Source organism: Sapajus apella, unplaced genomic scaffold, assembly GCF_009761245.1.
Source record: "Sapajus apella isolate SASKATOON/1434 unplaced genomic scaffold, GSC_monkey_1.0 scaffold201, whole genome shotgun sequence".
Taxonomy (NCBI): domain Eukaryota; kingdom Metazoa; phylum Chordata; class Mammalia; order Primates; family Cebidae; genus Sapajus; species Sapajus apella.
Genome location: NW_022437141.1, coordinates 206251 through 271607, shown reverse-complemented (window position 1 = coordinate 271607; position 65357 = coordinate 206251). Strand labels below are relative to the sequence as shown.

General features: G+C 53.5%; 2 protein-coding genes and 1 non-coding gene across 7 annotated transcripts; 2 read left to right on the top strand and 1 right to left on the bottom strand.

Moving 5' to 3' along the window:
- The first annotated feature begins 5816 nt into the window (after positions 1-5816).
- On the top strand, positions 5817-5974 carry LOC116543973. Its single transcript, XR_004265769.1, has one exon. It is a non-coding gene; the product is annotated as a U1 spliceosomal RNA (small nuclear RNA).
- An 18334-nt stretch (positions 5975-24308) lies between these two features.
- Positions 24309-51539, top strand: FMNL1 (formin like 1). Of its 5 annotated transcripts, XM_032270016.1 has the most exons (28): positions 24313-26434; positions 34739-34822; positions 36505-36618; positions 37345-37418; positions 37767-37850; positions 38189-38317; positions 38878-38895; positions 40197-40305; positions 41676-41752; positions 41930-42023; positions 42900-42974; positions 43288-43398; positions 44675-44824; positions 45345-45446; positions 45600-45852; positions 46082-46369; positions 46595-46719; positions 47370-47572; positions 47998-48232; positions 48383-48451; positions 49033-49113; positions 49193-49322; positions 49459-49622; positions 49834-49935; positions 50080-50175; positions 50412-50532; positions 50717-50816; positions 51086-51539. In XM_032270016.1, the coding sequence occupies exons 1-27, from the start codon at positions 26306-26308 to the stop codon at positions 50806-50808; spliced, it is 3309 nt and encodes a 1102-aa protein (XP_032125907.1). In that variant the 5' UTR covers positions 24313-26305; the 3' UTR covers positions 50809-50816; positions 51086-51539. The 5 variants fall into 5 exon arrangements, 4 of the variants coding, with proteins under 4 accessions (XP_032125909.1, XP_032125907.1, XP_032125906.1 ...); XM_032270015.1 differs by lacking the exon at positions 50717-50816 and having other exon boundaries at positions 24314-26434; positions 51086-51538; XM_032270017.1 differs by lacking the exon at positions 38878-38895 and having other exon boundaries at positions 26074-26434; positions 51086-51536.
- Positions 51540-62567: 11028 nt separating this feature from the next.
- On the bottom strand, positions 62568-65307 carry SPATA32 (spermatogenesis associated 32). Its single transcript, XM_032270028.1, has 3 exons — positions 65259-65307; positions 63231-64194; positions 62568-62652 (listed from the first exon to the last, which is right to left on the bottom strand). Exons 1-3 carry the CDS (start codon positions 65305-65307, stop codon positions 62568-62570), a joined length of 1098 nt encoding a protein of 365 aa, XP_032125919.1.
- Between the last annotated feature and the right edge of the window lie 50 nt (positions 65308-65357).

Sequence of the window (65357 nt, the reverse complement as noted above, 5' to 3'; positions counted from 1 at the left end):
ATATTTTTTTTTTTTTTAGACAGAGTTTCACTCTTGTCACCCAGGCTGAAGTGCAATGGCACAATCTTGGGTCATGGCAATCTCCGCCTCCCGGGTTCAAGGAATTTTCCTGTCTCAGCCTCCCGTGTAGCTGTGCCAACACGCCCAACTAATTTTTGTATTTTTAGTAGAGACGGGGTTTCACCATGCTGGCCAAGCTGGTCTCAAACTCCTGACCTCAGGTGATCCACCCTCCTCAGCCTACCAAAGTGCTGGGATTACAGACATGAGCCACTGCTCCCGGCCCATTGTGACACTATTAAGAAGTGAGGCATTGAAGAGGGGATTAGGTCGTGAGGGCTCTGTCCTCAGGAATGGATCAATGCCATTGTCAAGTAAGTGGGTTAATTGTGGGATTGGGTCTTGATAAACGGTTAAGTTTGGCAGAATACTTCTCTCTGTCTTGCATACTTTCACCATTTGATGCCTTCTGTCATGTTATGACGTAGCAACGAGGCCCTCACCAGATGGGGGCCCCTTGATCTTGGACTTCTCATCCCCCAGAACCACAAGCCAAATAAGTATCTTTTTTTAAAAAAAAAAATAAATTACCCAGTCAGTAATTCATCTCATTTGATTCCCATAAGCATTTTGCAGAATAAAGAAATTGAAGTAAGGTGTCCAAAGTCACAAGCTAATAAGAGGTCTCATCAGGGGTGGGTGTGGTGGCTCATACTTATTATCTTAGCACTTCAGGAGGCTGAGGTGGGAGGATCACTTGAGCTCAGGAGTCGGAGACCAGCCTGAGCAACATAGTGAGACCTCGTCTCTATTTAAAGAAAAAAAAGGCTGGGTGCGGTGGCTCACGCCTGTAATCCCAGCACTTTGGGAGGCTGAGGCGGGTGGATCAAGAGGTCAAGAGGTTGAGACCATCCTGGCCAACATGGTGAAACGCTGTCTCTACTAAAAATACAAAAATTAGCCAGGCGTTTGGCACGCGCCTGTAGTCCCAGCTACTCGGGAGGTTGAGGTGGAAGAATTACTTGAACCTGGGAGGCAGAGGTTGCGGTGAGCCAAGACTGCGCCACTGCACTCCAGCCTGGTGACAGAGCAAAACTCCATCTAAAAAAAATTTAAAAAAAAGGTCACATCAAGAGTTGAGCCTGGCAGCCCAGCTGCAGCATCCTGCTCAGCCACCCCGTATTGCTCACTACATCAAGACACAGCCTCCAGTCTCTGTTGCTGCTCTCTACACCAGCAGCCAAGCCTGATTACTTAATGTCCCCTCCATGCCTAGCAGAGAGCTACCTCTTTACTCTTCCTTACCAATTGCATCAACTGCTACCTTCTATCTTTCTTTTTTCTTCTACCTTCCTTTTATTTTGTCATAGAGATGGGGTCTTGCTATCTTGCCCAGGCTGGTCTCAAACTTCTGGCCTCAATCAATTCTCCCGCCCTGGCCTCCCAAGGTGCTGAGATTATAGATGTGAACCACTGTGTCCAACCCCTTCTCCCTTTTCCCCTTCCTTCTTCCCTCCTCTTCCCCTCTTATTCTGAACAGAGTTGCTTTTCTTTTTTTGTCAGAGTTTTGCTCTGTCATCCAGGCTGGAGTTCAGTGGCACTGTCTCGGCTCACTGCAACCTTTGCCTCTCAGATTCAAGCAATTATCATGCCTCAGCCTCCACGGTACCTGGGATTACAGGCATGTACCATGACACTTGGCTAATTTTTGTATTTGTATTTGTATTTTTTAATTTTTTGACATGGAGTCTAGCTATGTCACCCAGGCTGGAGTGCAGTGGTGCGATCTCGGCTCACTGCAACCTCCACCTCCTGGGTTCAAGTGATTCTCCTGCTTCAGCCTCCCAAGTAGCTGGGACTACAGGTGCATGCCACTGCACCCAGCTAATTATTTATATTTTTGGTAGAGATGGGGTTTCACTGTGTTGGCCAGGCTGGTCTTGAACTCCTGATCTCAAGTGATCCACTTGCCTCAGCCTCCCAAAGTGCTGGGATTACAGGCGTGAACCATCCTGCCCCGCCCAGAGTTGCTTTTCAAATGTTTAATTTCTTATATGATATTTTAGACATACAATATTTTAGGCCGGGCGCGGTGGCTCATGCCTGTAATCTCAGCACTTTGGGAGGCTACAGTGGGTAGATCACGAGGTCAAGAGCTGAAGTCCATCCTGGCCAACATAGTGAAACCCCATCTCTACCAAAAATGTAAAATTAACTGGGTGTGGTGGTGCATGCCTGTAATCCCAGCTATTCGGAGACTGAGGCAGGAGAATCGCTTGAACCTGGGAGACAGAGGTTGCAGTGAGATTGCTCCACTGCACTCCAATCTGCGTGGCAAGAGAAATACTCCGTCTCAAAAAAAAAAAAAAATATATATATATATATATATACATTTTAACTATAAAATATTATATAATATTTTATGCAAAATTTAGTATTTATGGCTAAAATATTGATGGGGTTTTGCCATGTTCCCCAGTGAAACCCATCACTACTAAAACACCTATGTACCCATCACCGGTTTAAGAAGTAGCAACATTTAATTCTGTGCGTGGGAAGAAAAAAATGGCAACCTTGTGGTGATTGTTGAAGCCCCAGCATTATTCTGCTCCCAAATTGCACTCTCCCTCCTAGAAGTAATAGGGATCCTAGCTTGGTGACAATCATTTCCATGCATCTGTAGAAACACATAGTTGCTTTTGACTGACAGTAAGGGAATTTCGAGCTTGATTCTTGACAAGGAAACATAGCAGGAGGTAGGGCTAAAGATGGAGGCGTAGCTTGAACAGAATTTCTTCTGGAAATATATTATGTTGAAATATTTTAGACACAGAAAGGCATATATAGAATGATAGAGTAAACCTCTTGCTTAGGAAATGAAACATTAAAAATAGTACCCCTCCCTCCCCAAAATTGTCCCCAAGGTTTTCTTCCCTGGTTGCACTTTTTATTTTTTATTATTTTTATTTTACTTTTTTAGAGACGGGGTGTCACCATGTTGACCAGGCTGGTCTTAAACTCCTGATCTCAGGTGATCCACCCTGAGATCTTGGCCTCCCAAAGTGCTGGAATTACAGGCGTGAGCCACTGAGCCTGGCCTTGCATTTTTTATTTTTTTGAGATGGAGTCTCGCTCTTTTGCCCAGGCTGGAGTGCAGTGGCGCGATCTTGGCTCACTGCAACCTCCGCCTCCCAGGTTCAAGCAATTCTCCTGCCTCATCCTCCTGAGTAGCTGGGACTATAGGCATGCGTCACTATGCCCAGCTAATTTTTGTATTTTTAGTGGAGATGGGGTTTCACCGTGTTGGCCAGGATGGTCTTGATCTCTTGATCTCGTGATCCTCCCGCCTTGGCCTCCCAAAGTGCTGGGATTACAGGCGTGAGCCATCAAGCCCAGCCTGTATTTCTTTTTTTAGTAGAGACCATGCTGGCCAGGCTGGTCTTGAACTCCTGACCTCAGGTGATCTGCCAGCCTTGGCTTCCCAAAGTGCTATTATAGGCGTGAGCCACCATGCCCAGCCTGATTGCATCCTTCTAGATGAACTTCTCTCCTGAATTTGGGGCTTATCATTTTGTGCTGGATCTTGGGAGAGGAGCAGCGGTTTGGGGTCAGATAGGGTTAGGAAGGGGCATCACCAACAGAATGTCAGGGTAAAGGCCCAGAGGAGTGAGTCTGGGAGGCAGGTGTTGGCATGATTGGCAAGCTGGGCACCTGCCAGGGAGGGGCTGAGACAGGTAAGTAGCCAGCCCCACTGTTCTCTGGGCCCTGGCTTCCATGTTTCCCTCTATCATCGTCCTAATCACACCGAATCCTAATGATCTGTTAGCTTGACTCCAAGGTCCTGAGGGTAGGGACCCTCTTGGTCATCGCTGTCACCCCAGTGGCTAACCCAGTGGCTGGCACAAATGGCTTTTTGCTAAATATTAAATGGATACATGAGTGACTGAGTAACTGATTTCTGCCTGCCTGCTGAAGGGGTTGCTGGTAGCAAGAGGACAGTCTGAGTGGAAAGTGTGAACAAGAGCATTTTGGAAGAGAATTGTCATTTTATTAGCATTCAGTATAGTCACACCTCTGCCTTCCTCACTGTGGCCCAGCAGAGACCTTGCTTGAATGCGTATCGGTCAGGGTGAGAAATCTGCTGTGTGGACAGGTGTGTGATGATGCGGTAACCAGATGGGCTTCTCGTGGCTTCCACCACCGCCAGCGCTGTTCACCACCCTTCAAACTATTAGCTTTGATTGGCATTAAAGGAATAATCAGCCTCTCACAGAAGCAGGACCTATTTCTCTTCCTTCAAAACAACCCTCAAAGCCTGTGAATCCCCTCCAGTGTGCTCATTATGCGGTTAGCTCTGCTCTCGGCTGCAGAGGCAGCTCAGTTTGCATTCCTAGATGCCCCGCTCAGGGGTGGGCATGCTTTGGTGGGTTTTGAGTGGTGAGAAGTGCTTTTCTCAGAGGCTGCATTCCACATGAGGCCTAATAAACGATAGAATGCGTCTGCGATTAGTGGCATCTCTGCTTGCAGACTTAATGTGCCGAAGGCTGCTTGTTGATTTTCTTGCACCATTCAAAGGGATGCCACAAGCTCTTTAGGTCAGACCTTGGCTTAGCGAGCCCCCCTCTTCCTTTTTGTCCCATGAAGAGGACAATGCAGTAATGTGAAAGAGCCCAGTGGGTCGAGCTACATCTATCACATAGCAAATCTGAAAAGGTTTCCAGTCAAGGTCAAATTCTTCTTCCTATTTTTCTTTTTTTGAGACGGAGTCTCACTCTGTCGCCAGGTGCCAGGCTGGAGAGCAGTGGTGAGATCTCGGCTCACTGCAACCTCCGCCTCCCAGGTTCAAGCAATTCTCCTGCCTCAGCCTCCGGAGTAGCTGGGACTACAGGCACAAGCCACCACGCCCAGCTAGTTTTTGTATTTTACTGCAGATGGGGTTTCACCTTCTTGGCCAGGATGGTCTGGATCTCTTGACCTCATGATCCGCCTGCCTCTGCCTCCCAAAGTGCTGGGATTACAGCACTTTGGCGTGAGCCACTGTGCCCGGCCTAAAATCAAATTATTAAAAGATTTGAGCAGGTCAGGTGCCTGCCACCAGGCCCGGCTAATTGTTGTGTTTTTGTTTTTTTTTTTGAGACAGGGTCTCACTTTGTCGCCCAGGCTGGAGTGCAGTGGCTCAATCTCAGCTCACTGCAACCTCTGCCCCTCAGGTCCGGATTCAAGCAAATCTCCTGCCTCAGCTGCCTGAGTAGCTGGGATTATAGGCATGCACCACCATGCCCAGCTAATTTTTGTATTTTTAGTAGTGATGGGGTTTCACCATGTTGGCCTGGCTGGTCTTGAACTCCTGATCTCGTGATCTGCCCACCTCGGCCTGCCAAAGTGCCATGTTGGCCAAGCTGGTCTTGAACTCTTGACCTCAAGTGATCAGCTCGCCTTGGCCTCCCAAAGTGTTGGGATTACAGGCGTGAACCACCGTGCCAGGCCCTGAATTTGCAGAGTTCTGACAAATGAAGTTTTGTTCTTCCACTGTGCCCTGTAATTTGGTAATTCTGTAATTCGGTTCAGATGCACATGCTGCTGAGTCAGGTTGGGGTCTCTACTATTGCTCTCCCTCTCCAGTCACCCCCCAACCCCGGTTGTGGAAGAGTAGGGAAGGCCCTGGACTTGGGATCTGGCATAGGAGGGTCTGGCATCAAACCCTGGTTCTGAAGCTTTACTGGCCAAGTGTTCAAATGATCTTTCATTCACCAAGCACTTGCTGAGTGTCAGCACTGGGTTGGAGATGCTGGAAAGACGAAGATAAATAAGACATCATACTTACCTGGCAGGGGAGATACCATGGTCACGAAGGTGGTTTTCCCAGGGTTATCCATTGCACTCCGGATGTGCTGACCCCTGCAATTTCCCCAAATGTGGGAAAGTCGACTGCATAATTTGTGATAGTGGGGTACTGCATTTGTGCTTTTCCCTGAATGAAAAAACCCAAAAAACAAAAAAAAAAAACACATAATTTCCTCCCTTCCTCGCTTTCTTTTCTCTTTTCTTTTTGTTCTTTCTCTCCCTCTTTCTTTCTTTTACTGAGAGTTTTTTTTAACTATATTAATCAGAAAAATGTAAAGTATTTAGAATAATAAAATGGACACCCCTGATAAGAACCATCCAGTTTAAAAAATAAAGCTAGAAAGACTTAAAAAATTTTTAGAGACAGAGTCTCACTCTGTTGCCCAGGCTGGAGTGAAGTGGCTTGATCACAGCTCAGTGCAGCCTCCAACCCCTGGGCTTAAGCAGTCCTCCAGCGTCATTCCAGAACAGCTAGCACTACAGGTACACACTACCAAGCCTGGTTCATTTTTAAATTTTTTGTAGAGATGAGGTGTCACTATGTTGTCCAGGCTGGAGTCAAACTCCTGACCTCAAGTGATCCTCCTACTTTAGCCTCCCAAAATGGCTAGGATTATAGAGAAGAATCACCACTCCCAGCCTAGAAAAGCTTCTGAAACCTTTTCCTTGGTGCATATCTCATTTCCTTCTCTCCCACTGAAAGAAAACCTCTGTTGTGCCTTCAGCGTTTATCACCCCTCTGCAATTTTTTTTTTTTTTTTTTGAGACACAGTCTCACTCTGTTGCCCAGGCTGGAGTGCAATGATTTGATCTTGGCTCACCATAACCTCTTCCTCTCGGGTTCAGTTGATTCTCCTGCCTCAGCCTCCGGAGTAGCTGGGATTACAGGCACCTGGTCACCACACCCAGCTAATTTTTGTATTTTTAGTAGAGATGAGATTTCACCATGTTGGCGAGGCTGGTCTCTAACTCCTGGCCTCAGCTGATCCACCTACCTCATACTCTCAAAGTGCTGGGATGACAGGCGTGAGCCACCGTGCCCAGCCCTTTGCATGTCTTTTATTTGTGCTACCTAGGTATGAATGCTTAAATAATACGTAGTGTTAAGCACTTTAAAAATTTCTATGAATCATACTACCAAAATCTTTTTTTTTATTGAGACGGAGTCTCACTCTGTCACCCAGGCTGGAGTGCAGTGGTGCGATCTCAGCTCACTGCAACCTCCGCCTCCTGGGTTCAAGCGATTCTCCCGCCTCAGCCTCCTGAGTAGCTGGGATCACAGGCGTCTGCCACCATGCCCGGCTAATTTTCTGTATTTTTAGTAGAGACCAGTTTCACCATGTTGGCCAGGCTGATCTCAAACTCCTGACCTCAGATGATCCGCCCGCCTCAGCCTCCCAAAGTGCTGGGATTACAGTGGTGAGCCACTGCGCCCGGCCATCGAAATCTTATGACTTGCTGCTAACTTAAAACGTTTTAAGATTTACTTACGTAATACATGTAACTCAATTCATTTGTCTTTGTCGTTTTTTATATTAAGGGTAATTTTTTATAGAAATGTAAAAACTGGCCGGGCGCGGTGGCTCAAGCCTGTAATCCCAGCACTTTGGGAGGCGAGGCGGGTGGATCCCGAGGACAAGAGATCGAGACCATCCTGGTCAGCATGGTGAAACCCCGTCTCTACTAAAAATACAAAAAATTAGCTGGGCATGGTGGTGCGTGCCTGTAATCCCAGCTACTCAGGAGGCTGAGGCAGGAGAATGGCCTGAACCCAGGAGGCGGAGGTTGCGGTGAGCCGAGATCGCGCCATTGCACTCCAGCCTGGGTAACATGAGTGAAACTGCATCTCAAAAAAAAAAAAAAAAATAGGGAAATGTAAAAACTTTATACAAAAATGTAGATAAATAGTAAGTGTACAGCTTAATGAATATTCATAGTCAACACACCTGTGTAACCACACGCAATGAAGAAACAACTGGCCAGGCACGGTGGCTCACGCCTGCAGCCCCATCACTTTTCAGGGGCCAAGGCGGGCAGATCACTTGAGCCCAGGAGTTCAAGACCAGCCTGGGCAACATGGTGAAACACTGTCTCTACTCAAAATACAAAAAATTAGCTGGGCACAGTGGCACGTGCCTGTGGTTCCAGCTGCTTGGGATGCTGAGGTGGGAGGATTGCTTGAGCCTGGGAGGCAGAAACTGCAGTGAGCTGAGGCCTCCCATAGCACTCCACCCTGGACAAGAGTGAGACCCTGACTCACGAAAGCAGCAAATAAAAAAAAAAAGAGAAACAACTCTATCTGTACCCAGAACCATCCGAGCCCCGCTTTGCTGTTGTTGTTGTTGTTGTTGAGACAGAGTCTAGTTCTGTCACCCAGGCTGGAGTGCAATCACGCAATCTTGGCTCTTGGCTCACGGTTACCACCACCTCCTGGGTTCAAGTGATTCTCATGCCTCAGCCTCCCGAGTAGCTGGGATTACAGGCACATGCCACCATGCATGGCTAATTTTTGTATTTTTAGTAGATGGGGTTTCACTATGCTGGCCAGGCTGGTCTCAAACTACTGACCTCAAGCGATCTGCCAGCCTCGGCTTCCCAAAGGACTGGGATTATAGTCATGAGCCACTGTGCCCAGCCTTTATATCATCTTTTTATTTTACCTGCACATCAACTCCATGAGGAAGGTATTGCTACTAACCCTGTTTACAGATAAGAAATTGAACTCAAAGAAGGGAACTTCCTTTTCTTTCTTTTTTTTTTGAGATGGAGTCTCGCTCTGTCACCCAGGTTGGAGTGCAGTGGCATGATCTTGGCTCACTGCAACCTCTGCCTCCTGAGGTTCAAGCGATTTTCTTGCCTCAGCCTCCCGAGTAGCTGGGATTACAGGCGCCTGCCACCATGCCCGGTTAATTTTTGTATTTTTAGTAGAGATGGGTTTCCCCATATTGGCCAGGCTGGTCTTGAACTCCTGACCTTGTGATCTGCCCGCCTTGGCCTCCCAAAGTGCTGGGATTACAGGCGTAAGCCACTGCGCCTGGCCGAAGTTAGGGAACTTTAAGGCCACATAGTGAGGGCTAGTGCAGAACCTCCAGGCTTCACTCTCCCTAGTTGCTGTGGTCTGGCACCGTCTTGTAATGGAGGTGTGTGGGAGGGTCTCATGAAGACAAATCGTTAGAAGCCAATGAGACAAGTAACTGGGATATTATTTGAGGTGCACTGGCAGCCCCAAAGCTGAATGAGATGAATTCCACTGCATGGGTTGGAAGGAGTCACAGAGAAGCCTGGATTGAACTGGATCTTCGGACAAGTCAGTTTAGAGTGAGCACCCATCTCTGATGGTCCTAGTGAGAATTTAAGGTGCTTTTAGCATTAGGTAAAGCTCCTGGTACTCACACATATCAGTACTCGCACAACAGTGAAGGGCTGTTGAAGGAATTAGTGAATGTATGTAGGATCGGAAGAACTTTGCATGGTTATGTTCCTTCCTGGAGCCAGGGGATGGACAAAATGACCTCTTTAGGCCCTATTCATCCTGAGTTTGAGTAGGTCAGGGGAGAGCCTAAAGGGCCAGCTCCCCAGCCCCCACGACTGCAGAGGGGCTGCAAGAGCAATTCCTTCCTAGACAGGGAAGAAACAGTGTCACAGCACCCTGTCACCCTTTCTCCAGCTCTACCCTGATCTCCAGATGCAGCAGAAGGAACTGGGATCTATGACCCACAACTCCCACAAAAAGACCTAGGCTGGGGGATGGGCTGGGGAGGTGTGTGTTTGTTTTGAAAGCCTAGATGAGGAGAAGAAGGAGGAGGAAGAGGAGAAGGAGGGGGAGGAGAGGGAGAGGGGGAGGAGGGAGAGAGGGAGATAGGGTGGAATAAAGGGGGAGGATTAATTTGCAGCTTAGATTTTAGGGCCAAGGATTGAAGCCTCTTCCTGCCCTCCTTCGCTCCTCCAGTTGGCTTTATCCCAAGGAGTTGCCTTGGGGCTTCCGTGATGGCGGCGGGAATGCAGGGAAGCTGTGGGCCTGGGAGCCGGAGGCTAGATGGGGGCAAAGAAGAGTGAGGCTGCCCACAGATCCTGGTGGGCTGGGTTCTGGCAGAAAACCGTGGGCTGACCGTCTCCAGGGCCCGGCGGAGCCTCAGCAGGTTCTACCAGAACTGGCTCAACAGCGGCACCTGCCGGCTGGGGCCGTCTCTGCGGGGCAGGGCTCCTCCACCGCCCTGGTAGCTCCAAGGGTGAGTCACTCCTGGCCTGGCTCTGCGGCCTCCCCAGCTGTCGGATCAGAAAATGTTGCGAGCTGAGGAATGTCCCTAAGCCGAGGGCCTCTGCCCTTCCGGCCGCCACCTGTGCCCCTAACACTACCCTGTTCAACAAGGACACTGACCGAGGGCCAGCGCTGGGGAAAAAGAGTAGCATGAAGCCACTCACTTTAGGGAGCTCCTGGTTTGGGTAGTTCTTTCTTTCTCTCTTTCTTTCTCTCTTCTCTTTCCCTCCCTCCCTCCCTCCCTCCCTTCCTTTCTTGAGACGGAGTCTCACTCTGTGTCGCCCAGGCTGGAGTACAGTGGTGCGATCTTGGCTCACTGCAACCTCCGCCTCCCAGATTCAAGCGATTCTTCTGCCTCAGCCTCCCAAGTAGCTGAGATTACAGGCGTCTGCCACCACGCCCAGCTAATTTTTGTATTTTCAGTAGAGACGGGGTTTCACCAGGTTGGCCAGGGTGATCTTGATCTCTTGACCTTGTGATCCGCCCTCCTCGGCCTCCCAAAGTGCTGGGATTACAGGCGTGAGCCACTGCACCCGGCCATGTTTTCTTTTTTTAGTTTTTTGTTTGTTTTCGAGACAATGTATCAGTGTGTCACCCAGGCTGGAGTGTAGTGGCATGATCATAGCTCAGTGCAACCTCTACTTCCTGGGCTCAAGAGAGCCTCTCACCTCAGCCTCTTGACTAGCTGGAATACAGCCGCATGCCACCACACCTGGGTAATTTTTATTTTCTTCTTTTAGAAATGAAATCTCACTATGTTGCCCAGGCTGATCTGCCTACCTCAGCCTCCCAAAGTGGTGAGATTACAGGCATGAGCCACTGTGTCCAATTGTTTTACTATTTTTTGTAGAGACGGAGGTCTCCCTACGTTGCCCAGGCTGGTCTTGAACTCCTGGGCTCAAGCAGTCCTCCTGCCTCAGCTTCCCAAAGTGCTGGGATTTCAGGCATGAGCCACCACATTCGGATCTTTAGGCTTCTTTTTTATTTTTTGAGACCAAGTTTTGTTCTTGTTGCCCAGACTAGCGTGCAATGGCATGATCTTGGCTCACTGCAACCTCCGCCTCCCGGGTTCAAGCGATTCTCCTGCCTCAGCCTCCCAAGTAGCTGGGGTTACAAGTATGCGCCACCATGCCCAGCTAATTTTTGTATTTTCAGTAGAGATGGGGTTTCGCCATGTTGGCCAGGCTGGTCTCGAACTTCTGGCGTTAGGCGATCTGCCCGACTCAGCCTCCCAAAGTGCTGGGATTACAGGCATGAGCCACTGTGCCCGGCCTGGTCTTTAATCTAGAGCAGTTCCTCATCTTTTTTACCTTTCATGACATTTTTTCAGAGTAGGACTCCCCCACACCTTTTTTCTTTTAATTGAATGCACCTATTTGAGGTTTGTCTGGTATTTCCTTATGCATAGATTCAGGCTATGCCTCCCTGGTGCAAATATAAGCAGTATTATATTCTTTGGGTGGAGTTCTCCACTTTAAGGAATTCATGGAACTTCTGAACCTCTGAGGATTAACCCCTGAGTTGTCTGTCAAAAAATGAGATTTTCAAAACAGGCTAAGAATGACATCATTAGGCTGGGTGCGGTGAGTCACACCTGTAATCCCAGCACTTTGGGAGGCTGAGGCAGGCAGATCATGAGGTCAAGAGATCGAGACCATCCTGGCCAACATGGTGAAACCCCCATCTCTAGTAAAAACACAAAAATTAGCCGGGCGTGGTGGCACGCGCCTGTAGTCCCAGCTACTTGGGAGGCTGAGGCAGGAGAATCACTTGGACCCAGGAGGCGGAGGTTGGTGAGCAGAGATTTCGTCACTGCACTCCATCCTGGCGAAAGAGTGAGACTCTGTCTCAAAATAAAAATAAAGCCTGATGCCTGGCTTAGGCTCTGCCCTCTCTCTTGCCTTCTTCCCCTCCCGCTTCCAAACTTGCCTTTGAAATTTTAGCAGCTGCTATTGAAAGTATTCTTTTTTGAAGGCCACTGGGGACACCCTAATTGCCCAACTCAGTCGGTTTCGTAGTCCTCATCCTCTTGACCTCTTCTCAGGGCAATGGACTGGCTCACCCGCCTTTCTCCCTGAAACCACAGAAGGCCAGGCTTGGCTGCCCCAGTCTCCACCCATTTCCTTCATCAAAAATGACAGAATGCCAGCTGCTCTGGGAGGTACAGAGGTGGACCCACTGTGAAGCCAGCTTTGCAGGTGGTGGCTTGTCAGGAAAATTCTGCTGGTCCTGGTCTTTCGTTTTCTTTCTTTTTTTTTGAGATGGAGTCTCACCGTATTGCCCAGGCTGGAGTGCAGTGGCGTGATCTCAGCTCACTGCAGCCTCTGCCTCCTGGGTTCAAGTGATTCTCCTGCCTTAGCCTCCCAGGTAGCTGGGATTACAGGCACCTACCAGCACGTGTGGCTTATTTTTGTATTTTTAGTAGAGGCAGGGTTTCATCATGTTGGTCAGGCTGGTCTCGAAAACTCCTGACCTCAGGTGATCTGCCCACCTCAGCCTCCCAAAGTGCTGAGATTACAGGCCTGAGCCACCAAGCCCGGCCACTTCCCGCACCTCAGCGAAGACGTTCTCCCAGCTCCTGTCATTAGATGGGATGCCTGGAATTGTTCTTTTCCCTGGAGAGCCCCACCTTCCAGTGGTTTCAACTTTACCTCCTTCAACAACCCAGGAGGGCAGCCCTGAGTCTCTGCCCCTGACCAGTGGCTGTCCAGGTAGAATTATGTCAGAAGTAGGTCTGGACTCAGTGTTTTTCCCTCAGTGGCCGTAGAGCAAACAGAGACCCCTCATACTCCTTTCCTAGGTTGTGAGCTCGTTTTGGGCAGTCTGGGGTCTAATTCTTCTCTGTCCCTTGGCGCTGAGCATGCAGTTGGCCCTCCCATCAACAGTGATGGAATAATGACCAGGCTCAGTGGCTCATGCCTGTAATCCCAGCACTTTGGGAGGCTGAGGCGGGAGGATTACTTGAGGTCGGGAGTTCAAGACCAGCCTGGTCAACATGGCAAAACCCAGTCTGTACTGAAAATACAAAAATTAGCTGGGTGTGGTGGCACGTGTCTGTAATTCCAACTACTCGGGAGGCTAAGGCAGGAGAATTGCTTGAATCCGGGAGGCGGAGGTTACAGTGAGCCAAGATTGGGCCACTGCATTCCAGCCTGGGTGACAGAGTGAGACTGTCTCAAAAAAAAAAAAAAGTTATGGAATAATGAGCAAAGAGGTTCAGCTGCTTGCCCAAGGCCTGGCCTTGCTTGGCTTTCGTCACAGGGACCTCTGCGTTGGCTGGCTGTTGGGACGGGGATATCTGGAAACTGGTTGTCCCTGGTACAGAGGAAACAGTGGGGAGAGCTAGGCCCCAATTTCTGGGTTATTTTCTTGGCTCTGCCATTTTCTTTTTCTTTTTCCCCCCAAGTTATCGTTTCCTGTTCTTTAAAAAAATTATTTCAATAGGCTTTGGGGAGCAGGTGGTATTTGGTTACATGGATACATTCTTTTTTTTTTTTTTTTTTTTGAGATGGAGTCTTGCTCTTTCACCCAGGCTGTAGTGCAGCGGCACGATCTTGGCTGACTGCAACCTCCACCTCCCTGGTTCAAGCAGTCCCCTTGCCTCAGCCTCCTGAGTAGCTGGGATTACAGGTGCCTGGCACCATGCCTGGCTAATTGTTTTTGTATTTTTAGTAGAGACTGGGTTTCACCATGTTGGCCTGGCTGGTCTTGAACTCCTGACCTCAGGCAATCCACCTGCCTCGGCCTCCCAAAGTGCTGGGATTACAGGCGTGAGCCACCACACCTGGCCACAGATACATTCTTTAGTGGTGATTTCTGAGATTTTGGTGCACCCCTCACCTGAGCTTGTACACTGTACCCATTGTGGTTTTTTTTTTTTTTTTTTTTTTTTATGGAGTTGCACTCCTTTTGTCCAGACTGGAGTGCAGTAGCGTGATCTCAGCTCACTGTAACCTCTGCCTCCTGGGTTCAAGTGATTCTCCTGCCTTAGCCTCCCAAGTAGCTGGGACTACAGGCGCATGTCACCACACCCAGCTAATTTTGTTGTATTTTTAGTAGATACGGGGTTTCACCATGTTGGCGAGGATGGTCTCAATCTCTTGACCTTGTGATCCGCCCGCCTCAGCCTTCCGAAGTACTGGGATTACAGGCGTGAGCCACCGCGCCCGGCTTCCATTGAGTACGTAGTCTTCTATCCCTCATCCCCCTCCCAGCCTTACCCGAGTGTCTCCAAAGTCCATTGTTCATTCTTATACCTTTGTGTTCTCTTATAAGTGAGAACATATGTTTGGTTTTCCATTTCTGAGTTACTTTGCTTAGAATAATGGTCTCCAACTTCATCCAGGTTGCTGCAAACGCCATGATTTTGTTCCTTTTTATGGATGAGTAATAGTCCAGGGTGTGTGTGTATATGTATATATATCTATATATACACACACATATATCTAGATATATATGTGTGCATATATATATATACATATATATATACAGATATACCTTTTATGTCTGTGTATATGATACGTATATATGTATACGCATATACATATACATATATATGTGTATACACACACACACATATATATATATAACATTTTCTTTAGCCACTCATTAATTGATGGGCATTAGGGCTTGTTCCATATATTTGCAATTGTGAATTGTGCTGCTATAAACATGTGTGTACAAGTGTCCTTTGTCAGATGTGTAGTTTGCGAAGATTTTCTCCCACTCTGTGAGTTGTCTATTTACTCTGCTGATTATTTCTTTTGCTGTCTCATCTATTTATCTTTGCTTTTGTTGTGTTTGCTTTTGGGTTCTTGGTCATGAAGTCTTGGCTGAAGCCAATGTTTAGAAGAGTTTTTCACATATTATCTTCTAGCATTTTTATCGTTTCAAATCTTAGATTTAAGTGTTTGATTCATCTTGAGCTGATTTTTGTATAAGGTGAGAGTTGAGAATCCAGTTTCATTCTTCTACATGTGGCTTGCCAATTATCCCAGCCATTTGTTGAATAGGGTGTCCTTTCCCCATTTTATGTTTTTGTTTGCATTGTTAAAAATCAGTTGACTGTAAGTGTTTGGCTTTATTTCTCGGTTCTCTATTCTGTTCCATTGGTCTGTGTGCCTGTTTTTACACCAGTGCCATGCTGTTTTGGTGACTACGGCCTTATAGTATAGTTTGAAGTTAGGTAATGTGATGCCACCAGATTGGTTCTTTTTGCTTAGCATTTGCTTTGGCTCTGAAGGCTCTTTTTTGGTTCCATATGAATTTTAGGATTGTTTTTTCTAGTTCTGTGAAGAATGATGATGGTATTTTGATGGGAATTGCATTGACTTTTTGGATTCCTTTAGGCAGTGTAGTCATTTTCACAATACTGATTCTAACCATTCATGAGCATGAAATGTGTCTCCAATAGTTTGTGTCATCTGTGATTTATTTTAGCAATGTTTTGTAGCTTTCCTTATGAAGATCTTTTGCCTCCTTGGTTAGGTATATTCCTAAGTATTTTGTTATTATTTTTTGCAGCAATTGTAAAAAAGGTTGGATTCTTGATTTGATTCTCAGCTTGGTTATTGTTGGCATATAGCAGTGCTACCGACTGGTGCACACTGACTTTGTATCCTGACATTTTACTGAATTTGTTTATTAAATCTAGAAGCTTTTTGGATGAATCTTTAGGGTTTTCTAGGTATATAATCACATGACTGGTGAACAGGGACGGTTTGACTTCTTCTTCCCCAATTTGGATGCCCTTTATTTCTTTCTCTTGTCTGATTGCTCTGGCTAGGACTCTGCCATTTTCTTGAACTTGGATATGTCACTAAGCTGCTCAGTGCCCCAGTCTCCACATCTTAATGAAATAATGGGATTAGTAACACCAACCTGGATGTATTGCCACAAGGATGAAACTAATGAGACCCTTTCACAGGCCCAGCGTGTGGTGTTCAGCGGGTCTTCCATAATTTTGCCTTCTGTTAGCATTCATCAAACACCTGCCAGATGTTATGATCTGCTCCCCTAGCCCTGAGAATGGACCTGGGTTTTCTAGGGGGGGGTCCCTTAGTCCACTGTCTCCTCTCAGCTCAGCAGCTCTGGGCATCTGTGAGTCACAGTCTATTTGGCTGCAGATTGGATGGGCCTCATCTGCCCTAGTTTGTTTGTTTGTTTTTTGAGATGGAGTCTCACCGTGTCGCCCAGGTTAGAGTGCAGTGGCACAGTCTCAGCTCACTGCAAACTCTGCCTCCCGGTTTAAAGTGATTCTCCTGCCTCAGCCTCCTGAGTAGCTGGGATTACAGGTGCCTGTCACCACACCCAGCCAATTTTGGTAGTTTTGGTAGAGACGGAGTTTCGCTATGTTGGCCAGGCTGGTCTCGAACTCCTGACCACAAGTGATCTGCCCACCTCAGTCTCCCGAAGTGCTGTGATTGCAGGCGTGAGCCACTGCGCCCAGCCGGGGTTATTTTTAAATATTGTTGATTTCTCTCTCTCTTTTTTTTTTTAAAAAAAGATGGGGTTTCACCATGTTGGTCAGGCTGGTCTTGAGCTCCCGACCTCAGGTGATCTGCCCGCCTTGGCCTCCAAAGTGCTTGGATTACAGGGGTGAGCCACCACGCCCGGCCAATATTGTTGATTTCTAATTTAATTATATTGCTGTTAGAGAATGTGGTCTATATAATTTTTTGAGCTGATGGAGACTGCTTTATAACCTGATATGTGGTCATTTTTGTAAATGGTTCATGTGTGTCTGAAAATAAAAGCGTGTTCACAAACTGTTTGAGCTGGAGTATTTAAAATATTCTATTAGATTATGCTTGCTGATTGCATCGCTCAAATCTTTTAAATCTTTACTGAATTTTTGGTCCACTTGATGTACCAATTCCGGAGGGAGGTGATTTAAATCTTCCATTGGTAGATTTGTCTATTTTTCCTACTATTGCTGTTTTATGATTTTTAAAGCTATGTTATTAGGTACATACAACTGTAGAATAGCTATATCTTATTGATAGATTGAGGTAGGCAAGTATCCCTACCATCGCTTTCTGAAGGGTGGATGATTTTCCCATTACTACCCAAGGATATCACCTTTTGGGCTCCCTTGACCCTTCCTTCCTTCCTTCCTTCTTTTTTTTTTTTTTTTTTTTTTTTTTTTGAGAGTGGCGTGATCTTGGCTCACTGCAATCTCCACCTCCTGGGTTCAAGCAATTCCCTACCTCAGCCTCCCCAGTATCTGGGATTATAGGCACCTGCCACCATGCCTGTCTGGCTAATTTTTGTATTTTTAGTAGAGATGGGGTTTCACCATCTTGGCCAGGCTGGTCTTGAACTCCTGACCTCAAGTGATCCACTGGCTTTGGCCTCCCAGTGTTGGGATTACAGGCGTGAGCCACCACACCTGGCCCCTTCCTCTCTTCCTCCCTCCCTCTCTCTCTCTCTCTCTTTCTTTCTTTGCTTTTCTTTTCTTTTCTTTGCTTTCGACAGAGTGTTGCTCTTGTTGCCCAGGCTGGAGTGCAATGGCGTGATCTCGGCTCACCGCAACCTCCGCCTACTGGGTCCAAGCAATTCTCCTGCTTTAGCCTCCTGAGTAGCTGGGATTACAAGCATGCACCACTACACCCGCCTAATTTTGTATTTCTAGTAGAGATGAGGTTTCTCCGTGTTGTTCAGGCTGGTCTCCAACTCCCGACCTCGGCCTGCCTTGGCCTCCCAAAGTGCTGGGATTACAGGCATGAGCCACCGCGTCCGGCCTTCTTTCTTTTAAAAAATTTTTTTGAGACAAGGTCTTGCTCTGTCATCCAGGCTGGAGCGTGGCAGCATGATCTTGGCTCATTGCAGTCTCTGCTTACTGGGCTCAAGTGATCCTCCCACCTCAGCTTCCTGAGTAGCTGGGACTACAGGTGGGTACTACCATATATGGCTAATTTTAAGTATTTTTTTTGTAGAGATGGGTATGTACCTGGGACATGGAGCCTGTCCTCTCTTCACTGGGAAGCATTGACAAGGACAGGTCAGTAACTGCCTGAGTTACCTGGAGGCAGAGGTTGCAGTGAGCCGAGATGGCAACACTGCACTCCAGCCTGGGCAACACAGTGAGACTCCATCAAAAAAAAAAGAAAGAAAGAAAGAGGAAGGAATGAAGGAAGGAATGAAGGAAGGAATGAAGGAAGGAATGAAGGAAGGAATGAAGAAACCCATACACATTTTATCTTTTATCTAGCATTTCTAGCTGTTTTATACCACAGGAGTTTTTCTCAACCTATATAGTCCACCTTATTGCTGGAAATAAGTCTCTGCTAAGTGCTTTACATGAAATTTTACTTAATATTCAAAACAATTCAATAAAATCCTGTCACTATTTTTTTTTTTTTCTTCAGAGAAGAAAATGGAGGCTCAGGGAGTTCATGACGATTCAGATCCTAGTTCCGACATTTACCAGCAATATGACCTGGAATAAGTCAGTCACTCCAGAGGACGCTGAGCTCAGTGGAGGCCTGCCTGCTGGCTGGGGTGCTGTTTGCCTTCAGGTAACATGTAGAGAGCCTCAGCGTCTGGCACAGCATTGGCACAGAAGTCTTCTGGCACAGAAGACGTCAGTGATGACTGCTGTCTAAAGGGAAGGGATATGTACCTGGGACATGGAGCCTGTCCTCTCTTCACTGGGAAGCATTGACAAGGACAGGTCAGTAGCTGCCTGAGCTACCTGGAGAACTGTAAAAGACACAGATCCCTGACTGTGCTCCCCGCAAATTCTGATTGTGATGCATGGCCAAGTTTGGGACCCTGTGTCATTGGGGCGTGGCTCTTGTGGTGTTTGCTGGTCTGTTCACTGGGGCTGTCCTCTAGTGAGTCACATAGAAAGAATAGTGTAGTGACTATCACAAGTTGCCAAGAAGAAGGAAAGAGCAGCCCTCCATGGTTAGCTACCAAGCAATTAGCTTTTATTTTCATTTACCTTCTTTTTTTTGAGAGGAAGTCTCACTCTGTTGCCCAGGCTGGAGTGCAGTGGTGCAATTTTGGCTCACTGAAACCTCCGCCTTCTGGGTTCAAGTGATTCTTCTGCCTCAGCCTCCCTAGTAGCTGGGACTACAGGCGCACGCCACCACAGCCAGCTAATTTTTGTATTTTTAGTAGAGACGGAGTTTTACTTTGTTGGACAGGCTGGTCTCAAACTCATGGCCTTGAGTGATCTGCCTGCCTTGGTCTCCCAAAGTGCTGGGATTACAGGTGTGAGCCATGTGCCCAGCCCCCTTATTATTTATTTACTTTTGAGACAGAGTTTCTCTGTGTCACACGGACAGGAGTGCACTGATGTGATCTCAGCTTTGTGCAGCCTCCACTTCTCCGGCTCAAGCAACCTTCCTACCTCAGCTTCCCAAGCAGCTGGGACTACAGGAGCATGTCACCATATATAGCTAATTTTTTTCTTTTTTCTTTTCTTTTTTTTTTTTTGAGACGGAGTTTTACTCTGTCGCCCAGGCTGGAGTGCAATGGCACAATCTCGGCTCACTGCAACCTCTGCCTCCTGGGTTCAAGCAATTCTCTGCCTCAGCCTCCCGAGTAGCTGGGATTACAGGTGCTCGCCACCATGCCTGACTAATTTTTGTATTTTTAGTAGAGATGGGGTTTCACAATCTTGGCCAGGCTGCTCTTGAACTCCTGACCTTGTGATCCACCCGCTTTGGCCTCCCAAACTGCTGGAATTACAGGCATGAGCCACCACACCCAGCCAAATTAAGTAAAATTTATTCATTTCCCTGGTTGAACTAGCTACAGCTTGAGTACTTAGTAGCTATGAGTGGCCAGTGGCTGCCATATTGGACAGTGCAGAGTGAAAACATTTTCATCATTGCAGATAGTGTTTTACTGGACAGTGTTTTAACTGATCCCCTAAAGCTGATCACCTAGTTTGTTTCCAGTTCTCAGGCAGCTTGGGGATGATGGGGTCCATGCCTGGAATGCAGCAGAGCTGGGTGAAAGCTGGCCAGGGAGTTTTGGGCCTTCAACGTCAGACCTTGCAACCTGGGAGACTCCTGCAAGAGGAGGGCTTTTGGGCTTGGGGCAGAGGCTTGACCAGGGTCTGGAAGAGACAGTGGCCCTAAAGAGCAGGCCTCCTGCTCAGATCTAACCTTTGACCCCCTCCCTCTGGGCCTGCCAAAATACAGCTCTGTTTCTTCACTCAATATTCAGCAAACAGCTCTTGAGTAACTACCAAGGATGGTGCCACATCCTGCACTGGGGATGTAGGGATGAGAAAGACACAGCCCCTGCCTTGGAGAAACCCGCTGCCCAAAGAAAAAGATCATCACCTGCTCTGCACCCAGGACTTTTAAAGAGTCATTACCTAAGATCAAAAGGCCTGATAATAACATGCTTGTGAGGGTTTGGGGAAACAAGTGACCTCATCCGTTGTTGGGGGTTGTAAATTGGTACACAATTTTTGGAGGGCAATTGTGTGAAAAATCTATAAAAAATTTAAGAGCACATAATCTTTGACCCAGAATTGTCATACTTACAAATTTATTTGGCTGGATGCGGTGTCTCATGCCTATAATCGCTTGAGCCCGGGAGGCGGAGATTGCAGTGAGCCGAGCACTCCAGCCTGGGCAACAAAGCGAGACTCCATCTAAAAAAAAATATTTTACACACACACATATGTCTACAAATATATGTACCAAGGTATTTCCTGCAATTAGCATTGTTTGTAGTAATAAAAGGCAGACACACCTAAATATCTACTAGGAGGGGAATGGTGAGTAAATTGTGCCACACCGTATGATGGAAGACTATGTCGACTATCTACAGGCAGGTACATTATTACATGAAAATAGCAGGTGCTGAACAGTGTAGAGTGTAGCTATCATTTGTGTCAAACACACACACACACACACACACACACACACACCCCCAGCATATGCTCCAAATATCTCTGCAAAGACACATTAAAATTGTTCAGAGGCTGGGCGTGGTGACTCACGCCTGTAATCCCAGCACTTTGGGAGGCTGAGACGGGTGGATCACTTGAGGTCAGGAGTTCAAGACCAGCCTGGCCAACATGGCGAAACCCTATGTCTACTAAAAATACAAAAATTAGCTGGGCGTGGTGGTGGGTACCTGTAGTCCCAGCTACTTGGGAGGCTGAGGCAGGAGAATTGCTTGAACCTGGGAGGTGGAGGTTACAGAGAGCCGAGGTCGTGCCACTGCATTCCAGCCTGGATGACAGAGTGAGACTCCGTCTAAAAAAAAAAAAAAGAATTGGCCGGGCGCGGTGGCTCAAGCCTGTAATCCCAGCACTGTGGGAGGCCGAGGCGGGCGGATCACGAGGTCAAGAGATCGAGACCATCCTGGTCAGCATGGTGAAACCCCGTCTCTACTAAAAATACAAAAAATTAGCTGGGCATGGTGGCGCGTGCCTGTAATCCCAGCGACTCAGGAGGCTGAGGCAGAAGAATTGCCTGAACCTGGGAGGCGGAGGTTGCGGTGAGCCGAGATCGCGCCATTGCACTCCAGCCTGGGTAACAAGAGCAAAACTCCGTCTCAAAAAAAAAAAAAAAAAGAATTAGGATTGTAAAAACAAACAAACTATTAAGAGTAGTTGCCTCAGGAGATCTCTCTCTCTCTCTCTCTCTCTCTCTCTCTCTCTTTCTTGACAGTCTTGCTCTGTTGCCCAGGTTGGAGTGCAGTGGCGTGATCTCAGCTTACAGCAAGCTCTGCCTCCTGGGTTCAAGCGATTCTCCTGCCTCAGCCTCTCGAGTAGCTGGGATTACAGGTGCCCACCACTATGCCTGGCTAATTTTTTGTATTTTTAGTAGATACTTGGTTTCACCATGTTGGCCAGGCTGGTCTTGAACTCCTGACCTCAAATGATCCACCCACCTCAGCCTCCCACAGTGCTGAGGTTACAGGTGTGGAGCCCGGCCAGGAGAGACTTTACTTTCTTTGCACATGCTTTTGGGCTTTGCTTCATTTTTGAACTGTGTAATAACATTTTTTTTTTTTTTTGAAGCAGGATCTTGCTCTGTTGCCCAGGCTGGATGCAGTGATGTAATTCTTTGCTGTCTGTAGCCCTGACCTTCCAGGCTCAAACAATCTTCCCACCTCAGCTTCTCCAGCAGCTGGCACTGCAGGTATGCACTATCATGCCCAGCTGTTTTTTGTATTTTTTGTAGAGATGGGGTCTTGCCCTGTTGCCCAGGCTGGTCTTGAACTCCTGGGTTCTAGTGATCCTTCCTCCTCACCCTCCCAAAGAGCTGGGATTACAGGTGTGAGCCACTGCACTCAGCCCCTTTTCCTTTTTCTTTTATTTAGACAGAGTCTTGCTTTGTTGCACAGTTTGGAGTGCAATGGTGCAATCTCAGCTCACTGCAACCTCTGGCTTCTGGGTTCAAGTGATTCTCCTGCCTCAGCCTCCCGAGTAGCTGGGATTTTAGGCGCGCACCAACAGGCCCGGCTAATATTTTGTAGAGATGGGGGTTTCGCTATATTGGCCAGGCTGGTCTCGAACTCCTGACCTCAGGTGATCCGCCCACCTCAGCCTCCCAAAGTGCTGGGATTACAGGCATGAGCCATCACACCCTACCCCTTTTTCCCTTTTTTTTTTTTTTTTTTTGGGACGGAGTTTCGCTCTTGTTACCCAGGCTGGAGTGCAATGGCGCGATCTCGGCTCACCGCAACCTCCGCCTCCTGGGTTCAGGCAATTCTCCTGCCTCAGCCTCCTGAGTAGCTGGGATTACAGGCACGCGCCACCATATCCAGCTAATTTTTTGTATTTTTAGTAGAGATGGGGTTTCACCATGTTGACCAGGATGGTCTCGATCTCTTGACCTCGTGATCCACCCGCCTCGGCCTCCCAAAGTGCTGGGATTACAGGCTTGAGCCACCGTGCCCGGCCCCCTTTTTCCTTTTTTAAGGAGGCTCCTACTGAGTAATGGCAAAAGGGAGGGAAGAGATCCCTGGGGAATTCTTCTCAATCATCTGGGTTTTGGATATCCCCAGTGACTGCACAATCCCTCCACTGAAGGTGACAACAGTCCAGAAATGTCACCGCTGCGGTGACTCCATCGCTGCTGGAAGCCTTGACCTGTCTTGGCTGTCATACCACCCGCGACCAGTAGGGGGTAGCATAGACCCACCAATGTGTTGGTCCCACACTTCAATCATCCCTTCTAGGATTTCCTCCTCTGTGGGCCAAGATGGGAAAGATATCTCCTGCCAAACCAATGAAGTTTACTATGTAATAATTGATTACATCTTCTCATTTATTTATTTTTTTTTGTAACTCACAGTTCTGATCAGCATGAGAGAGAGAGAGGAGAGAGAGAGAGAGAAAGAGATTGAATGTCGGCATGCAGAAACAATTTTCCACAGGAGAGGTGTTACTTAGTCCAGCTTTATTTCCACCAGGCCTTGGGTGAAGAGTGGCTGGCAATGTGAGGAGTCCCAAGGATTATGGATACAGGCTGGCAGCTACTACCTTGGTGGCTCCCTGCCTGGCTTGGGTTTCCAGCTGCAGGACACGCTCCTACCCTTCTCTTTCCCCCTTACAGAAGTAGTTCTGGGCAACAGGAAGCACGAACAGCTGGTCCCATAGGCTGATTTGAAGCAGCCACGCTCCCAGATAGGTTGAAAGTCTGTCCCTCGCTAGGCTGTGAGCAGACCAAGGACAGGGTCATTTCTCATCTGCTACAGAATCCTCAGGACTGAGCCCAGTGATGGGAACACAGCTGGTGCTAAGTAAGATTTATTGTTCAACTGAAAGAGACAGTTATTGAGGAATCAGGAAATACATTCTTTAAAAAAATTTTTTTTCATTATAAAAAGTCTTCCAGGCTGGGCGCAGTGGCTCAGGCCTGTAATCCCAGCACTTTGGGAGGCTGAGGTGGGTGGATCACTTGAGCCCAGAAGTTTGAGACCTGCTTGACTAACATAGCAAAACCCAGTCCCTACTAAAAACACAAAAATTAGCTGGGCATGGTGGCGGGTGCCTGCGGTCCCACTACTCATAAGGCGGAGGCAGGAGAATCACTTGAACCTGGAAGGTGGAGGTTGCAGTGAGCTGAGATTGCACCACTGCACTCCAGCCTGGGTGACACAGAGAGACTCCATCTTAAAAAAAAGAAAAAGAAAAAGTCTTCCACAACAGTTATCTTATAGAGACAGAAGAAGAAGGAGGAGAACAAGAAGGAGGAGGAAGAGGAGGAGGAGGAGGAGGTCCTAGCTAATCTCAAGGGCAAGGACCCAAGGGCTAGGCTCTGCTCTGTCTGAGAGGGAGGAGATGGCAGTGGGCAGGGAATGGATGGTTTTCCCTGCATGCCCGAGGAGAATCCTGCTTTGACTCACCTTGGAGGTCCCTGATCAGGCCACGAAACCAGTGATTACATCTCTCACTCATCTGGGGTGCTGGTGACCTTGACGGAAGAAAGGCTTAAACCAGGTCAGCCTGGGGGAAGGGGCTGGCTCCTTCCAGGGTCTTCCTCCAGATGAGATGTTAACTTTCTGTCTGTTGCTTCAAGTCTCGTCAGTGTCTCTGAATGTGAGGGCAGAAGGAGGGGGACGCTGTCAGGGGAGGTGACACTTAGGCTCCTGACCTGGCCTAGAAGTAACCTGGGCTCCTTCAGCGGGCCCTCCCTCCTCAGCACCTTGGAAGTGTAGGGAGGGACCAGCTGGGGATCCCCACACATTAAATGGGGAATGAGAGGAGCAACTGACAGTCTCAAATTCAGGCTATAGATGGGGTCCCAGCCCTTAGGTTATCCCCCATACTCTCCTACCCTACATGAGATGGGCAGTGGAAGACCAGGACAGCAACTCCAAGCCAGAGTCGTTTTCGGAGGTAGACAGTGAGGAGGCCTGCTTCTGCCGTTTATTAGCTGAGTGCCCTTGGACAGGTCACTTACCTACTCTCAGCCTCAGTTTCCCCATCTCTAAAATAAGGCTATCAATACTTACCTTCTCTGGTCATTGTCAGGATGAATGAAAGAGCTCTGTAAGTATTTCTGTCATTAGCAGACATCAGAGATTGTTATTCTCCAAGGTGAGAGGCCACCCTAGGTCCCCAGCGGTGACAGCGTCAAGATTCCTTTTCCCTCCTCTGCGGTGCCGGATCCTTTTTCAGCTTTGCAGCTGGCTCTCATCCTCCTTTCCGCACCCCCCACTCCTCCTTGGGACCACCTTGGCGGGCCCAGCTTCTCGCAGCCCCCCTCTTCCATGGGTGCCCCCATTCTAAAGCCACTAAGGATGCCCCACACAGGCGCACGGTTTGGTCGAGGTGGGACAGGTGGCAGGGGTCTCTGCTGGCCTGCTTTGGCGCCCCCCGCCCTGTCTAGGGATTCCTGTTTGCAGAGGGCTCCCCCCGGTCCTCAGCTCGCTCTGGGCTAAGCAGGGGAGGAGAGAAATAAGAGGTGGGGGGCCTGGAAGGGGGTTCCCACCTTCTCAGTCGGGGACCCGAGAGGGGGACGCATCCCTGGAGCGCCAACGCTGCGCCACCGTGGGTCTCCGAGCTGCGCTCGCAGTGGCTGAGATCCTAGGCACGGAGGAGAGGTGCCCCTCCGACCCCCGGGCCGTGACCCCCTTCACCCAGACCCGGCCAATCCCTCGCCCCGGGCGACCGGGAGAATGCGGTTCTAGGACCCGGAGGCGCCGCCGAGCGCGCCGCCGCCTCGGCCTCGCCTCGGTGGCCTCCCGCTCCGGCAGGTGAAGCGGCGCTGGCCGCCCGCTCTGCGGCAGGTGAAGCGGCTCAGCAGCCCCCTCCCCGCCCGCCATGGCTGCGGCGGTCCCCCGGCCGGCGCCCGGCGCCCGTCCCCTCCCTCCAGCCCGCCCCCCTGGGGCTGGGTGCGCGGCGGCGGCGGCGGCGGCGAACTGCGGTTTGCGCGCACGGGGAGCGACAGCAGAAGTTCGAAAATCGCCGAGGGGGGAGCCCGCGCCGCAGCTTCCTGCCCCCGGCCCAGCCCTCTGGCCCCGGCGGCCTGCAGCCTGACTTCCTCCCCCAACCCTGCAGCTCGCCGCCCGGTTCCTCGGACGGGGCCGCCCCGATGGGACGCCGCGCCCCGGCCCCTGCGCGCCGCTGAGCCGAGCGCCCCCCGCCGCGGAAACCCCCGCTGCCGCTGCCAGCCTCTGCCCCCTCGTCCCCCCGGGCCAGGAGCCTCGTCCCTGTCCCCCGGAAAGCTGGATTTCCGAGGCTGGAGGCGCCTGGCCGGCTGGGTGGGGACCACCATGGGCAACGCGGCCGGCAGCGCCGAGCAGCCCGCCGGTCCCGCCGCGCCGCCCCCCAAACAGCCCGCGCCCCCTAAACAGCCGATGCCCGCGGCGGGAGAGCTGGAGGAACGGTTCAACCGCGTCCTGGTGAGTGCGACCCGGAGGCGCGCCGGCCGCGGGCGGGGGGCGGCAGTGGCGCGGCAGGGGCTGGGCAGGGGCTGGGCGCGCGTCCCCGCCCCCGGGGACTCAGGTGCCGCTTGGAGATCCCGGGTCCGGCGGTTGCCCCCTCCAGGGGGTGGGTGCGACAGTGGCTTTTTTTCAGAGTGACTTAGCACTCTCCCCCCAAAACTTTCTTCAGTAATCGCCCGGTCTGCCTCCCTAAGACACCTCCACCCCATCTGGGTCTAAAGGTCTAAACAGATGTGTCTTGTGAGGAAGTTGGGAGCGGGGCACGCACAGGGGTCCGGGGTCGCCCCCTTCCCCACTGCATGCAGGCCCAGCCACCGGGCGTGGGTCTGGGGCATCTGCCTTTCTGTGTCTGAGGTCAAAGATGAAAGGGTTACAATCTCCCGGGAGTGGGAGACTTGCTGGAGGTGTTGGGTCCTGGTTTGTTGGGCGCCTGGGCTGCGGGAGTCGGGTTGGCGGATCACGGGAGGCATCTGCGTTTCTCCCCCGCCATATGCCAGAGCCAGGGTGCCTGTGGGTCTTTATCTTGGGGCGTCCCTTCCAAGCCTATGAAGGGAGTAAGATGAGGGAGGGTGGGGTCAGGACGTGTGGGTCGCCCTGGCTAGGGGTGGAGCAAAACCTGGAACCACCCCCGACGGTTGCCTACCTGGGGAATTGGAGGGGGGGGCCCGGGGAATAGGCCACTGGGGAGGGAACCATCAGCTCAGGCCAGCCTGGAAACAGTCAACATGTTCAGTGGGGTGGGGGCTCCAGAGCAGACTCAGGGGTCCCCAAGACCCTGCATGAGGCTGAAGTAGGGAGGGGAGGGCTGCTCATTCTCACTCCCGCCACCACCCCACGCCCTGGTCCTGGCTCCCTTCTCTAACTAGCTGTCTGGTGGCCTGCCTACTGTCAGCCTTCCCTTGCTGGACGCTGAGTGACAGGCAAATGAGGCTATGCCTTCTCCCAGATGCATTTCCCATCTGTGCAGACGGGCCCTGCAGGTCTGAGGGTGGGGCCTCGATGGAGGTGCAGGCCGCAGAGGGTGCTGGCTCAGTTGGTGGCCCTCCACCTCCTTGACATCATTTCCCCTCCCCTGGTCAGTCATTAGGCCAAACATGCTGGATCCCCAGCATGGCCCCAAAGGGTCGCCTCCTAACAGTTCCAGAAAATGTTGGCTTCAGTCCCCTCCCAAGGGAAGGCTGGGGGCAGTCTGGAGGAGCTACAGGGTGGCGTGGGGTCCATCCTTGTGAAGACACCTTGCTTGATTAGGGGAAGGCAGGGACACTGAGGGACGCCTCACACCAGGCTGGCCCCTGACTTCTCCCTGCCCCCACCTGCCCTGCTCCCTGCTCCCCAAGCCCAGGGCTTCACAAAGCTGAGCTGAGCTGAGCAGGTGGGGGAGGGGGGAGAATGAAGAGACACAGACACTGGGGGTCATTGGGGAGCCTGCGTTGGTGGTGGGTCCTTGGACCCCTGCCAGCCTGGTTGGAGGGACATGGGTCTATCTTTCCCCCAAGTGTGTGTCTATAGATGAGGAGGTGGGCTCTTGGGGTGAGGTCCCGGTTCCAATCTGTTCTGTTTAGCACGATGATGGGGAGGCGCCCTTGAATAATTCAGACCTGGGGAAAATCCGCAAGTCAAACGGGGAGGTTCTGATGTGTGTGTAGGGCTTGATTGTCCTGCTTGGATTTGTGGCTGTAATTGATTTGTGGCTGAGTCTGCCACTGGGAGTCCCTGAGTACCAGGTTGTGGAGGGGGGACATCCACAGATGGGCCAGAGAGGCTATCCTGGTGGAGAAAGTGGAGGTGGCTAGCAGAAATTTAGGGCAGCAGCACCCACCAGGGCTTACCCCCCACTGGGTGCCCAGGAACCCCAGTGTGTTCATACCTTCTTCCTGTGGTGGCTCAGTCTGTCTTATGTCCAGTTGTAGGCAGGGTAAACCCAACCTAAGGACACTTGGCAAAGACTCTGCTTCCTCTCATTCCCCACCAGCAGGGGCCTGAGCCCTGCCGCAGGCGACAGCCTTGACCTCTGCCTGAGGCTGCCCAGGGCTAAAGAGTTGGTTCAACCCTCTGGTCTGGCAGTGGGTATTGCAGAGTGGGTCGCTATCTGAACCCCAACCTGAACCGTCATGCCCAGAACCAAGTCCTGTCCTCGGTTGGTGTCTAAGAGGAGAAGAACCTTAGATTGCTGAGGGGATGGGCCCGCTGCCATCAGGGGTCTGCAGTCTCGATGGGAGAAGCACAGTCCTGCCCTTGGGGATCTCGTCCAGCAGCCTCAGGGACCCTTTTCCTTCCCCTTTTGTCCCTGGTGGGAAGTGGGATTCTGGTGCCCCAAACCCTCTTCCCTCTCCTGGCTGTGGGACCCCTCTTGTGGGTGAAAGGTGTCCCCACCCACAGCCAGGCAGGAGGTGCAGGGAGCCCTTCTCCCATGCAAGGGTGGGTGATGGGGGGCTGCCTTTCCAAGAAAGCTGTGAAAGAAAGGGGTGCCCCCTGCTTAAAATGGGGGTGGGGAGAAAGAGCAGGTTGAACCAGGGTTTCCGGCTGCTGCCTTAGCAACGGCGGAGGAGCGATGGCTGCCCAGCCCCACAGGCCTGCTGTGATGGTGGGAACACCAGCCGGCGGGGCGCCAAGCTCTCGCCTCTCCTACGCCCATGCCCAAGGCTGGGTGTCTTCCAGCCCCTTCACGCCTTCCCCTGTGAGGCATGCAGGGTCAGGGACTGGGGTGACAAGGCGACCTTTCCAGGCCTGCCAGAAGGGCCACGCTTACACCTGGACCTGGGATACCCCTGATCTGCCAGGCAGGGAGAATCCCATAACCTTGGGGCAGAGGGATCAAGGAAAAGTGTCAGGGGTGGTGTGTGGAGGCCAAGAGCCACACTGGCAGCCAGTAGCGGTGGAGAGGAGTTTGCCTGATGGGTGCTCTTGGCTTGTGCTCAGGGATCTGAGTGCCTGGCCAGGCTGTGTGGGGAGGTCAGGCTGGCCCCACGTGGGGTGTGGGCCTGCAGTCCTGCTTCCAGCCAGGGCCCTTCCCTCTGGGGCTGCTGGTAAAGAGCAGGAGGTGCTGTCCCCCTGGCCACTCCCACCTCTGGGACAGGGCAGATGAAGTGTGGGGTTCAGGGATGGAGCCACAGTGTCGCTCAGGCCCTACACCTCCCACTTCCAGGACAGAAGATCTCAGTGGGCTGTGGCCATGTCATCTGATGTTGGGCTGGGCAGAGGCAAGGGGTGACATTCCCAGCAGGCAGGGCTGGCACTCGAACCCTGGAAAGCCACGGATGTGGTGGGCATGATTCACAGTGACATCTGGGGCTGGCTGGCAGAGAGCTGGGTGAGACGGGCAGGAGCAGGTGCTCTCGGGGCCACCTCTGCATTTTTCCTGGGAACATGGAGCCCTATGTTAGTGGCTGGGTGCCCTTTGAGGGGGCAGGGGTTACTTCAGGGAAAGGCAGAGCAGATTCCTGAACTTTGGAGTCATGATGTTGGGGGTTGACATTCCTTTTTGTCACTACCTGCGTGACCCTGGACAAGTTACTTAACTTGTCTGAGCTGTAGTTTTCCTCACCTGTAAAAAGAGAATAATGGTGGCATCTGCTGGCCTCTTAGGATTGTCGAGAGGGTGAAATAGAGGACTTATCGCAGTGGCTGGCACAGAGCAGGTGCTCAGCGACCGCCCTCCACTGTGAGGAAGGGGATAAAGCTGGAGCTGATCAGGTCCTCTCCATCTCAGGGCCCATCTAGCAGAGGGAGCCCAGACCCTGCCCCTCCCCTCCCTCCACTTCTGCTACCAAGACCACCCGAGGTTGCCATGCACGCCCCAGGAGCCCCAGATCCTTAGCCAGGAAGGCCCGGCAGGCTCCCCACGTTATGCAGGTCAGCAGCAGTGGGGCCCAGACCGAAAACTGCCTGGTGGCCGGAAACCGCTGGAGGGAGGGCCCACCTCTCCTGGAGGGTGGGGCGGTGGTGGTGCTAACGGTAGCAGTGTGCACATGGGAGGGGGAGGGGAGGCCTCCACTTCCCCCTGAGAGAGGGTGTGCTGAGGGGGGGGTTCCCCAGTGAGTAAGAGCTCCGTGGGCAACAACAGGAAGCGTGGGGCTCTGGGTGGCAGGAAGTGGGGCTGGCTGTTCCTGGTTCCTCAGATGAGGGGGCCTGGGCCAGGCTGCCTGCAGAAGACCCCTGGGGGCCAGGACCCACATTTCCTGTTCCCCAGGTCTTCCTTCTTTGGAAGAAGCCGAGTCTTCCTTGCCAGCTTGCCACCAAGGCCACCCTGCGCAAGCACCTTAACATCTTCGAGCCTCGGTTTCCCATTTGTGAAATAGGGATTATGACAGTATCTATTTTGGAGGCTTGCTGAGGTTTAAATGAGTTTTGAGGCAAAGCCTAGAACGGCGCCTGGCACCGAGTGTTTGGGGCCTGAGAGCTTAACTCCAAGTTGAAGAACGTGTCTGGGGAGCATTTGTTATTGTTACTGCTGTCAGTGTTGTTTTCCTCCTACCAGCCTGGATGACACAGGTAGTGGCTTCCACCCTGCCTGCCCTTGTCTCTGCTGTGGGGACGCTTGAATGCTGATGGGAGAAGCTGTTAGCTCTTTGGGTCCTCAGCACCTGATCCTAGGGCTGGGGCTGGGACCCCTCATAGCCCTCCTGTAAGCCTGGGATTGCTTATAAGAGCTCCAGAAAATCTATATGCCAGAATTATAAAAAGTGGATAAAATCGATTGCTTTTGGCGATGCACCGAGAGCACTAAAACTAAGGTTGAGACCGTATAGAGGTGGGCAGGTGGCGGGAGATGGATGGGGGGTGGGGGCTGGGCACAGGCTCAGCTTCTGGGCCCATTGGGCTGAGGAACGCCTGTGGGGCTGGCCTGAGACTGGGATTGGTGTCCATGTTCAGGGGTACCCTCGGGCTTGAAGGGCCAGGCCATGGGGAGAGGTGGGCAGGTGGACTGGGACCTAAGCTCAAACTGAAAGTGAAACCCTAGGGTGTGGCTGTGTCCAGATGTGAACTCAGCCCCTTTAGCCTCCTGGGATGCTGTGTCAGAAGTCAGCACTGGTGTGTGTGTGTGTGGGAAGGGCTCTTAGCAGAGTCTTTTGGGGGCTGGTCTTAGGTGACCGGGTGCTGGGGGTCCCCCCTCTCACACCCAGGGCAGGGAGGGAGGAGAATGGTCCCCACACATTTTAATAGAAAGATGTAGGGAGTCAGCTCCTTTTCTTGGCCACACCCTAAAAGATGAATCCTGTTTGTTTCCTCATCTGACCCAAAGCACTAAAGGCAGCAGGGAAAGTAGGCTGGAGGCTAGTTAAGGTTTGGCCAAGGCCTTGGAGACAAGTCCATGTTTCTGGATGTTTTCACAAACTTCTGCTCACCCTACCATCCCCCACCCTGGGGCCTTCCATGCACCCCTGCCCCTCCACCGCTCCTGCATCTGTGAAGTGCTCCTTCTTAGTGTCAGGCCACTGAAGAGCTTTGCCACATCCAAACTCATCTTCTCACTGAGTGTTCCAGGAGCTCCGTGAGTGTGAGGCTCCGGTGAGGGAGTGCACCCATTTTATGGAGGAGGAAGCTGAGGTCCAAGGGGGGAAAGAAGCTGTAGAGCTAGTTGGGGCCAGAGCCTGGTCTTTTGAAGCCAGCTCTGGGTCCTCCACGTGGCAGCTCACAGCTGCCCCTCCCCAGCCCCTCAGGAGGCAGGTATCCCGCCCACCTGGACTGCCAGCCCCTCCCCTCCCACCTGAGCACTGCCAGCCAACCCTCCATGTGTCCCCCAGCTCCCCACCCCATGGTGGCGCTGCCTTGCTGAAGGCCCTGGGTCTGGGGGTCTGTTCCTGTTTTTAGGGGGTGGCCTCACCCCACCCTGAGTGAGTGGCATCTCATGGCCCCTCTCCTGCTCCCTGGAGTGCCCAGCCTTGGTGGGCACAGCCACAGCTGAGGAGCAGCTGCTAATTAGTGTTCGGCGCTGTCAGAGCTATTTCTGATTTCTAAGCCTAAATTTAGCCCGTCTGGCAGGCTGGCATGTGGGACTGGGGGCCGGAGAAGGCCCAGGTGGGAAAGGGGCACGGGTGGCCTGCCCTCCATCGCTGTTCAGACAGGTGACCCAGGCCCCAGAAGAGGCCTCCCCATCACAGTAACAACTAGGGGGCTGCTCTGGGGGAGTGGACCAGGCAATGGCTTAGAGTCGGCTCCAGGCTCAGAGCCAGCCCCACTCTCCTCTTACTGGCTTCGTAACCTTGGCCAGGTCACTAAACTAATCCGTGCCTGCACCTGTGAGATGGGAATGTTAACGGCGCCAGTGACGTCAGTGAGGATGGAAGGCGGTGGTCGGTGTGCAGGGGCTCCGAGTGGTGGCTTGCACAGTAGGCATTGTGGAGCTGGCTACCTGACTGTTGGGGACGTCATTATGACTCTAGAAGTGCCGCTGGGGCCATTCCAGAACCAAAAAGGTCCCGGGTGGGTGAGGGCCTGGAAGGACCCGTGTTGGGAAGTGGCTGTCCCCTCTGCGGCCCCGTGCTGGGCTCAGCCGTCCCCTCGCTCCCTGGCTGCCATCTCTGTCTTCGGTGCTGGCCACGGCTCAGCTTCCCTGGCACTGCTGGCCCTGTCTCCCTGCTTTGTCCCTATTCTCCGGCTTGCTCCACCTCGGCCTTGCCCCACCCTTTGTCCCTGTGGCGTGGGGGTGACTGAGAGAGATCATCAGCGGATCAGAGAGAGAGACAGACAGATGGACAGAGAAAGACAATAGCCTGGCCTCCTTTGAACCCCCCGGCCCTGTGGTAGCAAGAGCTGTCCTGGCCCTTGGAGGGTTGGGGGAGGGTGGCCGATGAGACAGCGGTGGTTTCCTCAATCCAGGCTCACTTTCGCAATGGGGGAGAGGGATGACGTATTCCCACCCACCCAGTGCTGGGGGCGGGGTCTGGCCGAGGGGCAGTTTCACCTCTCCAGCAGGTCCTGGCCGGAAAGCTTAGGCAATGGGGGCTGTGCGCACCCAGCTTCCTGTTGTCTGGGTCTGACTCGAGGCAGTGATTTTGGGGGTAAGGTCTGGCTGGAGCCCCAGAACGAGGCTGAGCACCCCGAGAGGAAGCTGGCTGGGGAGCCTCGGGTGGGTGTGGCTCCCTGTCTGCTCCAGCTGTGGCCTCTGCTCAGAGCCACATGACTGAGGGTGTGGAGCGTGGGCCACCTTGGCTGGTGACCAGAGCCCCTTGGGTCACATCCTGACGGAGACCCTTATCAATAAACTCAGAGCTCCCTGAGGGCAAGAACTGTCTTTTTGGCCTGACGTGTAGAAGGCTGTCAGTAACCTGGGGTTTACTAAATTGAAGGGAACCAGCCTCATCTTTTGGGGCTGTTAGGGAGACAAGCCAAGTCCAGGGTCCCAAAAGCCCCTGGTGCTATTGACCCCGGCTGATTCTGCAGCCCTGGGCTGGCCCTGACCTGCCCCATGGTGGCAGAGGCAACGTGCCCCTGTCATCTGTGGCCAGGGGAGGAGGACCCAGGCAGAGCTCTGCTGACCTTTCTCGGTTCCTGGGGGAGTCCCAGCCGGGCTGCCCGCACCACAGACCCAGAGCACTGGCTCTTCTCCCCAGTGCTGTGGCTAAGTGACCTTCCCCGCAAATCTCCCCGCCCCTGCAGCTATGATCTGGAACTCCCTGCCTGCTGACATGGCCGCCCTCCTCTCCCACAGCCCTCTCCTTCCTTTCTCAGCTTCTCTCCCAGGTGGGAGGGGCCGGAGGGGGAGGAGGAGAAGGCTGCTGTCCACCCTCCTTGCAAGAGGTTTTCTGGTGCTCGTGAGGCACTGGTGCCCTGGGCCTGGTCTGTGTACACATGGGATCTGGTGGCACATGGAGATGGGACACTGGCCACTGGCCACGCTTGGGTCTGGCTGGCAATGGCTCCCCATTAGCTTCCCACCAGAATGGGGGAAGAGGTGATGCCCTTTACTGCAGATGGGGGAACTAGAGCCCAGAAGTGTCTCAGGTTCCCAGGGAGGCAGGCTGAGAACCCCCACACCTGCCTCCGCACCAGGTGGGACAGGTAGGCAGCATGAGGAGTGACATAGCACGGGCACACTGGAACTCACATCCTGCTGTCCCCTCTAGCTGTTGTGATGGGACAGGTGCTCCATCTCACTTGGCCTTGGCTCTCTCATTGGATAACGCATCCCAGGGTGAGAGGATTCATGGGGCCACACACTGTCTAGGGAGCTGAGTGTGTTTCCCCAAAATGCCCATTCTTCCCTCCCCCCTTGTTGGGGCCCCAGGCTCAGGGGTCTTACTTTGTCCTCCCTCCTCCCAGAACTGCATGAACTTGCCCCCAGACAAAGTCCAGCTGCTGAGCCAGTATGACAACGAGAAGAAGTGGGAGCTCATCTGTGACCAGGTGGGTGCCAGCACTGCCCAGCCACCCCGTCTCCCCCACTGTCAACGCCCCACCCTGACCAGGCAAGGGCTCTGGAGAGAGAGGTACCTCCATAGTGCCCAGGGGACCAAGACCCTGCTCAGTGGCCAGCGTGGCACCTGGGGAGGGTGCTGGGGTTTGCGGACTCCAGAGTACCCCTCTCTTGAACTCCCCAAAACACCTTGTGAGTCATGAGCTGGGCTGGGTCGGCTTCAGAGGAGCTGGCAGGGCTGGTTCAGGGGCACTGGCCAGGGCAGCTGGAGCCGAGTCACTGTCACTGTGCTGTGGCTGAGCTTCCTGAGAAACCTCTCTGGACTGGGGAAGGGAGGGGACGACCCTGGGGTTGGACATCGTCACCTGATCCCATGGGAGGGAGGGAGGAGGGACAGGAATTCCTGTCCTTTCGCCTTGGGTCCAGAGGAGCTGCAGTCAACTAGCAACTCCCCAAGGCCAGTCACTGCGGACCCCTGCCTCAGTGCTCTGTCCAGGAGCCTGGGCTTTCAGCTCACTCAGCTGCCCCTGCTCCTTCAGCTTCGAGGGCTGTGGTTGGCCATGGGAGGACCCTCTCTCAATGCTGGGCTGGGTGGGGCCGGCTGCTGCAGGGATTCTGTGAAGGAGGGAGGCTGCAGAGGCGGGGGATGGGGAGCTGGGAGCTGAGAGTCTCCCCTGGGAGCCAAGGCTGGGCCTTTGCTAGTGAAGTGGTTGGCGGGAGCTGGCTGGGCAGCAGTCGAGGGGAAAGGGCTGGGCGGTTGGAAGAGGGTGGGGAGCTGCCCCCGGAGGCCCTGGGGCTGTGGTAGGGGTCCCCTTGGAGCAGCTTGGCCTGGCATCTCAGAGGTTGGGGGCTCAAAGGGCAGGACGAAGTGCAAGTCCGAGGGGGTGGATTTTTGGCAAATCTGTGGGGTTTGGGTTGGATGGGTGGGGGCCCGTCTGGGGAGGGGTCTTTGCGTGGTCCCTGCCTCTTTGTGTGAGTGGCTGCTGGAGCCTGTGGTGGGGTGGGGGAGTTAGGAATTGCATCGCTGAACAGAGGAGAGGAGCATGCAGGTTCCTGTCAACACAGGGATGCAGCAGGGCTGGGGTCCGAGTCCTGCCCAGGTGCTGGGTCCCCTTCACGAGGCACCTCCAGCCGTTCTTCCCCACTGTATCCCAGCTCTGGTCCAGAAAGGGTGCCACCTACCAGCTAGACCGAGTTCCTTCCCACCCCAGGGGGGGCCTACCGCAGGACTGACCCCTTCCTAGTCCACCCCAAAGCTACGCCGGGGCCGTGGCCTAGGAGGCCACATGGGAAGGGTAGGCTAGGCCTAGGACAGGGGTCTTAAAGTGACCTGATGCTGGCCAGGTGTGGTGGTGCGCACCTGTAGTCCCAGCTACCTGGGAGGCTGAGGTGAGAGGATCACTTGAGACCGGGAGTAGGAGGCTGCAGTGAACTAGGATCATGCCACTGCACTCCAGCCTGGGTCACAGAGGGAGAAAAGAGAAAGAGTAAATAAAGGCAAAGAAAGTGGCTTGGTGGACTGTTTGGGTTTATACCTCTGGTATTTCAGAGGCTCCTAAGAAAGCCCGGTACCCCAGATGAGAGCTGAGAACGGAGCATTAGGATGAGAACTGGTCATTTGCCCTGGGGCAGCTCTGGCTGGTTTTCTGTACACCCCATTCCATCTCCCCAGGAGCGGTTTCAAGTCAAGAACCCCCCCACAGCCTACATCCAGAAGCTGAAGAGCTACGTGGATACTGGTGGGGTCAGCCGAAAGGTAGCAGCTGATTGGATGCCCAACCTGGGGGTACATGTCTCCCCTCTTTACTCTGTCCCTTTCCCCCACATCTTCCAAGCTCTGGGCAGCTGGAGTAACTATGTGTACAGACTTTCTATGGGCATGTGTGGGTGCATGTACGAGTGTGTGTGTGTGTGTATATAGGGGACTGAGAGTGCCCTGGGAATGCACTTTTACACGTTCCTCTGTACATCCTGTGCATGCTTACATAGGCACATTCTGTGTACTTATACCATGTGTATACACACGTGCAGCACATATGTCCATACATAGGGGTGTGTGTGTATACTATGGGTGTACTTTGTTCACTTATGTGTCCTTTATGTGTACCCTTGAGTCCATCTATAGGAGAGAGAGAGAGAGAGTGTGTGAGTGTGTGTGTGTGTGTGTGTGTTTGTGTATAGCCTATGTCTGTAGTTAGAGTGCATGTATATAAGCGTTCATGTGCTGTGTGTGTATGCACACCGTGCATCTTTGTGTGTGTGCATGTGTATACCTTGTGTGCCATGTATCGTGGGTGTGTGCACCCTATGTGTCTGTGTATGGGGGAGCACACGTAGCCTGTGAGTGTCTGTTTTGCTGGGCAGGTGTGTGGGGGTGGTGGGGGAGGCTGAGCATGAAAGGCCACTGGTGCCAGTTGGAGGAGGGTGGGCGCTCTGCCTGCTGCCTCAGGACTTGGTGAGCCTGTGGGAGGCCGGGTTCCACCCCCCAGCCTTCTCTGTTCTTGGTCCCCAGTTTAAGAGGCGAGTTCAGGAGTCCACACAGGTGCTACGGGAGCTGGAGACCTCCCTGAGGACAAACCACATTGGGTGAGTGAGGGCTCAGATCTTCTTCTCTGGGCCTAGGAAGGCTCTGCTTCCAGGCAGCCCCTGGAGCTTCCCCTTCTTGCTCCCCCTGCTTCAGCACAGGCCGTGCTTGTGGACCACTGCCTGGGTGTGCCCCGGACAGCTTCCCCTCCCCCTCCTGCCCATGCTGTGGCTGGCACCTTGAGGCATGGCTGGACTGTGGGACCCACCAGAGTCTCCCAGAATCCCCTGATATCACTGGGTCTTTGGGGGTGGGAAGGGCACCCCAGGGGCTCTTGCTGTGCCTGTTCTGTGCCCACCTGGGGCAGGGCCTCCTTCCTGGCTGGTGCTCAGGTAGCCCTGTGCCTACAGGTGGGTGCAGGAGTTCCTCAACGAAGAGAACCGCGGCCTGGATGTGCTCCTCGAGTACCTGGCCTTTGCCCAGTGCTCCGTCACGTAAGCTCCCGGTCCCCGGCCCTCATGCTGCTCCTCAGAGCTTAGATCCCCACCTCCCTGCATCTCACCCACTCCCCTGGCAGTTCCAAGCAAGGCAGCCTGAGCCTGCCCTGGAACCCTGCATTTGGCCTTGAGCGATGCCCCTGCCAGAGGCTTGCCCCCAGTGGGGAGGGGTGGCCTCTCTTCCACCACTATGTTAAGCGCAGTGCCGAGAACACAGCCTCCTCCTCCTGCTCCTTAGTCTCTCCTGCAGGTCTGTCTCTCCTTGCACTTCCTCTGTCCCCTCCTAAATGCCCCCTGCAGTGTTGGCCTCCAGCCCCGTTGCATCCTACCCCCAGGTATGACATGGAGAGCACAGATAATGGGGCTTCCAACCCAGAGAAAAACAAGCCCCTGGAGCAGTCGGTGGAAGACCTCAGCAAGGGTCCGTCCTCCTCTGTGCCCAAAAGCCGCCACCTGACCATCAAGTATGTGGGCCACAAGGTGGGGTCGTGGGAGAGCAGATAATTCAGCCCCACACTGCTGCTTCTAGCCAGACCACCCAGGGCCCTTGGGGTAATAAGCTTTAGAGGTCAGAGTAAGGGACTCATACAGAGTTTGGGACGCCAGTATGTTAAGAAGCCATCGGGTGGGACTGGGCGCAGGGCTCACACCTGTAATCTCAGCACTTTGGGAGGCTGAGGTGGGCTGATCATTTGAGGACAGGCGTTTGAGACCAGCCTGGCCAACCTGGTGAAACCCCATCTCTACTAAAATACAAAAATTGTCCGGGTGTGGTGGTACACGCCTGTAATCCCAGTGACTCAGGAGGCTGAGGTTGGAGAATTGCTTGAGCTGGGGGAATGGAGGTTGCAGTGAGCTGAGATAGCACCACTATACTCCAGGGCGACAGAGTGAGCCCTGTCTAAAAAAAAAAAAAAGCCATCAGTGGTGGACACCTAGAAGTTGGAGTCTGGATGGGTCTGGGATAAGAAGGGACCCCTCTTGTATGCATCTAATTCCCTGTTTTCTCCCATGCGGCCTCCAGGTGTCCCCCTTCTCCCCGGTACGTAGCCACCTACAGGCAGGTGCATGCCTGGCTGACTCCCTCCCAGGGTGTGGTGGGGTAGGATGAGGTATTCAACTGATGTGCCTGGGTTCAGTGCTGTGGCTGGGTCCCTCCATCCTAACACGGGGCATCTTACTGGGAAGCAGGAAGCAGGCAGTAGATTAACCCTAGAGTGTCTTGTGGATCCCCAGCTTCCTACTTTGGGTCGAGAGGACTGATTGCATATTAAGCCTCAAACTTTCACAACATGTCATTTGTTCATTCATGCAATTATGCATTCAACAAACTTTTTTTTTTAGCACTTAGTATGTATTAGGTGGGTGGTGGGTGCCCAGGAGACAAGTCACCCTGCCCTCAGGGGCCCACGGTCTAAGTCAGGGCCAATTTAGTGTGACAGGTTGTCATGGAAGTGTGCCTGGGAGCTCTAAGAAGGGATGTGGCCACCACTTGGGGCATCAGGAAGGCTTCCCAGAAAAGGTGACACTGGAGTTATGTCTTACAGACAGGTACAGGCCGCTTTACATGCAGCCATGGGGACAGGGAAGGGCATTTCAGGCAGAAGGAACAGCATGAATGAAGACTCCGGCATATTAGCACAATGACGAGAAAGGGTGACGTGGCAGGAGGAGGGGAGCCCTCAGCCAGGTGAAGGCGGGGCCTCCTGGTGACACTGGGAATGTGACAGGATGGTCAGGGAGACTGACATGTGGAGGTCCCAGCTGGCAGTTCGGCAGCAATGAAAACATCACACATTTGCTGGGGAAGAATGGGGGGTACAGTCATGTAGCACTATGTGCCAGGCACTGTTCTAAGGCCCTTTCATAGTCCCAACAACCCTGACAGGAAGGTACCATTGTTAGCATTCCTAGGAAAGGAGGGGAAGGGAGATTAAGTGACTCGTCTAGTAAACGGTGAGCTGGGATGCTCCCAGACCCCTGGCAGTGGGAATTCAGATCTGCCTCTCACATTGCAAGATGAGCCCAAGTGGCCATGAGTGCCACCTTGTGGCGATCCTTCCCATGTCTCTTCCTTCTGTAGACCCTCTCCCCACCACGTCGCTGGGAAGGGTCTGTGCTTCCATATCCCCTCTCCTTCAAGGGGGGATGTGCCAGACCCCAGGTCTAAGGACTGAGGAAGCCTGCCTGCCCTCAGCCAGCCTCTTTGGTTGAGTAGATGGGATATGGTACCGTCAGGTTCCAGATGTGCCTCCTCTTACCCCAAAGGCCATCTGAGTGGTGGGGGAACAGGAAGCTGGGACTCACTCTGACCCCCACTGCCTCCTCCATGCCACCCCCCAGGCTGACCCCAGCCCACAGCAGGAAGGCCCTGCGGAATTCCCGCATCGTCAGCCAGAAGGACGACGTCCATGTCTGCATTATGTGCCTACGAGCCATCATGAACTACCAGGTTGGCTGGGGGACATGGGACTGGGGGACTAGGGATCCCAGCCTGTCCCCACCGGGGGCTACACAAGCTGCCAAGGTGCTGGGATCCACTGTCCTTTTATCCTCTGCCACACTGGGGATCTTGGGCATCTGAGCTGTTGGCTTGGGCTTTTAAGGCTGATGAGTCTTGAGGGGAAGCCCATGTTTTTGCTGCATCTGTCAGGTTCTCTGAGTACCTCTGCCCATGGCTGGGGCGTGGAGGAGCCTCACATAGGGACTGGGCATGCCTACCAAGAAGGGCTGGACAGAGGGCCAGGGGAGAGCAACCTCGGGGTTGATTCATTTGGAGGGCTGATTGGTGAAGCTGGGTCCTCCTTCACTCAGCCAGGCTTTAAGCCAGCCTCACGGTGTCCAAGGTGCCTGACACTGGCTTTTGGAAACACAAAGGTATTTAAAAAGGGCCAGGTGTGGTGGCTCATGCCTGTAATCCCAGCACTTTGGGAGGATGAAGTGGGAGGATTGCTTGAACCCAGGAATTCGAGATTAGCCTGGGCAACATATCAAGACCCCATCTCTATGAAAATTAAAAAAAATAGTCCAGGCGTGGTGGCTCGTGCCTATAATCCCAGCACTTTGGGAGGCCGAAGCAAGTGGATCACCTGAGGTCAGGAGTTTGAGACCAGCCTGGCCAACATGGTGAAATCCTGTCTCTACTAAAACATACAAAAAGAGCTGGGTGCAGTGGCAGGTACCTATAACCCCAGCTACTGGGGAGTTCTGAGGCAGGAGGATCGCTTGAACCTGGGAGGTGGAGGTAGCAGTGAGCTGAGATTGCGCCATTGCACTCTGGCCTGGGAGACACAGCAAGATTCCGTCTCAAAACAAACAAATAAAGGCAGGCCAGGCACAGTGGCTCATGCCTGTGATCCCAGCACTTTGGGAGGCTGAGGCAGGCAGATTGCCTGAAGTCAGGAATTTGAGACCAGCCCGGCCTATATGGTGAAAGCCTGTCTCTACTGAAAAAAACAAATACAAAAAAAAAATTAGTTGGGTGTGGTAGCAGGCGCCTGTAATCCTGGCTGCACAGGAAGCTGAGGCAGGAGAATCACTTGAACCCAGGAGGCAGAGGTTGCCGTGAGCTGAGATGGCGCCACTGCGCTCTAGCCTGGGTGGCAGAGAAAAATGCAATCTCAAAAAAATTCCAATCAAAAAAAAAAGGACAAAAAATAAAAAGGCCAGGTTTTGGAGGCCACAGAAGTTGTGGTTTAATATGAAGAACATCCTAAACTCGAGGGCAGTTAAAAATCAGCGTGGCGCAGTGCCGACTCTGCTGGGGGTGCTGGAAGTCCCGGGGGGCCTTCCTGGAGGCACTGACCTCTGCTTTCTTCCCAGTCTGGTTTCAGCCTTGTCATGAACCACCCAGCCTGTGTCAATGAGATTGCTCTGAGCCTCAACAACAAGAACCCCAGGTGAGGTCCAGGCCCCGAACCTTTCTCCATATTTAGAGTCTTCTCCCACTCAGCCCCTTGCTTAAGGTCCCAGGGGCTCATTCCGCACCCCTTATGCTCCTCCTAGCCAGGCCTGTGCCCACCCTTGCTTCGGGTCCTGCCTGTTCTCAAGGGACAACATGCCCCTTCTCTCTCCAGAACCAAGGCTCTGGTGCTGGAGCTGCTGGCGGCTGTGTGTCTGGTGCGGGGGGGACACGACATCATCCTTGCCGCCTTTGACAATTTCAAGGAGGTACTGGAGTCCCTCACCCAAACATGCGCTTCCCCTACTGTTGCTTGGAGTCCTGTTGTTGGCAGTGGTGGCCTCTGCTGGAGGCGGCTGGGAACATTGGGTTGGCATTTGGGGAACGCAGAGGACAATCTGGGATGGGGAAGTTTTGAAAGGAAGGTGCAGGGTCAGGTAGGGGCACCACCTGGGTAGGGGTAGGGACAACTACAGGGACCTGCTGAACCTCTCACTCAGCCTTGCCAGATCCAAATGAGCCTTGGTCCACGCCTCTGGGAGCTGTGGACTCTGGCTAACAGGCTTACAAGGAGTAGATGTGTGGGATGTGATGCGTAAGACAGGGTGTCTTCATTCATTCCTTTAATGACTATTTATTGAGTGCCTACTATGTGTCAGGAACAGGGCACTGGGACACACCAGTGAACAAAGGAAACAGGACAGGGAAGGACAGAAATATTATAAATGAGCAAATGACACAGTGTGTTAGGAAATGATAAAGGCTGTGGGAAAATGCCAGCAATGTTGCAGCAGGAGGGGAACGGGTTGCAGGGTGGTCAGGGAAGGCCTCACTGAGCCAGTGAGATTTGAGCAAAGCTGGGAAGGAAGCAGGGGACTTGGCGTGGGAGTGAGAGCATGCCAGGCAGTTGGAACAGCAAGTGCAAAGGGCCTGGGGTGCGACTGTGCCAGGATGCCAGTGTGGCCAGAGTGGAAAAGTTCAGGCGGAGTGTGAGGTTGAGAGGGAGTGGAAGTTTTGAGCAGAAGAGTGACATGGCCCAACTTAGAATGAACTGGAGAGGAGCTTGTTGAAGCACAGGCATGGCCGCAGGAGGTAGTTTAGGGCATGTGTCACTGGGCCTCAGCGGAGCCATTCTCCTTACCCAGGTGTGCGGGGAGCAGCACCGCTTTGAAAAGCTGATGGAATATTTCCGGAATGAGGACAGCAACATTGACTTCATGGTGAGCTCAGGAGCCCAGCAGCCCGAGGCCTGAGCCAGGCCTTCTTGGGTGCAGGGAGCAGCTAGGGTCCTGGGTGCTAGACACTGGGCTCTGCCCCAGCAAAGCCATAAGGACGGAGTGCTCAATGGGGGAAGGGTGGATGCTTCAGGGGGCTGGACTCGGGGAACATGGAGGTAAAATACTGGGCAGGCCAGAGCAGGGAGTGGGTGGAGTGAGAACTGTGGAGAAGGATGGAGGCTTGGAGTAAGTGGAGGTGACAGGCACTGAGCACCCCCCCCAGAGGATCACAGCTCTGCCGCGTCCCTGCCCCCAGGTGGCCTGCATGCAGTTCATCAATATCGTGGTACACTCGGTGGAGAACATGAACTTCCGCGTCTTCCTGCAATATGAGTTCACCCACTTGGGCCTGGACCTGTACTTGGAGGTGAGCCCTGTACTACCCCCAGACTTAATCAGCTGCCCACCACAGAGTACAGCTGAGTGGTTAGCAGCATGGGTGCTGGGGTCAGCCAGGCCTGGGTTTAAATCCTGGCTCTGCCATTTTCTGCCGTGTGACCTTGGATAGGTCTCTTTCTCTCTCTCAGTGTCAGTTTTGTCATCTGTCGAATAGGGGAATCATAGACGATAATCTCAACTCTAAATGCATAAACCAGTGCCTGGCACATACCAGGCCCTCAGTGTACGGAGCTGTTTTTGCAGGCACTGGCACAGGTCAAGGTGGCCCAGGGTCTGGCTATGGGAGCACCAGCCTCAGACATGTGCTCTGACTCCAGCACATAACAGGGAACCCAGGGATACAGGGTGGAAGCAGGAGTTGGCTCATGCTGGATGGGCTCAGGACGTGGAGGAGGTCCCTGCCCTGGGGAAGGTGGGCAGAGCAGCTCGGTGCTTCCTGGCCCAGCCTGAGCAGAGAAGCTGCAGCTCCTTCCCTGCTTCCTTTGGGAGGTTTCCTGGAGGAGGGGCTTGTAGCATATTGACATGTGCTACAACATGGGTGAGCCTTGAAAACGTGCCAAGTGAAAGAAGCCAGACACAAAAGGTCACATACTCTATTATTATGGATTTTTCTTCTTCTTTTTTTTTGAGACAGAGTCTCGCTCTGTCACCCAGGCTGGAGTGCAGTGGCACGATCTTGGCTCACTGCAACCTCTGCCTCCCGAGTAGCTGGGATAACAGGTGCCTGCCACCACACCCAGTTAATTTTTGTATTTTTAGTAGAGACGGGGTTTCACCATGTTAGCCAGGCTGGTCTTGAACTCCTGATATCAGGTGATCCGCCTGCCTCAGCCTCTCACAGTGCTGGGATTACAGGCATGAGCTACCTTGCCTGGCTATCCATGATTGGTTTATATGAAATGGGTAAATCCATAAAGATAGAAAGTATATTAGTGGTTGCCAGCGACTGTGGGAGGAGAGAATGGCGAGTGATGGCTGATGCCTGTAGGGTTTCTTTTTGGGCTGATGAAAATGTTCTGGAATTAGTTAATGGTGATGGTTGCACAACCTTGTGGCTATACTAAGAATGACTGAATTGTATACTTTAAAATAAATTTTATGATATGTGAACTGTATCTTAAAAAATGAAGAAAAAGTAGTCTAGGGCTCAGGTCCCTTCCTCTGGGTGGTAGTGGTGGGGGGAGCTTGGAAACATCCCCCCCACACATACCTGGCCTCACCCTGCTCCTTCCATCTGGGGACAGAGGCTTCGGCTCACCGAGAGCGACAAGTTGCAGGTGCAGATCCAGGCGTACCTGGACAATGTTTTTGATGTGGGAGCGCTGCTGGAGGACACGGAGACCAAGAACGCTGTGCTGGAGCACATGGAGGAGCTGCAGGAGCAGGTGGCGCTGGTGAGAGCTGGTCCGGACCCCCGCCCCCACATCATAGGCCCACAGGGCACTCGGGCCACAGGGCCACGCGGGCATGGGCATTGGGCACTGGGCGGCAGGCACTGTTCTAGCTGTGCATTGGAGGTGCTGGCTGCCTGATCCCAGAGCCTGGCCTGCATCCAAAGCCTGAATCTGTTGGGTGTCTTTCTCAATGAGTGTGCGTGAACGTCCTCGCTGCGCTGGATGTGGGAGGACGGCAGGCCCCTCCTCTACCCAGGCTCAGACCCCAGGTGAACTGAACTGGGGCCCCTCCCAGCTCAGTCTCCTCCTCTTCCTCCACCTCCCGCATCACTGGTGCCTTGGTTTCCCCTCCTTATTTGCTTGGGCTCGAGTGCCAGGCTCGGCCCACCCTTGGCACCTGGGCTGAGCGGATCTGGGAGCCTCCCCCAGTCTTCCAGGCAGGCATGCCTGATGCCGCCCCCTCACCGGCGGTGCCAGTGCCGGGCTGCGGGTCGGAGCTCACCATGTGCCGGTGCTACAGCTGACAGAGCGGCTTCGGGACGCGGAGAACGAATCCATGGCCAAAATTGCGGAACTGGAAAAACAGCTAAGCCAGGCGCGCAAGGAGTTGGAGACCCTGCGGGTGAGGCTGGGAGGTGAGGGGTGGGCCGGGCTCCCAAGAATAGGCCAGCTGCGTCTGCTAGGCTTGACATCTCCCTCCTCCCCGGGAAGAGGATGGGGGCTTGGTGCCAAGGAGCCTGCTGGTGGGCACTGACCGCTCCTGTGGGGCTCGCAGGAGCGCTTCAGCGAAGCGACCGCCATGGGCGCCTCCAGGCGTCCGCCTGAGCCTGAGAAAGTGCCTCCCGCTGCCCTGACGCGGCCCTCGGCCCTGGAGCTGAAGGTGGAGGAGCTGGAGGAGAAGGGGTTAATCCGTATCCTGCGGGGGCCCGGGGATGCTATCTCCATCGAGATCCTTCCCGTCGCTGTGGCAACTCCGAGCGGCGGTGATGCTTCGACTCCGGGGGTGCCCACCGGCTCCCCCAGCCCAGGTGCACAGGAGCTTCAGGCTGGCGGGGATGCAGGGCAGGGTCTGGAGGGGAGCCCGGGGGCATCTGTGGCGGGCAGAGTTGGGCGAGGGAGGTTTGGATTGTAGGTTTGGCTCAGGGAGGAGCGCATGCGTAGAGAGGGGACGCGGAGAGGAGCCCACCCAAGCCCGGGAGCTGACTTGCGTCTCCCCCCCGACACCCCCCCACCCCCGCTCCGCCCTCGCCGGCTCAGATCTCGCACCTGCCGCAGAGCTGGCTCCTGGAGCAGCGCCGCCGCCGCCGCCCCCACTGCCCGGCCTCCCCTCCCCGCAGGAAGCCCCGCCCCCGGCACCCCCACAGGCCCCGCCCCTCCCAGGCAGCCCAGAGCCCCCGCCAGCGCCGCCGCTGCCGGGAGACCTGCCGCCCCCACCCCCACCACCGCCACCACCTCCTGGCACTGATGGGCCGGTGCCACCGCCGCCACCGCCTCCGGGAGGTCCCTCTGATGCCCTAGGAGGAGCAGGCTCAGAGTTGGGCCCAGGTGAGTGGAGTGGACCACCTTGGGCCCGGTGCTGGGGGGAGATGGAGGAAGGGACCTGGGCCTGAGTGTCCTCCAGGGTCCTCTGTCTGGGGGCCTCTTGCTGCCTCCTGCTTGCCCCATCAGCTCTCCCTGGGCTCAGGTTCCCCCCCCCCCCCCCGCCCCGCCCCCCCACCGCTCACCACCCCCCCCACCCCCCCTAACCCCCGCCCCCACCTCCCATCTCAGGACTGAAGGCCAAGAAGCCCATCCAGACCAAGTTCCGAATGCCACTCTTGAACTGGGTGGCGCTGAAGCCCAGCCAGATCTCCGGCACTGTCTTCACAGAGCTCAACGATGAGAAGGTGCTGCAGGTGAGCGGCCTGCCTGGCTCAGAATGTCGGCACTGGAGGAAGAGGGGACTTGCCTGGATCATGCCGGGCACTGGGGGTGGTCATTTCCTCCATGCCATTTCACAGATGAGGAGGTGGAGGCACAGTGATGGGCATGAAGCCAGACTGACTGGTACCTCTAACAGGCAGAATCCTGCCTGCCCATGCCTTTTCATCCTCCGTGCAGGCACCCCACACCTGCCTCCTTCTGCCTCCAGGCCTCCTTCCTTCCACTTTCCCACAGACAACTAAGGCTTCAGCCCCACTGATTCCACTTCCAGTTTTCGAAAATGATGTGTTGTCTTGCCTCCAGACCATTGTTGCCCTTGTTCTGTCTGTTCCCTCTGCCTGGAATGTCCTTTCCTTCCCCTTTTGACCACTGGCCAGTTCAGCTCTTCCTTTGGCTCTCATGGCGCCAAGTCTGGGTCTCGGGGTTGGGCAGCCCTCCTCCTCCAGGCTCCCTGGGCTTCCCCTGTGCCTCCCATCAGGGCTTGTGGTCAGGCTGCATTACTGGTTCTTTGCTGGTGGCCTGGTCAGGGCCAGATGGATGGGTGGCTCCAGCACTGTGCTCAGCCATGAGAGTGCCAGCCCTCAGCCCCACCCAGCTCCACCTCCACACCCTGTACCCTCAGGAGCTGGACATGAGTGACTTTGAGGAACAGTTCAAGACCAAGTCCCAAGGCCCCAGCCTGGACATCAGTGCTCTCAAGAGTAAGGCGGCCCAGAAGGCCCCCAGCAAGGCGACACTCATTGAGGCCAACCGGGCCAAGAACTTGGCCATCACGCTGCGGAAGGGCAACCTGGGGGCCGAGCGCATCTGCCAGGCCATTGAGGCGTGAGTGTCCCTGCCCTGGGCTTCGGGCAGCCCGGCCCCTCTGCTAGGGAGGGTTGTCAGGCAGATCCTAGTAAAAGCCTCAGTGATGAGCTCTTTCATCAAGCTTCATTCCAACCCTGGTCCAGGAACCTTGTCCCCATTTTAAGGTGGAGAAAACTGAGTCCATGCCTACATTAGGACATCCCACTTCCTGCCTCTTTGCCTAGCTGTGAGGACCCAGGCTGTGGGATTTACACTGATGTACGATGGCGACCCTGGCTTCGCAGCTCCTAGTTTCTCTGCATTCCTACCTCTTGCTCTCTGAAGCTGTTGGCAATTTCAGAAAATACTGAAATTCATTTATTCAATCAAGGCAGGGGTAGCCCTGCTCCCAGGGACCGGTGGGTATGGGTGATGTCCACTCTCCCCTCCCCTTCCTCCCACAGGTATGACTTACAGGCTCTGGGCCTGGACTTCCTGGAGCTGTTGATGCGCTTCCTGCCTACGGAGTATGAGCGCAGCCTCATTGCCCGCTTTGAGCAGGAGAAGCGGCCCGTGGAGGAGCTGTCAGAGGAGGACCGCTTCATGCTGCACTTCAGCCGCATCCCGCGCCTGTCGGAGCGCATGACCACACTCACCTTCCTGGGCAACTTCCCGGACACAGCCCAGCTGCTCATGCCGGTGTGGGCGGAGCGGGCAGGGTGGTGTGGCCTGGGTGGGGATGGGCAGGAGGCAGCTCCCAGCCCGGGCTGCAGCGGGGAACCTGGGAGTACTTGAGCCTCCAGATGGAGGAGGCACCATCTGACCTTACCTCCCCCATCCCACCCCCAGCAACTGAATGCCATCATTGCAGCCTCAATGTCCATCAAGTCCTCTGACAAACTCCGCCAGATCCTGGAGGTGAGGGGCCAGGAGGTGGGACCCACTCTTGCCTGTTCTGGATAGTGTGAGAGGGAGACCCAGGCCCTGCCCACCTGCAGTGCAACCAAGATAACGTTCCCACTTCTCATGAACATGCTGAGAAGGACAAATCTAAGGTGGGCGGTGAATGGGAATGGCCACAGCAGCCGTGTCTGTAGCAGCTCATCTGGGACCCTGCTGAAGGGCTCAGCCCCCTTTAGGCTTGCTCTGTAAGTAGCAGAGCAAGCTCACCTGCTCAGTGGGGGCCCAGGAGCCAGTAGAAATGGCTGGTGGAAAGGCAGTGACCACACAGCCTAGGAGGGGATGCTGGCAACAAGTTTTGGGTCAGACTAGTGGAGGACAAAATGGGGTGTGCCCATGGTGCTAACCGTGCACATGTGTGAGACCTGTGTGTACACACATGCACATGTGATGTGGCTCTGAGGGGCCTGTTCAGGAGTACAGTGGGGGCTGAGGGTGTGGGGCCTGCTCCTTGTCACCTTTTCTCCTCCTTGTGTGATATACTCAAGTGGTGTTCGCAGCCCTGGCACCCTGCTGAGCCTCTCCCCTGCCTCTCCCAGATCGTCCTGGCCTTTGGCAACTACATGAACAGCGGCAAGCGTGGGGCAGCCTATGGCTTCCGACTCCAGAGCCTGGATGCGGTGAGGAGGGGTCCCCAACCTGGGGGCTGGGGCAGGGGACTGGCTGGTGGCCTGTGGCTTATAACAGGTCCTTGTGCAGCTGTTGGAGATGAAGTCGACTGACCGCAAGCAGACGCTGCTGCACTACCTGGTGAAGGTCATTGCTGAGAAGTACCCGCAGCTCACAGGCTTCCACAGCGACCTGCACTTCCTGGACAAGGCGGGCTCAGGTGGGGGCACACAGGTCCCTGGGTGCGGAGAGGGCCGTTGGCTGGGGTCGGTTGGGAGAAAGCTAGGGCGCTTTAAATTGGTCGGGGGGCTGCCTCTCTGATTCACTGACCTGATACCGCCCCATCCCTGGCCTAGTGTCCCTGGACAGTGTCCTGGCGGATGTGCGCTCTCTGCAGCGAGGCCTAGAGTTGACACAGAGGGAGTTTGTGCGGCAGGATGACTGCGTGGTGCTCAAGGAGTTCTTGAGGGCCAACTCACCCACCATGGACAAGCTGCTGGCAGACAGCAAGACAGCTCAGGTGCACCAGGGCTGGCCTCTCCTGGAGGTGGGGGATGTAGAAACACTAGGCGGCCCAGCCTGGAGGGGTGTGGCTATCGCTGGGACCCCTTGGGGGACTGCAGCAGGAACAAGGGGCTACCCTGCCTGGGAGCTGGGATCAGATGGTCAGTGTCCTAAGGGGTACAGGCTGCGAGAGTCTCTGCTGGGGGACTGACAGGCTGTGCCCGCAGGAGGCCTATGATTCCGTGGTGGAGTACTTTGGAGAGAACCCCAAGACCACATCCCCGGGCCTGTTCTTCTCCCTCTTCAGCCGCTTCATTAAGGCCTATAAGGTATTCGGGTCTGGGGCAGGCTGGGAACCCTGTAGGGCACTGAAGCCTTTCCGATGGACAGTGAAGTGGTGGGGCTGCTTCTGTTTAGGGGGTGGGTAGGGCAGTAGGGAGGGCTACCCTCATGGAGACTGCCTCGGCCCGCAGAAAGCTGAGCAGGAGGTGGAACAGTGGAAGAAAGAAGCTGCCGCCCAGGAGGCAGGCGCTGACACCCCTGGCAAAGGGGAGCCCTCAGCACCCAAGGTAGGCAGCTGCTCCTGGCCTAGGTACTGGGCTGCAGAGACACATGGCATCGTATCACCCTCTGGTGCCACCCTCACACCCTCACTGTTACAGACAGACCCTGCCCCAGGAGCCTGGGATGGGAAAGGGTTCCTTCTGCTCAAGCCAGCTGTCCTTGCTGTGGGGGACCAGGTAGATATTCCAGGGTTTTGGTGGTGTGGGGGCATCCTGGAGCTGGAGGTATAAATTCCCCCTAGTCACCGCCCAAGGCCCGGCGGCCACAGATGGACCTCATCTCTGAGCTGAAACGGAAGCAGCAGAAGGAGCCACTCATTTATGAGAGTGACCGTGACGGGGCCATTGAAGACATCATCACAGGTAAAAGGGCTTGGCCAGGCCTTGGTCTTATCCTCAGTCTGTCCTATGCTGTCTTCTGACCCAATCCCCTACCCTCTGTGGGACTGGCTGCCACACTGCCTCTTGCTACTTTTTCTTTCCTTTTTCCTTTCTCTCCTCCCCTTCACCTGCCTCCCATCCCCTGCCCTGCCCCGCCCCCGCTCAGTGATCAAGACGGTGCCCTTCACGGCCCGCACCGGCAAGCGGACATCCCGGCTCCTCTGTGAGGCCAGCCTGGGAGAAGAGATGCCCCTCTAGCCCCTCAGGTATCCAGATGACCTGGCCTCTGATCCCATGCAGCCCCCGGGACCCTTGAGGGAACTGAGGCATGCTGCCTTCTCCTGGGCCAGTGCATGGCTGGGATGTGTTTTGGCAGGGGGGAGGGGGGAGGCGGGAGGGCTCTGGCAAACATAAACAGTACTCCTCCATGTGCACACAATCTGAGTCCTTAGGAGGCTGAGCTTGTTGCCCTGGAGCGATGCTCCCAGCTCGGGGCAGACTCCTGAAGGGTAAATGTGTCTCCTTTGGCTGCCAGATCTGCGGAACCAGCCCTACATCCGCACAGACACAGGCCGCCGCAGTGCCCGCCGGCGTCCCCCGGGCCCGCCGCTGCAGGTCACCTCCGACCTCTCGCTGTAGCCGCTATTTCTGCAGGTGGATTCTGCAGGGGTGTGGGGCGGTGGACAGGCTGAGGCTCAAGGAAGGTGGTCCTCAGCTCGGCTGGCCGGGCAGTCCCTCCTTCGCTGTGGCCCGCCTCAAATGGGCTGGTGCATCCTCCTCCGGCCACAGAGGGCAGCATCGCCCGCTCCGCCTCCCAAATGCTGCTTGCAGCACTCATCCCAAAGCCCCCGCCAAATAGCCATACTTAGCCTCAGCGGGAGCCTGGCCTGTAACTTATAAAGTGCACCTCGCCCCCTCAAGCCCCAGCCCCGAGGATCGTCCATGGACCTTATTTTTATACGAGATTAATAAAGATGTTTGCAAAAGATCAGCGTCGGCTCCGTGCCTGCCGCAGCCACCCGCAGCCTGTTTCGCTCAGCAAACGCTTTACTCGTGCAAGCTCTTCTTGGCAGGCCTCTGCAAACCAGCGGGCGCCGGGGAGAAGGGCTGCTTCTCCGGTGGAGTTGTCGGGGAGGGAGCCCCCTTCGAGGGGCGCGGAGGCTCAGGTGTCTGGCCCAGGATCCCCGCTGGAGGCCGAAAGGGGCGAGCGCAGGGGCGAGCGGGCAGCTGCGATTAGACCCGCAGTGCCAGCCCCGCAGCAGTTCTTCCGGCTGCCCCGCACTGTGTGCGCCAGTTCTGCCTCCTACCTGGGCATCTGGTCCCTTTTCTTTTCGCTCTGCCCAGTACTTAGTGACGCCAGGAGAGACCTCACTTTACCTCTCCGCGCGTCCCGCCTCCGTCTCCGCCTTCCGGCCCCCGTTTCTTCCGGTCCTGCCCCCGCCCTCCGCCAGCCGGTATCGCCCCATCTGTCTGTCCCGCCTCCGCGCACCTATCCCACCCCTCACTGCGTGTGCCTCCCCCGCCCGCCTTGGCCGGGCCTAGCCGCCCCGGGTTGAGCCGGATCTTGGGGCGGACGGGCTGGTCGGGCTGGGGAAGGTGGACACTGGGCTTCGCATCCTGCGTTCCAGGAGTTCCGGCCCCTCCAGGTTAGGAATCTGATAGCAGGGGCGGCGCGCACCTGGGGCGGGCGCCGGGGAGGAGGTAGAGGAGGAGACGGTCGTCAGAGCGGGTCCTGGGGGTTGGAGGCGAGGTTGGGGGTTGTGAATGGCTGGGAGAGGGCCCTCCCGCGGGTCCCCGCGCCCCGAGCCCTGTCGGGGGCGCATCTGCTTTGTGCACTCGCTGGTGCAGCGAGTGCGCCAGCTCCTAGTTGGAGAGGCCGCTGACGCGCGCCGCCTGGCAGAAGGAGGTGAGGCTAGCGTGGGAGCTCACAGAGCGGCCGTGGCCGCGGGACCAACCCCACCCCTGCCCCTAGCCTGGGCTGAGCCGCAGAGCCCACTCCTTCTTGAAGCAGTAGCTTGGAGAAGAGAGGTGGGGCGGCCGCCTCAGACACCGCCTGCCGCAGCCCTCTCTGTCTCACAGGCGCAGAAGCCAAAGCAGGGCCGGAAGCCCCTGCTGCGTCTTTGTCCCAGGGCGGCTTGGGGCCCAGGAAACAGACCCAGAATTCAGGGCTCTAGTCTCTAGGGCAGGAACATCAGGAGTCCCTGCACGGAGCAGGGTCTGCTCCCTCCATCCTGGGCCCAGGAGCTGGTATGGTTGTGCCCACCTCATTACCTCCTGTGCCAACTGGGAGGGCACAAAGCCCCGGCCCAGCAGCTTGAACAGCATTTCCAAGAACAGGGTCTGCAGTCCCTGGGGGCCACAGACCTGGCTGTTCCTCACCTGGCCTTGGGGCAGAGAAGGTGGAGGAGGGAGAGGAGGGGGCTCCCCCAGGCCAGGCCCATCCTCCTCCACCAGCCTTGCCCCTCACCCATGCACTGAGCCAAGTGGTGGTTGTCATCGAGAACACCCATGAAGTCACCGAAGCTTACTATTCGGCCACCTGGGGAGAGGGGAGAAGGTGCACTCTGGGTGCCTGCCCCTGCAGAAGGCCTGCCTTGCAGATGTCTGCTGGCAGTTCCAGGTGTTAAAGAATCTAGTCCTGCCTCTAGCCAAGGGCAGAACCCAGTTTGAATGGGGGAGAAATAGCCCTTGCCTTGGGGGTTCCCAAATCAGGATTAGGATAAACACAGCAGCAACGTTTGCAGGCCATGAGATAGGTGTGTTGGTCGAGGCACGCTTCCTGGAAGAGGGAACTTTAAAATAGGACCAGGCCAGGATTTTGTGGGAAGGGGAGGCATTCTTTTTTTTTTTTTTTTTTTTTTGAGAGGCGGAGTTTTTCTTGTTGCCCACACTCGGGTGCAAAGGCACGATCTTGGCTCACTGCGACCTCCGCCTCCCAGGTTCAAGCGATTCTCCTGTCTCAAGCCTCCCAAGTAGCTAGGATTACAGACATGAGCAACTGTGCCTGGCTAATTTTTAAAAAATTTTTAGTAGGGATGGGGTTTCTCTATGTTTGTCAGGCTGGTCTCGAACTCCTGACCTCAGGTGATCCACTGTGCCCAGCCAGGGGAGGTATTCTTTAGAAGATTGCCTGGAGGTGGGAGAGGACAAGAGGACAGGGATGGGGCACTCGCCATCTACGCCATCTAAGCCTGCCTTCTGCAGAGCCTCGCACATCTCCTGTGGAATCAGCTGAACACCCACATTGCCCAAGGCAGCTTTCCTGCTGCACTGTCCATGGTGCCTGTTGGGCTGGAGCTGAACCTTTTGAAGATATCCTAGAAGGCTGAGGGCAGAGGGGGACAAGTGGCAAGACAAACCGCCCACACAGGAACCCTGAGAGCTGCCCACTCTAGCTCAGGTGGGACTGATGACTTGGCTCATTCCGACTCCCTCCTGGGTGTTATAAATTTTTATTTATTTATTTTGAGACAGAGTCTCACTCTTTGCCCAGGCTAGAGCCCACCTCAGCCTCCTGAGTAGCTGGGATAACAGGTACATGCCACCATGCCTGGATAATTTTTTAATTTGTTGTAGAGATGGGGTTTTGCCGTGTTGCTCAGGCTGGTCTCGAACTCTTAGGCTCAAGTAATCCTCCTGCCTTGGCCTCTCAAACTGTTGGGATTACAGATGTGAGCCTCCACGTCTGGCCTACAACGAGACTATCCTGGCCAACATGGTGAAACCCCGTCTCTACTAAAAATACAAAAACTAGCTGGGCACGGTGGCGTGCGCCTGTAGTCCCAGCTACTCGGGAGGCTGAGGCAGGAGAATTGCATGAACCGGGGAGGCGGAGGTTGCAGTGAGCCGAGATTGTGCCACTGCACTCCAGCCTAGCGCCTGGCAACAGAGTGAGACTCTGTCTCAAAAAAAAAAAAAGAGTGGCAGTGGCTATTGTGTGTTGATACATATTAAGTGCCCATTCAGTCCTCATGTCCAAAACTCATCTTTGAAAAACATTGAAAATTCAAGGTCACGTGTTCAAGGTCACGTCTGGCAGTCTGGCTCTGAAGCTACAGTGCTTTGGAGCCCTGCTGGTGCCTGGCATGTAGCAGGCACTGAACATTGCTGATAATGAATAAAGTGATTCTGCTTGGAGGAGCCCTGCCAATATCAGGACATGTTATTGGGGAAGCACTGGGGCTGTGGTTTCTTTTGAATTTATCCCGATGGTCCTAGACCCCATGAGGCAGGAGAACTCAGATCCCCTCCACCTCTTTTTTTTGAGATGGAGTCTTGCTCTGTCGCCCAGGCTGGAGTGCATTGGCACAATCTCAGCTCACTGCAACCTCCGCCTTCCAGGATCAAGCGATTCTCTTACCTCAGCTTCCTGAGTAGCTGGGATTACAGGTGCCCACCACCATGCCCAGCTAATTTTGTATTTTTAGTAGAGACAGGGTTTCACCATGTTGGCCAGGCTGATTCTCGAACTCCTGATCTTGTGGACCTCCCACCGCAGCCTCCCAAAGTGCTGGGATTACAGGTGTGAGCCACTGTGCCCAACATTTTTTCCCCCATTTTTTCTCCTTCTTTACCTTCTTTTCCATCCTTTTCATCATCCATCTATTTATCCATCTAAATATCTGCATTTAGCTATCTACCAATCCATTGAGTTTTCCTTTCCTCCCTCGTTCACTACACACACACACACACACACACACACACATTTTTGTGAGCCCTAGGGTTGTAGAGGTGAGCAAATCAGACAAGCATGGAGGGATGGTTTCAAACACTGGCTTCCTGCACTGATCCCAGCTTTGGGGCAGGCAATCTCTGTAGTTCTTTCCCAAGCACCCTGTAATTTGATTACCTACTCCCAATCTTGGGGCTCTCACCTGCCACCTGCTGGGGTGTCAGGGGCAGCAGATTCTCACCTCTCAAGCTGCCCCAGGAGAAACAGGTTGGAAAGGTCTTTGCACCTGTTGCAGAGAAATGGCAGGGCCAGCGAGGTCTTACCCCAAACCCAGCCCCCCAGGCCTGGCCTCCGGTCCCTGCCTTCACCTCTGAGACCCAACATCTGGACCTGACTCTACTGGATGGGCAACCACAGGCCCTGGATTTCTCTGCCCTCCTCATGGTGTGCTCAGCCTTTGTGGTCATGGCTGCTACCGGCTCCGTCCGGGTCGGCCAGGCAGTGTGCAGCTGCAGCCTCCCTTTCTGCATCCTGCCAGCCTGCTCTTCTGCTGGATCTCATGTGAGCAGCCTTTGAGGCTGCCGTGGAGGCCTTAGAGGCAGGGAAGAGACGGGGCAGAGGGGCCCAGCCCACTCAGATACTCAGACTCCAGGGGACCTGGGACCAGGCCTGTGGGTGTACAGTTCCACCTCTTCCCAAAGTCTTCCACAGGAGGCTGTGCCACAGCCCTCTCTGCAGGGGACTCTGGGGGAAGGGCTAGGGCAGTGATTCCCTGATCCCTGGGTGAGGGAGAAGGACCCTCCTCCAGCCCTGATCACCTGTTTGTTCTCAATGATGACTCAGATCTCTTGGTCTTCTGCCCTCTGCTGCCTGAAAGGCAGAGTCACAGGCTCTGAGGCTGGTCCAGCGCTCCAGCCCAACAAATGCCAGTCCACCTTTGTGGTGGACTTTAGCATCTTTTGGCAGGAGGTGTACCCTGTCCCTCACCAGAGGCCCACTTCCCCCTGCTGAGGCGCCTGCTGCTGCTCTTTCTTGAGTTTCTGCTTCCCTTAAGGCATCTGCATTTGCAACTCTAGCTGCTGAGTCAGGATGGCAGAGACCCAAAGAGAGAAGCAGGTCCAGGGACCTGAAGCCAGGAGTAGGAGGGTAGGGCCCAGCCCAATACACACCCACCTGCCATTGTTTAAAAAATACCCCAGGAAACCTAAAACACTTAAAAGAACAGAAATCAAATAATGTCTGCTCTCAGGGAATTAAACTAGAAGTCAGTAACAAAAGGATAGCTGGAAAATCCCCAAATACTTGGAGATTAAACAACACACTTGTAGGCGGGGAATGGTGGCTCACATGCTCATGGAGGTGCACTCCAGCCTGGGTGACAGAGCGAGACTCCATCTCAAAAAAAAAAAAAAAAAAAAAAAATCCAGCACTTTGGAGGACCAAGGTGGGTGGATAGCTTGAGCTCAGGAGTTTCAGCCTGTGCAACATGGTGAAACCCTGTCTCTACAAAAAAGAAAAAAAAGCCAGGCGTGGTGGTGCACACCTGTAGTCCAAGCTACTTGGGGGACTGAGGCAGGAGATGGTTTGAACCCAGGAGGTCAAGGCTGTAGTGAACTGAGATTGTGCCACTGCAGTACTGCTTGGGTGACAAAGTGAGAACCGCTCCCCCGCCCACACACACACACACACACACACACACACACAAACTTCAAAATAATACATGGATCAAAGAAGAAATCTCAAGAGAAATTTAAAAACATTTCAAACTTGATGAAGATGAAAATACAGCTTATTCAACATTTGTAGGATGCAGCAAAAGCAGTGCTTAGAGGGAAGTTTATAGTGTTGAAAGTATGTTTTAGAAAAGGAGAAAGATCTAAAAGCAATAATCTAAGCTTCTATCTTAGGAAACTAGAAAAAGAGCAAATTAAATCCAAAGTAAGAAGAATTAATAAAACCTAGAGCAGAAATCAATACATTTGAAAGCAGAAAATCAACAAATAGAGAAAATCAACAAAACCAAAAGCTAGTTCTTTGAAAAGATCAATAAGGCTATAGCCAGGCTAACAAAACAAAATAAAAATGGAGAAAAGACACAAATTAATAATATAAGAAATAAAAGATGCGGTATGAAAGAGGGGAAAAAGAATAGAATCTAGACCACAGAGCTTACACAATCCACAAACTTTAACTCAAAATAGATCATAGACTACATGTCTATAGATCTCATAGACAAAGGATAATGAAGGAATGTTATAAACAACTCTATGCCTGCATACTTGATAACCCAGATGAAATGGACCAATTCCTTAAAAAGCACAATCTGCCAAAACTCACACATGAAGAAACAGACAATCTGAATAGGCCTGTATTTATTAAATGAATTGAATCGAATCAATGATAATTAACAAGCTTCCAAAGCAGAAAGTGGCAGGAATAGATGGACTCACTGGTGGATTCTACCAAACATTCAAGGAAGAGATTATATCCATTCCGTACCATCTCTTCCCGAAGATAGAAGCCAAGGGAATATGTTCTCACTCATTCTATAAGCCCAGCATTGCCTTAATTCCAAAACCAGAAAAAGACATTGTCAAAAAATTAACAAATCAATATCTCTCAGGAATATGATCACAAAAATCTTCATCAAAATATTAGCAAATTTAATTCAACAATGTATAAAAAGAATTACACATAATGACCAAGTGGGTTCATCCATGAATTCAAGGCTGGTTCAACGTTTGAAAACCAGTTAATATAATCCATCACATCAATAGCTTAAAGAAGAAAAATCACAAGATCATATAAATAAATGCATTAAAAGCATTTCACGAAATTTAACACACATTAAAAGAGGGGAACTTTCTCAACTTGATAACAAACATTTACAAAACACCTACAGCTAACATGATACCTAATGGTGGGTGAGAAACTCAAAGCTTTGTTGCTAAGATCAGTAACAAGGCACTGCTTTTTTTTTTTTTTTTTTTTTTTGAGACGGAGTTTCACTCATGTTACCCAGGCTGGAGTACAATGGCGCGATCTCGGCTCACCGCAACCTCCACCTCCTGGGTTCAGGCAATTCTCCTGCCTCAGCCTCCTGAGTAGCTGGGATTACAGGCATGCGCCACCATGCCCAGCTAATGTTTTTGTATTTTTAGTAGAGACGGGGTTTCACCATGTTGACCAGGATGGTCTCGATCTCTTGACCTCGTGATCCACCCGCCTCGGCCTCCCAAAGTGCTGGGATTACAGGCTTGAGCCACCTCGCCCGGCAGTGCTTTTAAACATCATATTGGAAGTCCTAGCTAATGCAGTAAGACAAGAAAAGGAAACAAATGATATACGGATTGGGAAGGAAGAAATAAAACTGTCTTAGTTTGAAAATGACAGGATCTTTATCCACATACACACACACAAAGAAAGAATCTAGACCACAGAGCTACACAGTTCACAAACTTTAAGTCAAAGTAGATCGTAGACTACATGTAAAACACAAAACTATACAACTCTGAGATAACAGAAGAAAACGTAATTGAGCTTGAGTATAGCCATGACTTTTTAGATACACATGAAATACATAATCTGTGAAAGAAATAATTGATAACCTGGACTCTATTAAAATTAAAAACTTCTGCTCTGTGAAAGGCAATGTCAAAAGAATGAGAAGATAAGCCATAGTCTGGGAGAAGATACTTGCAAAAGACACACTTGATAAAGGACTGTTATCCAAAACATGTAAATTACTCCTAAAACTTCACAGTAAGTCCAGGCATGGCGGCTCAGTACTGAAATCCCGGCAGTTTGGGTGGCTGAGGAGGGAGGATTGCTTGAGCCCAGAAGTTCAAGTCTACAGTGAGCCATGATGGCGCCGTTGTACTCCAGCCTGGGTGAGGGAGAGAAAACTTGTCCCAAAAAACAAAAAAACAAAACTCTTCAGTAAGAAAATTAACAGCCTGATTTTTTAAAAATGGGGAAAAGGCAAGTGTGGTGGTTTATACCTTTAATCCCAGCACTTTAGGAAGCTGATGTGGGAGGATTGCCTGGGGCCAGGAGTTTGAGATCAGCCTGGGCAACAAGCAAGACCCCATCTCTACAAAAAATAAAGAGATTAGCCAGGCATGGTAGTGCACACCTTTGGTCCCAGCTTTTTGGGAGGCTGAGAGGTGAGGATCACTTGAGCCCAGGAGTTCAAGGCTGCAACGAGCCACTGCACTCTGCCTGGGTGACAGAATGAGACCTTGTCTTAAAAAAAAAAAAAAAAAGAGATCTGAACAGGCACCTCACCAAAGAATATATACAAACGAAAGTAAGCATATGAAAAAATGTTCAACATCATATGTTCAGCGAATTGCAAATTAAAACAATGAGATACTACTATGCACCTATTCAGATGCCAAAATCCAAAACGCTCCCACCACCAAATGCTGGTGAGGATATGGAACAATAGGAACTTTGATTCATTGCTGGTGGGTATGCAGAATGGTGCAGCCAATCTGGAAGGCAGTTTGGCAGTTTCTTACGAAACTAAACACACCCTTAGCACATGATCCAGCAATCTTGCTCCTTGGTATTTATCCAAATGTTGTGAAAACTCATATCTGCACAAAAACCTGCGCATGGAAGTTTATAGCAGCTTTATTCATCATTGTCAAAACTTGGCAGCAACCCAGATGTCCTTCATGAGGTGAATGGATAAACAAACAGTGACATACCCGGACAATGAAATAGGATTTACCACTAAAAATAAATGATCAAGCTAGGAAAAGACATGGAGGAAGCTTCAATGTGTATTACCAGGTGAGAGAAGCCAGCCCGAACAAGCTGGATACCATATGATTCCAATTTATTCTGGAAAAAGCAAAACTGTGGCGACAGTAAGAGGACCAGTTGTTGACAGGAGTTATAGGGGCCAGGTAGAGCACAGGATTTTTTTTTTTTTTTTTGAGATGGAGTCTCGCTCTGTCGCCCAGGCTGAAGTGCAGTGGTGCAATCTCGGCTCACTGCAACCTCTGCCTCCTGGGTTCAAGCAATTATTCTGCCTCAGCCTCCCAAGTAGCTGGGATCACAGGTGCCTGCCACCACACCCGGCTAATTTTTGTATTTTTAGTAGAGATGTGGTTTCACTATGTTGGCTGGACTGGTCTTGAATTCTTGACTTCAAGTGATCCGCCTGCCTCGGCTTCCCAAAGTGCTGGGATTACAGGCATGAGCCACCGCACCCGGCTGAGCACAGGATTTTTAGGGCAATGAAGTGACTCTGTACCATACCACAATCAAAACCCATAGAACGGGCCAGGTGCCGTGGCTCCAGAGTAAAGTGCTCTGTAATCTCAGCACTTTGGGAGGCTGAGGTGGGTGGATCACCTAGAGTTAGGAGTTCAAGACCAGCCTGGCCAACATGGTGAAACCCTCATCTCTACAAAAATACAAAAATTAGCTGGACACGGTGTCGGGTGCCTGTAGTCCCAGCTACTTGGGAGGCTGAGGCAGGAGAATCGCTTGAACCCAGGAGGCGGACAGAGGGGTTGCAGTGAGCTGAGATCCCGCCATTTCACTCCAGCCTGGGCTACAGGGCGAGACTCCGTCCCAAAAACAGCAAGAACAACAACAAAAAACCCATAGACTGTAGAACACCAACAGGGAACCCCAGTGTGAACTGTGGACTTTTGGTGATGATGATGAGTCAGCTGTAACAAATGCACCACTGCAGGATGTCCATATTGCGGGGGAGGTTGTATGTGGGTGGGGACAGGAGTGCATGGGAACTCTGTACTTTCCACTCAATTTTGCTGCAAACCTAAAACTGCTCTAAAAAATAAAATCTATTAATTAAAAACAAGCTATGGAAAGATGAGTCCTGAGAGCCCACTGAGGCTTCTGGCCCAGTCCCCACTGCCCCCAGACTCACCTCGGCAGCTCCTCCTTGTCCCTCTTTCCTGTCTCCTGCCCGCTTCTCCTTCTGGCCCTGGCCTATTCTCAACTGCTCACCCCTTCCTAATCCCACCCTCCAGGCCCTGGGCATTTCTCTCCTTGGCCCCTCCCAAAGCTGGGCAGGCTCTTGAAGATACACAATGCTGGGCTTTCACTTGAAGGGAAACTGAGCCCCGGCCTTGGGGCCTTGGCCTTGGCGAGGCCTCCCCTCCCCCTGCCCCCAGGCTTCCCTCTCCACATCCCTGTCCCTCCGTGCACTCTGAATCCCCTTCCTTCCTTTGCTGCCATCTCTCCTCCACCAGAAGCCAGTCTACACTGCCTGTACTCAGGCCTCCAAGGTCAAACCCTGGGTGGGAGGTGTGTGTATTGGTGTGTATGTTTTTTGTTTGTTTGTTTTGCTTTTGTTTTTTTGAGATGGAGTCATGCTCTATTGCCCATGCTGGAGTGCAGTGGTGCAATCTCAGCCCACTGCAACCTCTGCCTCCCAGGTTCAAGAGATTCTCCTGCCTCAGCCTACCAAGTAGCTGGGACTACAGGCACATGCCAACACGCCCAGCTAATTTTTGTATTTTTAGTAGAGTGGGGGGGTTTCGCCGTATTGGTCACACTGGTCTCGAACTCCTGACCTCAAGTGATCTGCTGGCCTCTGCTTCCCAAAGTGTGGGATTACAGGAGTGAGCCACTGCACCTGGCCTTGTGTGCATGTTTGGTACATGTGACGGTCACAGGCACACGTGTGTGGCATGTGCTGTTTCTACCGTGTGTGAGTGCTGTATGTGTGATGTGCTGGGCAGCTGGTGGTGTCTGTGTGCACACATCTGGGTGACACAGGGCTCTCTCCTGCTTTTGAGATACTTCTAGCCCCAGCCTGTGCCCCACTGGAGGACCAGTCCTTCGGCCTCATTTTCCTCCCCTTCAAGCTCCTGGACACCATCCCTTCCCCATGCCAGGCCTTCCCTATGAAGAGGGCAAGAAGAACCCCTGCAGATCCACTTTCCCACCTGCCCAGGCCCACACCCAGGAGGCTGTCTCTGCAGAGGATCCCAACACATCCCTGGCCTCAGGCCAAGAGGAAGCCTCATTCCACAGTCAAAGAAACGAAAGCCTCAGAGGACAACGAGGTCTCCTCAAGACCAGCCACAAGTCTTTCTGCTGGCCTAGAGGTCTGACCAGGAGGGAGTGAAGAGGAACTGACCCTTCAGGTGACAGGTGACAGATGGGTGGCTAGGAGAGGGGTGGTGCTGCCCTCTGGGGGCAGGTGGGGCTAGGGCAGCTAAAAAATGGGTGGCATCCCTAAAAAAAACAGAGCAGGACACAGCAGCCCACAGCAGGTGGGCTCCCTGGCCCAGGGGGCTTTGCATAGAAGTCGGAGCCGATGGCCAGCACTGGAGGCTTTATTGGTTCTGTTTAGTCATTTCTCTGGGATGTGTGGGGCCGACAGCTTAAAATGGATTTTCACCAATAGTGGATTCTCTTTCTCTTTTCCCGGCACTGAGCTGCAACACAAAACACAGAGTGTCACTTGGGCTCCAGAGGGTGGGTGAGGGAGAGGGGTGAGCCCAGAGGCCCTCTGTGGAGGTCACTAGGGGTCAGGGGTCTTCTGCTGCTGCCTGCGTTCTGTGTCCATTCGCCACCAGAAAGCAAGGTGTCCCAGAGAGCCCTGAACCCTCGTTCTCCCCTTGAGAGACATGTCCTGGACCCCAGGGTTGGGGCCAACAGGCTCTCAGCAGGGCAGACCCCAGCCTGAGCATTTCCGACCTTGCTGAGGCCTGACCCCCAGGGTGGGAAGCTGCCTAATGCCAGCATGGTCCTTCCCTTTTGAACCCGGCCCCTGGGCTCACGCTCGTTGGTCCCCAGGCCTCCAGCCCTCGCCTTGGCTCTGTTCCTGAGTCCACCGGAACCTTGTTCCAACAGCCTTTGTGAGGTCATGGAGGTGGAGCCACACAGCCCACCTTGTCCTCATTCCACTCTCCCCAGGCCCTCATTCCACTGTCCCCACCCTACCTGGCTGTGAGGAGCCCCCCATGTCCCACCATAGCCCCTCTGGGGGAGCTGCAGGGCTGGCCTCACTCACTCTTCGTTGACTCCCTGCAGCGGAGGGGACGTGACTGGTGGCTGGAGAAGCTGCATTTCCCCTTCGATGGTGGCTTTCCTGATCCCTGGCTTGCTGAAGTCAAGGTAAGAGTGAGGAAATTTCTTGCTTTCCTGACTCCAAGATTTCTGTGGAGCTCTGGCTTCACATGGTTTTCCCGGCAGGGTCTCTGTGTGCTTTTCTGGCTCTCCATCCTTCGTAGCGGTCAGGACGCGTTCTGTGGAAGGCTCTGGAGCCTGCTGGGGTGGAGCTTTCATCCTGTGTTCCAAAGTGGGCAGGTCCATCCTGCTGGAGGAGGCCATGGCCAGGGAAGATGCAAAGGTGACTAGCTCTCTTAGGCCGATGGGTGGCGGGAGATCTGAGGGCAGGAGGGGGCTTGGTGGCGCCTGGGAGCTTGCGGCTGGAGGAGCTGAGCGGGCGTTGGGGGTCTGGAGCTGCTCCTCGGAGCACAGGGTGTTGGTGGTGACGGCCGCCCGGCCGGGGGCTCTGGTGAGCTGGCTTGTGCTGGTGTTGTTGAGCTGCGTGTGGATGGCCCGCTGCAGGCTGTGCTCTGAGGCCTGGATGAGCTTGTTTGCCCAGAAGAGGTGGTTGGAGGTCTGTGCGCTGATGGAGCAGTGGTTGGCAGACACCTGTTTCTCCTCTGTGAAACTATGGTGGCTTGAATTCAGACTCCGCGGTCTGAAGGTCTGCGGCACGGGCAGCCCTATGTTGGAGTGGACGGATTCTATCCTGCACAATGGCTGCAGGAATCTTTTGAAGCCAGCCTCCTTGTTCCACTTGGCTTCTGTGTCCAGCTCAGCTTCAGGCTTGAAGTCTGGGTACAGCTCTGACTCCAGTAAAGACGGCACTGGTTCCATCTCCAGGTCTGGGTCTGGGTCTGGGGCCAGGTCCACTTTGGGCTGGGGCTTCTGTTCTAGCGCGTCTGCCTCTAGCTGAAATGTTTCACCTCAAAGCTGAGGAGGCGGGAGCTGGAGGTCCTGCCCCTGAGGCCCTCCCTGGCCCCGAGTTCCTGCCCCTCCCCTGCCCTGGTCTCCCCTCATCACCTTTGCGCCTACCTCCTTTCAGGGACCTGCCTGATGAAGGGGTGTGTGTGTGTGTGTGTGTGTGTACCCTCACCGGCCTGGTACTAGGGTCCCAGAATTGTCAAGGGTAGGGGCTGGTGGGGACTTAAGGAAGAGCCCTGCCCCTTGCCTACCATCTCCCCATAGGAGGACACCCCCATTTTTACCTCCTGTTCTTCTTGTATCTGGTGTTGACTTAAGTCATCTCTAGGACAGAAGGAGACAGAGTGGGTGATGGGGATCCGTGGGGTGGGTGGCGGCTTCAGCGGGAAGGGGGTCTCTGGGCCCTCAAAGCCCTCTGCCTTGTAACAGAGGCTGGCACAATGCCCCTGCCCCCGACCACCCTGCCACCAGCTCATCCACTCCCCTGGTGTCCCACTGTGCTGCCACCAGGAAGTCTGGAGTTGTTTTCCGAAACTTTAGTGAGTTTAGGAAGCTCCTTGCCAACTCATGCCCCGCCCCTAAAGAGGAATCCAGTTGGTTGGAGGTAAGGCCCAGGAACCTTCATTTGTATCAAGTATTGCAGGCAGGCTAGGGCAACTCATTTTGAGGACTAGCGCCAGAACACTAGTCCCCAGCAGGGGAGCCCCAGAGCGATGTCCTCCCACCCACCTGCCACTCCTTCCTCAGTGCCTGCCCACCCTGCCTTGGGCAGCTTTGTCCTCAGCAAGCCAGGCATCTCTCAGGGGTTAGTCCCATCCCGTCCCTGGGTGTGCCCCACCACCCCTCAGCCTTCCTCTCATGCCAGGGGCTAAGGGCAGAAACAGAGGGGGAGGGTAGATACCCCACGCCTCCCCAGCCTTTTGGCCTGGATGCTGCCCCTGGGGAGGTTTTGGAAATGGCAGAAGGGAGGGAGATCCTAGGCTGGGGTATTGGTGGTGTTGAGGGTAAGGCTGGAGGTCCTGGAGGGCTCGGGGGAGGCCCTGCGATGATGAGGGATGGTTCTCACCGCATCTCTGCAATCTCCACTGATCCTTTGGTGCAGCATGGAAATCCATGGGTACCTGGCAGGGGGAAGGAGGTGAGCGCAGGGAACTGCAGGGTAAGG

Coding starts and splice junctions, on each gene's coding strand:
- FMNL1 (XM_032270015.1), top strand. CDS start 26,306: ATGGGCAACGCGGCCGGCAGCGCCGAGCAGCCCGCCGGTCCCGCCGCG. Junction 47,573..47,997: donor ATCTGCCAGGCCATTGAGGC/GTGAGTGTCCCT, acceptor TTCCTCCCACAG/GTATGACTTACAGGCTCTGG. Junction 49,323..49,458: donor CCTGGACAAGGCGGGCTCAG/GTGGGGGCACAC, acceptor TCCCTGGCCTAG/TGTCCCTGGACAGTGTCCTG.
- SPATA32 (XM_032270028.1), bottom strand. CDS start 65,307: ATGGATTTCCATGCTGCACCAAAGGATCAGTGGAGATTGCAGAGATGC. Junction 64,195..65,258: donor GTGGAGATTGCAGAGATGCG/GTGAGAACCATC, acceptor CTCAGCTTTGAG/GTGAAACATTTCAGCTAGAG. Junction 62,653..63,230: donor CTGCAGGGAGTCAACGAAGA/GTGAGTGAGGCC, acceptor TTTGTGTTGCAG/CTCAGTGCCGGGAAAAGAGA.